This window comes from Rhodnius prolixus, unplaced genomic scaffold (assembly GCF_049639745.1).
Source record: "Rhodnius prolixus isolate KJV_2025 unplaced genomic scaffold, Rpr scaffold_2, whole genome shotgun sequence".
Lineage (NCBI taxonomy): Eukaryota > Metazoa > Arthropoda > Insecta > Hemiptera > Reduviidae > Rhodnius > Rhodnius prolixus.
This window is the reverse complement of record NW_027411592.1, coordinates 29,558,499-29,630,587: the sequence shown is the minus strand read 5'-3', so window position 1 is coordinate 29,630,587 and position 72,089 is coordinate 29,558,499. Positions and strand designations below refer to the sequence as shown.

The following is a 72,089-nucleotide window of genomic DNA, read 5'->3' as shown; positions in this document are numbered from 1 at the left end:
TTCTTCTTTATTTCTAGAAATGCAGTTATTTTGTTGGGGGCGCATCCATTTCTTGGCCATTAGCGCTCCCTCCCAAAATATTTTCTTCCACAATCCGAGGCTAATCAAGCTGCAATGGCACTTCTGGGATGTCCGTACGCATACCTTTTCCTGCAAGGTAAGAGGAGCCCAGGTTTATAATATTGTCCATACATCCCCTCTTAGTCCGTCGCTTACAGACAAACCTCTGATGTATAATAATCCGAAACCAGCCAGAAATAGAAATTATGAACCTTGGTTTCTACTTGATCAGTTTTATGAGCAATCATTGGGATGAATCTAAAAGAAAAGTCTAGCAAAGATTTAGAATTAGAAAAATTTAGTTGAGAAATTCATGGGGGTCATCACCAGATCCAAAAAAATTACCATCTTTTGAAAAGTAAACAGAAATCTTGATACATGATTTGGTGCATCTCCTGTTACGATACTTAAGGGCTTAGTTTTTGAGGAGCGAGTGGACGGTGATGTAGCGAAATTTTTATCTAGCCACTCACAGGTCAAGACATGAATAAGTCATGATGGGGTGTCCAGTTCCCATGCAGGAAAGCTCGTACGCAGTATTTAAGTTATCCTACAGATTCTACCGTGATTTTTACCAAGATAACCAAAGGCTAGTATGTTTTTACAAAACGTGTTATTACAACACATTATGTTCTTTAATTTGGAGATATATGAACTAAGATTTCGCTTTGAGATTATCTACCATTAGAGTAGAAGGCGTACTTTCCAGATTTTCAGAATATCTGGAAAACCAGAATGTCAATAAAGACCATTGGCACAGTACTTCAACTCCGATAAGAAATTTTCACTTCTACTTTAAAAACATTGTCGGAATTAAAATTTATTTTGAGAGCAGGACCTTTGGTGCATAATAACTGTACCAAATTGTTATCTCACTCTATTCAAAATAGTTGATTTGACTAAAGAATATTGATTATTTTGTAAAAATGAGTGAACAAAGTATGGGATGCTTTGAGTAATTAATCAATTTTAATTAATAAGGGATCAATTCTTCATTATTCTATTTATCTACTTTTTGAAATTACAATTTCAAAAAACTAAAGCCAAAAACCTGTTCCCACATACTAATCAACATCATAATCCACTCCTCAGGCACCTTTTAGGACAGAACAGAAGCCTTTCCGGCAACCCTTCTGATTTCCTTCTCGCTAGTTCCTCTGGGACGACGTCGACTTCTTCTTCCTTCCTTTCGTTCACTAAATCTGCTGGATGGTCGCCTGTTCATTCTGATCACATGTACTGCACCAGACATAATCAAATTCATATCGACACCCTGCAGCCAACGCAACTTTGCCCCTCCTCTAGGTCTTCTACCTTCTAGGTGTTCTTCATTAATTTTTTTAGCTACTCTTTGCTCATTCATTTGTGGTGGTGACCTAACCAGCGCAACCTTCCTACTTTAATGGCAGCCATAAATGTCTCTTCTCCATTGAGCTGATTCAATTCAGAATTTTACGAGGATGCGCTACTATTCGTCTATAAATACAAAGCAAAAGTTTCCTTTTTCTAGCTAGTAGTTGATGCTCAGATCATCTACTGCAGTCAACCACTATGCCTTCGAGACATATGTAACAATACAAGTCGACAAACTGTCTTGTATACAGTGACTTTCGGCTGTCTGCATACTTGCTTATTACAGAGCATCCTTCGTATCGCCCTTCTTAACTATCAAGATTCTGCTACCCTTTGTCTCATCACTGACCTCATTCTTAGCTGTGAGGATATAAATGTGACTAAATATATACATTTTTTCATTCCTTCGAAACGGTGTTCCCGACTAGCAAATCTACTATCCTTCTGGTAGTTAGCATATATTTGGCCTTCCAGTGTTGACCTGAAGCCCGTTTGTGGCTCCTCCTCCTCCTTCTAATTCCATAAATGCGCTTTTAGTCGCGGCTGTTGATCTTTATAAGCGCCAAGTTGGCAGCACTGGCTAAATGTCATACAATTCTGTTGAAAATACTTCCTCCTGCGTTCATATTTACTTTTCCCAATACCCTTTTCTAGAACCAGATTAAAATTCATTATGTTTTACTCTCTCTCGTACACTAATCTCTCTTGTTCAGGAATTTGGAAAACCAGACTGGCTTTTATTAGTCAAGTATTTGCGTTTTCCTTTAAAGCAAAGAGATGATATTTATACGGCATTTTAAACCGTTCACTGATTAAGCAGTGTATTTAACCATTTTTTAAAACGAAATAATGGTTACAACTTGTGAGTAGATACCATAAACTGGTTATGACGTGGACCGCTAGTGAGAACTGCCCGCAGGTAACGAAGTGCGCCCTAGCGCTAGGGTTATTACTCGTATATTCCTTTTAACTCTTTTGTTCTAAATGTTTACATTTTTACATTCTCTTAATCCTAAGTTAATTTGTTTTTCTTTAATGTTCTCATAAACAAAGGATTTTGGTTATAAAAGGCGGAGTTTTTAGGATCACTTATCCAATTTTAGACATTTGCAGTACCATTAAATGAAATTTAAGCTCAAGGGCTAACTGTATTTTTTATTCCGAATTACTTTCTGTTAATAAAGATACTTTCGGTATCGTCAGCTCATTTGTTTCTTCAATAAAGAAGTAACTACGGAGGAATCCTTCCAAATTTTCAACATCAGGTGAATTATCTTTATCAAATATTAGTGGTACCAATGATTCATTATTTTTTCATAAAACATTTTCTCCTTGAAATCACATTGTCTCACTCTAAGGTTTTAACGCATCTTCAATAAAACTAAAACGAGTTTCGTCATCGGAGTATGTTTCAAATTTATTTTTTGAAAAAAGCAAGTATCTGAAAAAACAGACTGACTTTGATAAGACTAAAAGAACTGTTAGAAAAGAATCGATTAATTAGTTAAAGATTACAGGTCTTTTTAAAATTTCATTTCGTTTAGTATTAAAATTTCAGTTTCATTAAGTCTAAAGTTGTTTAGTTTAGTTGATTTTTATCTGAAAGATTTCTGTAACCAATAAAAGAAGTATCATTAGTCGAATATTTGCGTTTTCCTTTAATGCAAAGAGATGATAATTATGCAGCATTTTAGACCGTTCACTGATTACCCTCAGTTCCTATTCTAGCGTCGTTTTTCCACTTCTTCTCCTTGGACAAGGCCTTAATTATAATAAGGATCATTCCCACTTCCCTATTCCTATTCGATTGTTTTTGGATCTTTTTCAAAAGGGCGTGCTCTTGATTAACGGCGCCCTGGAGGAGGGTTACTTTACTTTCTTTCCTTTTTTTTTTTTTTCTAAAGTCTTACAATTACCCTTAACTTTTCTGATAGCAACGTCACACAAACGCCCCTCGCCGTCACTGATTGAACAGCCGCCAAGAAAGAAATCCGCTCCTTAATTGATACAAGAATTAGCAAATCGCCTAGAGAATTGGCGGGCCCACTTTGCCTCAATTAGAAAACCCCAGCCTATTGGATTAGCCCCTCCCTTGGGCAATAAGTAATAAGGAGTCCCTAGTAAATAGAAATAATGAAGCCGGAGAAGACGAGTTGCAATCTACCTTTTCTATCAGCTGATCTTTTTCTTCTTTATTTCCATTCTTTTCTTTCCATTCTGTTGGGTGCGCTCTGCTCTCGGCCACCCTTAGGCACTTAATCCAAAAGAGAGTGATGACACCGCTTTGTTCTTAACAAAGATACTTCTCTTCCTTTTTTTCCTCATCTGCGCCGATCTTTGTTCTATTCTATTAAGACCTTCTCAATCCAAGTTAAACCTTTAAATATCACTGGCTCTTCTAACTTTTCTAAGTTCATTAAAGAAAATAATAAGAAAATGTTTTTTTTATCTTTGCTAGTGGGTGAAATTGCGTGTCTAGTTATGTGAACTATGTTGCTTAAGAATGGCTGAAGAATTTGAAATAGTGAAGGCTTAGCCTGTATCTCGCGACTACAGTCCAGTGGCGTAACTAGATTTTTTAGGCCCATAAGCAAATTCTAACTACTAACATTTCTTTTATTTCAACTGTTTATAGAAAGGGAAGTGCAGAGAAAGAAATAGGTATGTTATATTAAATGAAACATTTATACATATATATATTTTTTTTTATTTATCTTTTTAATGTAATTTACACCTGTACCTACAGGGTACAGTAAGTAAATGCGATAAGCGTATATGAATAGCGTGGCAGAAGTGAATGACGGTCATCCAGTGATGGCCGCCATTAGTCACCCAGTTGGTCACGGCGCCTCAGCCGTCTTCGAGGATTGGAGGGTAGCGTAGTTGAAGATAAGTTTGCAGCTAAAGGGTTGGGATGAAGTGAGAGTTTTTGGTGAAAATTTTTATATCGAATTTTGGCAAGTTCGGAGATGAGTGGAATTTGGAGATCTGTGTGTATTGTGTGCTTGCTAACATAGAATGGAGCGTCTACTCTGCGGCGGAGAATTTTGAATTGTAGGGTTTGCAGTCTATTGATGTTGGATTTTTTAGCTGTTCCGTAAAGTTCGAGTCCGTAAGTTCATATTGGTGTGAGAAGAGCTGTATAGAGTCGTCTTTTGTTCTGTAGTGAGAGTTTTGAGCGTTTGTCGAGTAGTCTGGCTAGAAGTTTGTATCGTTTGTTTAGTTCGGTACGTTTAAGTCTCGTATGGGGGTTCCAGGTAAGTCTCTTGTCTAGGTACATTCCAAGTTACCGCACATGGTCGGCTGGTGGGATGTAAGAAGACAGGTGGTGGAGTTAGACGTTTGAGTGTGAAGACTATGTATTTAGACTTAGTTGGGTTAATTTTTATACGCCAGTTTTCTAACCAAGGTTCTATTGAGTGAAGGTGGGACTGCAGTGAGCGTACTGCGTGGATAGGGTCAGAGTGTGTGGAGAGAATGGCAGTGTCGTCAGCGAAGGTGTAAATAGAGTTATTAAGGTTAGAAGGTAAGTCGGCAGTGTAGATTGTGTAAAGAAGAGGAGCTAAGACACTTCCCTGTGGCACACCAGCAAGGACAGGATAGATGGAAGAGTGAGTAGTGCCTTGAAGAACTTGAAAGAATCTGTCAGAGAGATAAGAGCTGAGTAAGAGGTAATAAGTGCTAGGAAGGATGCGTTTGAGTGACTGTGGATACATATATTTAAGGATTTTAAATTACATTTAAATAAGAGGATTAAAAGTTTAAAAGAAAACTGATTACAAATAAAAAGCAAAACATATTTGAATATAAGCAAAGTATAAAAAGTTATTTAATTGATTCTTTGTCTAGATTTTGCAGCCGCAAATTTGTCAATTAGAGTGTTCGTGTTTAATTGACTTGCTTCTTTATTCTCAATAGCAATCAATGCTAAATATTTCAGACGAGAAACCAATAGATAAGGATACGTGGATGATTATTTAATAATGTTGTTTTGTACTTATAATTTAATTTTAAATAATAGAATGTATTTGATATTTTAATACTTCTAAACGATATTTATAAACAAAAATAAGTTAATTAAATATTTGATATTTTTATAATATAAATAGTAAACAAATAAATTTTTAAAGGGGCCCCCTGCTCTAGGGGGCCCGAAAGCGTTGCTTCCAGTTGCTTCCCTGAAGCTACGCCACTGCTACAGTCAAAAATTTTGTGTCGCATAACAAATGCTCCTTACTCTAACGAACAAGTGCTTGTCTCTAACCATTAACGCTGATGTGAATGTAACCGTTAGACTTAACCACAGCCCAGTAAAAGAAATTTCAGTCTTGCCAGGCATCCCAACACTCTCAATGACCAGTTTTTCATTATTTGGTTCTTTCTGTGGACTGAGACGGCACTGGAGACGGTGATGGAGTCAGTGAAACATTCATTGGGTGTTACAGTCAATCGTAGAATATTAAAGTTTCCTGATATAAGATATTAGACGTCAATGTAGTGAAATTTAAAAAATGGCTTCTTTTACTCTGAGATGATGTTTTTTCAGCAGTCTTCAATCACGCTTATATGTCACACGATTTCCACTTCTTTTAATTAAACTTTTTTATTAAAAAAAAAAACTTTTAGTTGAAATCAAAATATTTTTGCAAAAATAAAAATTATCAAACAATAGCTTCATCAATATAAAAATATATGTACCAATGGAAGAAAACAATTTAAACCGCTAGAATTCAGTAAAAATGAAACCAGATTTTGGTTTCAGATGATTGGTAAATGTCAAACACAACGTCTTCTTTTTCATTTTCTTTTTGAATACTAACAATGTGTACACAATTTGTTCGGCTACAGTAATGGTAAAACTCATTAAAAGTTTCGTTCAAATGAAAGTAAACAGAAATAATCATCTTCCCTTAACTTAGTACATATATTTTTAATGTGCATCAGTGTTTGATAAATATGAAGAAAGATGAACATAAAATGTAATCAGCCATAGGATGGTGAAAAGTTGGTAATGAGAGCTGTCATGAATTTGTCATGTTTGAGTCTTGCTAATGTCGCTTTGGTCTAAAGTTCATCTTAGTCTGTGCGTTGACATGTGAATAACTAATGGCTTCTGTTCATTACAACTTTGCAGATGCTGGTTTCCATTGATTATTACTCCAACTGTTGCTTACATGGTGGACGGGTATATAAGATCAGGTGTAAGTGTATTAGAATATTTCCCAAAATACGTATATATCATTTCGGTTACCCACCCTACTGTGGATGACTACGTTGAGAGCCATGCAAGGCACTAAAACCCCTTTCATTGGATCTAAATCTTTCTAAGGCACGCTGGATTTGTGTGTAAATTAACCACTGAAACAGGAGGAGTGCCTTGATTTGAGTAAAGATATTAGCGGGTTTCTTTGAGAGGCATTGACGACTCAGAGGCATATGAAAAACCTAGGTCTAGAAAGTGGTAGCATTTGCAGATTGTGCAGCTAGAAACCCTAACTTAATGAGACTCTGTTAACCCAAAGAAGATTCTGCCACCTGGGAAATGACCAGGAGTACTGAAGGAGGATACACCTTCCTTGGAGCCCACTCACATTGCCAGATTTCACCGAAATCAGGTACTGGACTAGCCTGGTTCCAATACTAAAGCAAAATTGAGGGTCATGCAGTACTGTCACACCCTGGATAAAAAATGTAAACTAAAATAGTTAAAAGAAAGAACGAATATTGCCAATTTCAGTCATTACCTGAATACCTTTTCGTCGTTTTCTTAACAGTGAATACAAAGGTATGTTCCACTTCAGTGAAAATGTTGGTTCGGCTCTCATTATGACAGAAATGGGCAAAAATTCATCCTTTTCGATTAATAAATTAGTCACCAAAAAGAAAATAATTTCGATTCTACTTACATTTAGGATTTGCTGGGGGTATGTTTGCGGATTTTGTAACTAATTATTGTTGTGTTCATCATTTTTCACGGGGTTTTTTGTTTTTGTTTTTTGAACTTGCAACCTTAAATGTTTCTTCAATGGGTTTTCCACTAAGTTCTGCAACACGTATATTGTTCAGACCTCAAGGCTACTTTAAATTGCATAGATAATTTTTTGAATGAATATAATTGAAGACCCCCGAAATATTTGTACTATATACATAAACTTATGCAAGGTGTTCCAAATTATAAGAATTTCGATTTAATTTGGAAACTAAGATAGTTGGAAAAAAAAAAAGATAAAATTTTACCTATGCTTGATACTACGGATGGTTGAAGTAGGATTTTTCCGAATTAGAAAAATCATTATTAAAGATCCTTATTAAAGAAAAGGACGATTTCTATGTCTGAAAATTGACACAACAGTTCAAAAAAAAGGTGTTGTAGGTTAACTTGATTTATTTTCAATAATTTTTAAATATATATGCAATACCTACTGTTAATTTGTCTCCCTCTTTCTTGATGTTATTTATTTTTGTATTTCTTACTAACGTTACAAACAAACCTAAGAACTGCTTGAGACCAAAGTCGATTACTGACTGCACTTAGATAACTTACATGTGTAAAGCTTATAATAGAGAATGCATACACTTGCATAACACCACACTACTACTCATTTAAATATTCTGTTAAATATATTATTAGAATATTTTCCATTGATTAAAACCGGTGTAATCTTTATAACTGGACAGGTTTTGTGTGTTATTAGTAAAGTATAAAACTGCCAACCATTGCTTAAATTCGGTTATACTATGAACTAATTTAGCTGATATTAAATTAACTTGATTTTATGAATATTAGCTGTTTTAGATTAAAATAAGGATTCTTTAAGACATAACAAAGACGCATTGAAATTAGAAGCCTTCACTTCTTATCTTGAGAATTAATTTCTCTGGTAAATTAGAATAAAAAATGTATTTATAATAAATAACTAAGTATTAGGAAACTATAATCAGACGTAGCTCAGGCTAGTTCATTACCACACCATTAACTGAGTACCGCAAACAATGAATCCGAGAAAACGTGTTTTGGAAACCAATAATATGCGAATAAATACAAGCGTTTGCCCATGTCCGTCATGCGAGATTAAAGGAAATATTATACTTAATAAAATTTTAAATAAAATTCTAGGATTACCATACTCGTATTATAGTTTGTACTTGGCAAAATATATTCTATTGCAAGCAATCAGGGTGAAAGACCCAGTAAAAGAGTAAGAAACCTTTTAGAACCGGGTAACATAACTTTGATCCGTCAATTTAGTTATTAATATACCTGTTAAGTAGGAAGAAGTCACAGGAGGGTCTCTCCCTATTTCTTTTGAAATTGTTGCAAATTTTAGCAAGAATATATAAAAGTGACTTTATTTATTTTTAATAGATCAGGACAGAATAAACAGCGAGTGAAGAGGATATTTATGGGTAACTGGAGTTGTCAGTTTTATTACTTTATCAAGTGAAGTCTTTGTGTCGGCGCTGTCAACAAGCCAAAACTCTGTAGCATTCGTTTTTCTCTGCGCATTGTCGAGCTGATGGATAACGTTCCCAGCCACAGTTTGGCTTCTCTTGTCCTTATTTTTTTTCCCCCATTCTTAACCAATATACAAATCAATCAAACAGACTTGCAGGATTAGATATGCATTACACAAATTACACGCAACTCCGTTCGCTAGATTTCCTTCACTGAATGGAGAATAAAAGAAAGATGCCAAACTGTTGGCAAGGGAAGTTCGTTCACAAAAAGGAGAATATATAACACACTGCCTTCAAACGGCGCAACACTTCACCGCCGCCACTTCCGTTTTCTGTCTGTCTACCTGTCTTACAGCCTACCGATTGATTCTTCTCTACATTCTTCCTAAACTACTTCAGTCATCTCTCCCTCAATCTCTTTTAACCGTCTGTAACTTTAGTCTGTTCTAGTGAATTTGCAATTAGATTCTCGAACTTCTTATACAGGGTGATCCATTTAAAACGCACCAATCGCTAATAACTTTTTAGGGAAAGCGGAATTTCGGAAAAACCCATGAAGTGAACTAAATGTTTTTTTGGACTAGTTCTCAAATTTTCCACCCCCGATGCTGTTATCTTCTTTTTTGGCGAAGTTACGGCCAAACTAATCAGGATTTCATAAGAACCGCCGGTTTTAACAATGATTATGAGAACTACATAAAAAACTGTGAAAAATGACGTTGATCTGGTTTCGATATCCCTAATATTTGTCGAGATATTTAAGAACAAAGTTACAATTTTATCTATTCGTGAACGGTTTTCAATATTAATTTCCCACCAGAAATACACATTTTGGGACGCCCTCTGACTGCAAAAAATATCATTTGTGATGCAAAGTAAAATAAAAATAATAATTGAAGATTTTAAAACATGTAGTGTAATGTAATGGATATGGGTGAATCAGGATAAATTTGTTTTATCATCAAATAAAAGCAATCATCACATCATTTTAATGCACCCAGTATGCAAGATTTCTTGACCTACGACTATGGTAAGAATATCTTGCCAGGGATTGGCGGGTGTTGGTAAAGTGGTTTTGTAAATGGTAGATCCCCAGTTTGAATCCCGCGTATGCAGTCATTCTTATTACTTACAAAATCAATACTTTTTGTAATAAGGTGTAGTCATACGCGAATATCTCAACTAATATTAAGGATATCGGGGAACGGGGTCAACGTCATTTTCCACAGTTTTTTATTTAGTTTTCATAATCATTGTCAAGACCAGTGGTCCTTATGAAACTCCAATCGGGTTTTTGGACCGTAACTCCACCAAAAATAAAGATACAGCATCAGGGGTAAAACAATTTGAAAACTAGGCCAAAAAAAAAAAAACATTTAAAGTTTACTTCATAAGTTTTTGCAAAATTACGCTTTCCTAAAAAGTTATTAGTGATTGATGCGTTTTAACTGGATCACCCTGTATAACCAAAAACTTTTTTTTGAGCAATTAATGATTTCCTTTTGCGTAAATTGACTTATATTTCGAAACAGAAGCAGCAGTAAAACTTCAATCACTACACCAGTATTTTCAGTACTAAAACTTACTACTAGTAAGTGACACCTTTCAACTTTGAATCAGAATACCTGGAATAATTTCTTTTTCTCACATTTTAACTTACAAATCTCTTAATGACCTTACCATATATTTGATTTGATTCATTTCTTGGAAGTCCTGCATCGACAACATTTTCATCATGTGTCTTTAAACGAAGTTAAGAGTATTTCATAGAATTTGGAAAGCTTGCAAAGAAGAGTGGATGTGGAGAATTTGAGAGAAATAGAAGAGGAGGGAAGTAGTATTTATGAGAGAAATGTAGTTACCTGCAAAAAGGAGTTTTTGAGGAGCTCCGATTATTTGGGGTCGGTTTTTAGAAGAGGACGGAGGGAGTGCTGAGAAGAAACAGACTGGCGAGGAATGCTGGGTATGGTGAGGAATACTGGGTATGGTGAGAATGCTGGGTATGATGAGGTATGCTAGGAATGGCGAGGAATGCTAGAAATGGCGAGGAATGCTAGGAATGGTGAGGAATGCTGGGTATGGTGAGGAATGCTAGGAATGGCGAGGAATGCTAGGAATGGTGAGAAATGCTGGGTATGGTGAGGAATGCTGGGTATGGTGAGGAATGCTAGGAATGGCGAGGAATGCTAGGAATGGTGAGGAATTTTTCGCCCGGGTTTGTGGAAGAGTAGTACTTCCAAAGGTCGTAAAAATCACTCATAGACTTTTACTCAATTATCGAGTGTATCTCAGCTTGGATCTGGACTAGAACCCGATGAACCTCTCAAAGATAAGGGATAGAAGAAATAGATTAGAAGGAAATATATACAAAAAAAAAAAAGATGAAGGAATAGATTGAAGAATAGAAATTTCCGGCAAGAAATGAGAGAAATAGAAACTAAGAAGGCAAGAACGGAGAAAAGGAGGATACGGAGGTCTTAGGAGTGCGCACCCCGGTAGATGGCCTTAGCTTGGAAGAAGATGGAGTTCCTAGCGAAATAGAAACAAAAAGGAAATGTTATTGGCAGGATACGGAGATTAGGAGGAGATTTTAACCTACATGGCGGCCCTAAGATAAGAAATCGCCGAATAATTAAGTAAGTACCGCTGCCATCGCTTGTACCATAACCTTTCATAGTCTTTTGGAAAGTCACTGGAATCTCTAGTGGCGTTTTAAGGGACATTAAAAGAATAAATAAACCGTCAAATAAAGTGTCAGGACAATACGGATTAACTCCAGATTGATTCTTCTTAATCCCTAAGTTCCACATCTTCATCTATCGCCAGAATTTGATTTATAAAATATATTTTTTAAATATTATCATCTTGATTGCAGAGATAACAGTTACCTGCTGATCACTCTCAAATTCCTAAACATCTACAACTTGTTAATCTGTTAACAACTTCACTAGAAATAGTTATCTCGTTTTAATGTGAAAATAAGTCGAAGTTTTTTTTTGTTTTAAATAGAATAATATATGCTAAAAATAAATGCATTTATAAAATCTTCGATAAAAGAGGAATTTAGGAGGGGTGGATGTACATGCATTTGAATGTTTTGAATCGAAATAAAATTTTATAAATGTTCTTACTTGTTTTTCATATTTTAATTTATATTGTACATAAAAAGTGTATATTAGAATTATATCGTTTTCATGCATGAATACATATACACTTACGTATTTTCATACTTACATATATACATTTATACACGTGTGTATACATCCACATGTTGTTTTTATTGCATTCACAGTCAGCTATAGAAGTTTTATTTTATAACTCATATTGTTACAAAAATATTCAGATAAAATTGTACTAGATGTTTTTTTTTTATATATATATATCGTATGTGAATTAGATGTGTGATAACAGTTGGCAAAAATATATGTTCACTTGGGGATTACATACATATTTACACACTTCAGAATATTGCATCATTTTCTGTACAACTTTTCCTCTGCAATATGAGAGAGGATGGGCCAGAAATGTATTATTTATTGCATTATTATCATCGCCATGTTGGGAAAATATGTTTACCAAAAAGAACTAAATAATTCATTGTTTTATTAATGTGTTCATGTAGAAAACATTTAAAAAGTAAAAGTTTTTTTTTTTTTACAATAAAGCAATTAGATATGTTCGAGTTGAGTAACATTGCTTCCACATGCTTCAGCAAGAAACACGGTTTCAAATTGTTTTCATAACTCGAGCCTGAGCCATGTTGACTTAGTCCTGTTTGATGCCTTTTTAATGCTTGAATGCAATATGCTGAATTGAATGGGGGCTAGAGTCACACTTCAAGGCAGCAATATTTGTGTGAACTCTAAGGGCACTGCTTTATTTCCATCAAATATGTGCTTCAACCTGGTGTGATTCGAGTAGAGGAGTTCTTTGTGTCTGGCTACAGTATTGGGATAAAAAGTTCGAATACATTTGAGATTTTTAATGCGGTTTTTGGCGCAGTCATGATCTCGGTATGCCATGGCTCTTGAGACCCAAATAACACATTCACTAACAGCCACACTTATATGTTATGTACTGGGTGTAGATAGTTAAATTGATGAAGGTACAATTACACTCACTAAGTGGCTATAATCATTATAGGATGCAGAATATTTATGCAACAAGTCAAGATGAGCGAAAGAGACAAGCAGAAATAAGATATATTTACTAATATAACACTGCATTGACAATCCGAAGTCAATTTGGCTCCAAAAAAAAAATATGAATGGTCTCTGTTTCCCCACATCTCACAGCTATCCCGAAATGCTCTTTAGATATGCTAACCCCACTCTCTCACCATTTGATAGTCACGAGCTGAAGACCGTGGAATTCTTAGTTTCTTTTTGCAGATTAGTTTACTTGAATCATAAGAATCTTTTTGACTCCAGATTGGCATTACACGTAAATATATCGGAGTCATTTCGACACCTGATTGGTAATATAAGTAGATTTTCTGTTATTAACGTGACTCCAGATTATTGCCTAAATGCTTATTTGATAAATTTACATAATTTTCATAGAAAGTATCAAGGCACATAAAAAGCCTCTTTCTAGAACTGATTTTATGTCCGAATTGCAGCAAAAACTTGCAGCGAATTGGGTAATTTCCGATCCGTGTCAGCAGCGCACAGTAATTGAAAAAATAGTGAATGCAATTTTAAAAAAATGAAAATGTCCCTGATGAGAAGGCAGCCAATCAGGGTTCTAGAAAATACTAAACTTACTGCGATCCTAAGTTGAAGTTAATTCCTTCTGCGTGAAATGTTAAAGCCGATTTGTGGACAAAATTTTGTTTTTTCGTTCTTAATTCCTATTCTTTCTCATCCTTTAATGCAAATTTTATTATTAAAATTGAAATAAATATAAAAAAAGAAAAAAATAAATTATGGAGTCAATGTGACTCCACATTGGCAATAACTGACTAAGTTCGAGCATTGGCAATGCAGTGTAAATTATAAAAGTAATGAGATATTATTATAAATACTAAACTAGCAAAAAATTATGTAAATAGGGAAGGGATTAGCTAATCCACTAGATTACCACGCGGAGATCCCAGGTTCGAATCCAACTTATAGCCCAATGAGTAAAGTGGTACTTTGACCAAATCTCTTTAAATCCGCAATTTTATCGACAAATTAATCCACCTTAACAATAAACATGAAACAGGACCATAGATCACACAAAAATAACCCTTTAGACGTAATCTACCCATATCCATTCTCGAGATCGAATTCATACCTTTGATCGAACTTCCCAAGAAAACATTTTACGATAAATGTGACAGTTTTATGTTTTTATTCATAAATTTTAAATAAAATCATAGAAGCCATTTTAGGTAAAACCTCAAAATAGTAATAAAAAAATAATTGCAGTAAAATGGCATTCCAGTCAGAACTGATTGTCTTCAAAATTTGGAAATTTTGATCAATAATTGATACTAATAAGTATACGGGTGAAAAGATAGTGCTACAGCTGTTAAGGGTGGTCTAGAACAATTCCTATCCCAGAAACTTTTGGGAAAATATTTTAAATAAAAGTTTTAGATCAACATATAAAGTAGCAATAAGAATATTTCTAAAAAGTGAAAAATATGTTCGGTGAAGTGGTAATTACGAGTATATTAGACTAATTACGAAAAAAATCTGATGGCACCTAACCGAAATATCTTCTTTTTTTTCTTTTCTTTTTTAATTTGTTTTGAAAGTTACACCAGCGCTAGATGCACTTTTAGTAACAATGGCCATAATATTGTCCCTCACTAACTGAGAGGAGAAGTTATCCAGCACTCTCTAAGTCATCTTCAGGTTTAACTACTCTCTTCAGAAGAAAGAAAATCGCAAGGCCACTGGCAAAGCGAAATATCAAATTTTAATTTCTGCTGCGGATCGTTTCTAAGTTGCGGAGGATACCTAGGTATTTAGCCACATACGAGTATATGATGTGGAGTTTAACAAATCATTGTAAAACCTTTTAGCAAATTTACAAAATTAGATATCGTCAACTGAGTACTAAAGATACAGTAATTTTTTCCATAAACTGTAATTCTCTAGGCTAGGAAGAATCACAGCTGTTCTTGACTGCAATGGAAATATAAACAGATTAGCCGCCATAGCGCTTTTCTCGTGTTATTTACTATTACTTTGGCCACTGTGTATACTGGCAGGTAACATAAAATATTCCGATATAATAAATAATACTTTCATTTTGGATATAATGAGTATTACAAAAGCAAGTAAGAAAAGCATTGTAAACATTGCGTGATAGCAGACAATCTCAAGTAATCTAACTAAAAGGGTGTTATCTTTAAATATAAGAGCTGCTCTAACAATATGGCCTCCGACACGGAACTAACTTCTGAATATATATCTACAAACAAATACATTAATACTGTTCTTATTTTATGAATTTAGTTAGTATGGAATATATAAACAGAGTTTTTAGTTAGTTTATTTATTTTTTTTTTCTCTTGAATAATTAGAATGAATTTCCTGCTAACCAATTATTTCCATGGTGGGGCAGAACCCTCTCTGTTCTAGGGGTGCACAACCTTATGAAGTTATAAGGCCCTTATGTGTACAGAAGGGTTTACGAAGTGCACCACCCCGTCCTCCAATGTCACTCATGACCCTCTTTCTCATATCTTATTACGATACAAAATGATTAATGATGAATAATTTAAATAACAACTTTTAAATTATTAGACTTATTCCTTTTTTTGTTCAAACCTGAGGCAAAAAGTAGGTACATGTTAATTATATCCGTTTTTATAGGCCAAAATATTTCAATTTCTCTTTCAAATGAAAAGACTTTCCTTTGAGTCTTCAAGACTGTATTGATTGTTCTTGACAATACATTATTTTTCGTTATCTGCAGTAGACGTTTCGGATATCTATTCATCTTCAATCTAAAATTCAAATGCATAAGCGAATAGAATCAATTACTTTATCATTTTTCCTATTTCTTATACTACATTTTTCACAATGACTCCTTTTCATTACTTTTGCATCAATTGGACTTCTTACTTATTTACCACTTAATGTAATTAAGTTCTCAAATTCTTGAGAGTCCCCTCCTCTCTCGGCCCCCAAAAACCTATCAGGGATGTAGTTTTTTTGGGGGGAAAATAAATAATACAATAAATCACATTTTGTTTACAACTATTGAAAGGCAGTAATTATTTTAAGAAATAAATTTAGTCTTAAAATGATCAGATGTAGGTCAGAAATGTCTCATAAGGAAACAAAAAAAATTCCTCAAATTGACAAACAATAAATACTATTTAAAGACTAAAAAGATTTTAGAATGAAATGTACATGCTACTTTGGTAATTTCAGATGGGCCTGGTTGAGTTTTTCTTACATTTCGGATACTTTAAAATTTGTTTCAAATGTAATATTGAAATGTAATAGGGAAAATACAGATATTTATTACATCTACCCTTCCTTCAGTGTTTATTGGGAAACTATACCTACTAGAGAATGCAGTTCCGCAAAAACCCACAACTTAAAAGATGAAAAATCTCCTATTATATCAAAATAAAATAAATATATCGTTATTGGTTATGCTGTACATTTTTGACGATAGTTTTGTGATGTATCTTAGACAGCAATAGTCTGGCAAAGTGGATTTGTATTTGTTCTGTCTTTGGCATGAAATTTAAATAGTCTCAGTTTTTACGTAGTGTCAGCAATAGTGTCCATTGCAGCGAGGCAAGTTTATGGGAAAAGCGAAGGAATTTGGAGTTGGTAGAGGTTGGATTTCGAGATGTAACTATAGGCAGCACAGGCATAGGTTAGGACGGATCACTGATTTAATCAGGATGGGTAAAAATTCTGGAAGAGATATTACTTCTTTTCAGAGTTTTCTAGTGAATCTCCAAATTTGCACGTTATTTTGTTCAGCAGAAAATATAGGAAAACGGTAAAAGTGGTTTGATTAAGAGCTTTATAAAATTTCACTTTAATAAGGGTTCTGTAATTGATAAGAAGGGCTAATCGAAGCCCTTCAGTTAATTTACCTGTTTAGAAGTTGTTAACTGCTATTTCACTTATACATAAAATAGCATTCATTGAAGTTCCCTTCTCGGTGAGTTGACAATTTGGGGTGGCTAACTTGATCATTAACATATAACAACAATGGCTACAGTCACAGTTCTCTGGTCCCCCACAGTCAATAACCAGGAAGGTGAATTAGAATTTCACGCACTCAAATAAAATCAGAAGGGCGAACAAACGAATCACGCAGAATTTTAGTCTGTCAATTAAAAAGTGTTCAATCGACCGTACCAACCGTCCACACGATTTTTTGTTTTTTAAATAAAAAAAACCTGCCTCTTTGGGCGTTCAGCCACTCTGGCAGATCGCTCCTCGCCAATAAATAAACTCCCACATTTAGTGACTGGGATTGCCTCTCTCTCTCTCTCGATCACATTTACTCAGATGCCGCTCTCTCTTCAAGCTATGGATGTCGATCGACGCAAATTGAACCGACTTTCTGACAAATTTATAGCCACGTCGGATTGAGATGGTTGAAATGGTTATTGAAATGTGCTTTGTGAGTGACCGGTTCCAATCGTGATGTATTTCATTGCGGTCATATGTGACCAACACAACTGATAGTGTCTCTTTAGAACAATCCGCTTCTAATTCTTTTCTATTTGACTGATTTATGATTTTATATATTTCTCGTTTTGGTTAACTTTCCAAACCTTTTACTTAGTTTGTAATATTTTAATATAATAAATCGTAATTTTTTCGATATGTGTCAACGCTATCAAAGAAGCAGATCTTTTGCTAGAAAGTGATAGTTAATTTAACGCTCTTATTAGATTTTGAAATATGCTTCATCGGAATGTATGGATAAGGTTTCGAGCTAGCTGCCCAATCCTTAGTTCTCTCTGACCCAGATGTTCTTTGTCAAAGTATTTATCTAAAACAACTTTAAGGAGAGAAAACTGCCCGATACCTGAAAAGCACTGTGTAGGTCTTAGACTGCAGTAAACAATTTCAGCAGCGTACCCTTCAGCAGCGTACTGTTCATCAGCTACAATAATTCCATTGACGATAAGGATGACTCCCGTTAGAGAAAGAACGCAGACTTATTATTTTTCGTCTACTCATCATCTCGACAATCAAAAATGGATACCAGAGGTACCTCTTACCAATGGAACTACACGCAGGAAACAAGCAGACATTCCATTCAGTCTCGCAGTGATTTGTAAAGACCTGGAGAGTTTCTTTAATGTAACAGTTGCGAAAATGTTCTTCAAAGACAAGAAATCTGGTTTTGGCGTTAAGAGTAACCATTCTATTCAAAGCGAGTTCATTAGGCTGATACACCAAAGCAGTAGGTCTAGCCAACATCTGGACTAACAGGCTGATTCGGGTCCTGGTGAAATTAAGGGAATCGTTCTAGTAAGGCTCAAAGCCTTTCTGGCCAGATGAAGCGAGAATAGATATAACGGGTTGAGGAACCAATGAAAAAGGTTTGTAACCAATGAAGCTCTTTACCACACTGCCTAAACACTATTCCGTTCACTGGAATCTCAAAGTTCCTCGAAGACCAGAAACTGAGACAATATTAATATCGAAGCTCCCAAAGAATTGAGAGTTAGATAAAACTAAGAGACCGCAGAATCTTAATGGCTGCTATTTACCTGTGAAGAACGAAATGTCAGGGTCAGTAACTGAAAATCTTCGTACAATTATGTAGCTGCTATTTAAATGATCAATAATCTTAAAAGTACTTCCATCGCAGGAGTTCATTGCAAGATATTTCCTTATGTTCCATATCCGGAACGCCTTGAGGAAGTCAGCCAAAAGGTTTCTTTGAGCAGATGTACTCGATGGAAGGTCCTCGAAAAAATCCGATTTTTGATGAACTTAGTTCATTAGGTGCTTCTTCTGGAGCTAAAATTTGAATGGATGCTCTAAATAAAGAAGTTTATGAGTCCTCTTGGTCGACTGAGGATTCCTCTAGCTATCTTATTCTGTCAGAATCGGAAATCAGGAGGTAATCGCCCTAGTATCAAAAATCAAGCTACTTGCAAGAAAGGGAAAGGTGACTTGCCTCATGAAATACGGGTGACGGAGAAAAAAAGTATTGTCAAAAGAAGAGAAACGCAACCTTTCATCTAGCCGTCGGGGGGTTAATAATAAGAATGTGCATGCCTGGTCTAAGATGCTTCACTGGGAAGCCAAGGGTACTTTCTCTGACATAACAAGAATAATTGTTGGATAGCTGGTATCTAGGTTAACTGGTATCTGATGACTGGTATCTCTACTGTATCGACATTCTCTAGCGCAAAAAGCTTGACTTGGACCTCTTGAGGAATGCCTAGTTCCGAAGCATTGCCACTGCTAGAAGCCGGAGGTGCTGCAGCCGGTAGTCTACAAGAGGGTCTGCTATTACAGTGAGTTACCTCCCCTCACCAAAAAAGTTTATATAACAATTATAAATTGACGGATGCAATATAAGCATCTGCCTCCATCATAATTTATATCATATACATTATTTAAATAAGAATTGGTTACACCGTTCAATGGCTGGATGTGAGCGCATTAATATGATGGCTCATTAATTAATGATGCAATTATTATATAATTTGTATAAATAAAAACGTCACAACTTAAAATTTCTGCATTTTATTACAACTACAAACCACTTTGTGGCTTGTCCTTGTTTAATTGAATTCAGTATCAACATCCGGAGTTACACATTTAACAAAGATGATAGCATCCGCTATACAATAAAACACAATTGAAGAAGTCTTCACACCATCTCGGAAATCACGCATCCTACAATTAATTCTAACTCAACCTTGTTATACTAAACACACATATTATTAATATTCAAACATTAACGCATCCTCGCTTCAAATAATATTCTGTTTGGAAACAGGAAAGCTGCTTTGTAGCATATTTAATATATAGCACCAACGTTTCGACCTTATTAACAAAAATACATCCTCAGGAACTTTACAGACTTTTTAATAATTCAAACGCAATAATTACCAGTTGGCTTAAAGTAATAACTCGATTTGTTCTCACTGCTTCATTATGAGCGGATCATTAATTTTTATTGTGTAAAATAAACCCAGTGTTTTTACAAAGATTTTTTAATTACATTATTAACTGTTCTAGTTTTATTTACATTTTCATCTTTTACAAGGCAATATATTCTCTTCCTTACGCATTACTTTTGGGTTCCTTAACAACACCTGCATTCCTGCAACTACTTACTGCCCTCAACAGCAGTCCAATTCCTTGCACTACTCTACTATTGGATACATCCCTTTCTTACAGTAGTAACATTTTATAACTAAATATATTTCTTTACTTAAAAAAATTAGCAAAATCCTAGAAGCCGAGAAGTGAAACTATCTTAATTGGCGGATAAGAAATTAACCATTAAGTACATTTCAAAATAGTTGATTGTCTTGGTTGTGCATTCTTTCATTACGGAGATAAGGGCTAAATAAGTTTTCGAATGAATTGAGTCCAGTCATTTTAGAATTTTTTTTATAACTATTCCAAAAGTTGTACATTGAGAGCATCGTTCAAGAAGTTTGGCATTGAGAGCTTAATTAACAGATTGCTTATCAGTATATGTAAGCAATAATCTTCATAGCAGTATGAGATATGCGAGATTTGTATGAATTTATCCAAATTGTTGGAGATAAGATACGTTATTGAGTGTCATTTTAAAAGAAGTTGTTATAAAATGGGATATTGTAAATCATACAGAGAGAACACTTGGATAGTTAAATTGTTGGAGCATTTAAACTTAGCAATATCAGAGTAAAATCCATTCATTCAAATTGGCCACGAAATGTACCTAATCATTACGTACGTATAGAAATTGAGGTTCTAAAAAAGATGGTTAGATGGTGGAATAAAATTCAACTAATGGATGGTAACCGCCTCCCAAAGGTATGTTTGAATATTTTAAAATCCCTCAGTAATGACAGAATATCTGTGATTAAATTTAATTGGTACAATCAGTTAAAAGAAAAATTGGATTCTATTGATGCAGTTAGCTTGCTAAATACTAGCGGAATGGCACAATTTAGGGATGAATTCAGTAGTAGCATTCTGAAATTTCGGAACAATAAATTTTCTTTAAACATTAACGCAGTTCTGCATTCAAATTATAATCCAGACTTCAGAAAGATAAGTAGTCTAACGCTGGGTGAGCAATATTTTGTCTTTGAGGGTGCCAATTATAAAACATAAATTAATTAGTCAATGAGATATGAATAGAGGTATTTAGATGCACCATTTCGCTACGAAGACATTATATTCTCCACTAACATTTATGTGCTTAAGTCTATAGCAGAGCTAGCAATGAAATATGAATGTATTTAAAAGCTATAGCCGAATTAGAATGAATGGAAGAAAATGCTTAGAGAAGGATTACGTGATTTTAATTTTGGTTAAGCTATAAGGATGGCAGGAGCACAGAGTGCTGATCCATCCATTACCTGTAGTTTATGTAAATAGTTGTATATTGTATAGGGATGAATGTGTGAAGCGAATGTATTTATAAGTAAGAATGGAGAGTGAGTGATATTCTAGTGATAAGCACCTAGACGATGCTGGCTGTATGGCGAAAGCCAATGCCAAAAAAAAAAGAAAAAAAAAAGAGGTTATGTCAGCCTCGTTCTTTTCAAAGTACTTTAATTATAAATGTTCTATACATTTAAAAGCGCTTATTCTTAATGTTCCTTCAGTTATATCTTACTCTGTCCTTACATCCCTAAGATTTGATCATAACTCTGGTTTCAGAAACAGTTTTCAAGCAGATATCTCCAATTGCCCTATATGCAGTATTCCCGAAAGAGAGGATTTACAACTCTTTTTATTAAAATGTTTAAGGCTGCAATCTTTTAGAGATAAATACTTGAATAAATACATATCTAATATTTCAGATGTAGATGTTCAAGTTCAAGCTCTATTAGACGTAGCCGATATTGATAAATTAAATAATTTATTTTATTTTATAACAAGTGCCTTCAAAATGAGGAATTTGGTTTTGAGTTTAAAAAAATACTTTTATAAATTTTGTTTGGTTTCTAATTTTTTATGTTTCTAAATTTTGGATTTTATTCGATTAGAATGTATATTTTTAGTTTTCAATTTAAGTTGTTTTATTTATGTTTAATAAGGTATTATATGATTTTATTTTATTTAACCAAATTCCATTTGTGTAGGGTAGTACCCTGACAACGAATAAATTATTCTATTCTATTACATTAATTAAAATTAAAGTAATTTATTTATTTATTTTTTTAAATTTAGTTTGACATTTTGCTAAGCATTGTGGGCTGTTAAGAGAGAGCAACAATATTTCAATTTATAAAAAGGTAAATGGAAAAACAAGAATTTTATTTTAGAAACTATTTTAGTTACATCCGTAATAGTTTATTGTTAACCGCAATATCTGTTTGTTCTAATTTATGTTTACCTTATGTTGATTTCAATTTTCTGAACTTCTTTTTCGAACTCCGAACTTAGAGGACCTCGAAATTGTATTTCCAATGAAACTCATGAAAATAATAAATTACAATGGCAATACTTCCTCTTTACAGTAAAAAAAGTGAAATAATAAATATTTATGACTAATATTATTATTTAAAAAAACAACAAGAAGGAAAATATTGCAAGATTATAAATGCGCAATTGTAATTACAGAAAGGAAATGATGAACGCGAATACATTAAATTAGATTACATACATAAAAGATATACATCAAATAGTTTCTTTCACTCTAGGCGTATAAATGAAATATCAAAGCCAGTGTGACGTAAATAGAACTAAGATTATACTTTAATTAACTTGCTATCAAACTACATCCGGTTAAATAAGATAAACTCTTCTTCATGTGCTATCACTCCTGCTAACTTTGCACCATTTAAAGCTATCATCTCAATAAGTCAATCTTTCTCAATTGACTTTTCTTTTTTTTTACTCTATAGTTCGTTTCAAAGTGTCATTATTGCGATTTTAGTAAATTTACATTGATTTTACTTCTCTGACTCTAGTAATGGCTGCGATATTCAACCTTGCTGAATCATCGGCTCTTCTTGTTCACATTAAATAACCCTCCGCCCCCACATTAACGTTTTGTTATTGGATAAATGTTCTATACATTTAAAAGCGCTTATTCTTAATGTTCCTTCAGTTATATCTTACTCTGTCCTTACATCCCTAAGATTTGATCATAACTCTTTTTATCATTACAATGTGCAACCATTAAAATACATTGAAATATAACCTTATAAGAAGATAATCTCAACATAAACATGAGGAAGTACAAGTTTAAATAGAGCCTTGGAGTCGTTTTAAAGAAAATTTTAAAAAGCAATCCAGTAAAGCGAACTTGTTTTAATTCAGTCATTTTTCGTTTAACCGACTTTGTGTAATACCTTATGGTGGTATTATCAATTGTGTTGACTAAGCAGAATACCAAATTTAAACACTTATTGAGTTATTGTGTCACAAATGGTACTCAGATTCACTCACTCACTCACAAACTTAGCTAAATTTGAAATTACAGATTTAAGTGCATGAAATACAGGGTGACCAGAGTTATATGCTCCACCCACTTTTTTTTTAAACGGCGGGAAATTTGGAAAAAATAAAAAACACGTATTTAATCATTTTTAGTCTAGATTATTTTTAGTGATTGACCCATTTTTTTAAACCCTAATATCTCGAGATACAGCATCCAACTTTTTTTTTCAAATGGGACGTTAAATTTTTTTTTGTGCATATTTTTATAGTATTTGAGCTCCTAAAAAAAAACAAAAAAATTAAAATTAAAATCGGTTAGGTTTTTCAAAAGTTATGGTAATTTAAAATATGAAAAATAAATTTGTTTAACGTCAAAATTACCTTATTTTTTTAAAAGAATCTGTTTAAACTGGGCACAACCAACGGATAGGCAAGCCAAAACTCTGGACTCCCACGCTTTGCTTGTAGCAGCACTTATGGTGGCGAAGTCAAGATCTAGGCAGGCTAGAGTTATTCAACGTTCCAGATCTACGACTGAAGTCACGGGATTAAGGTTACTGTACACTTTTTTTTTTAGATTTGCCCCAATAAATATTGAATGAATTGTTGTGGCAGTTATTGCCTCATACTTCTTCAGGTTGAACGAAATTAATATTTCCATAAAAATGCGGGTTGTCCTGACTATGAAGTCCTTGAATGTGGATAACTCTAGCTGCCAGTGAATTTTTTTCTTTCCGTACGAACAACGGTTCTCTTGAGGCAGTTTGTAATACATTTCAAGCTTCTAGATTCCATCCGAATAATACAAGCACAGTTCAGTTACATTCTGGGTAAAAGATGAATGTAATTGTCAATATCACTGCGGTTTCTGTCGGTTATTTAGAGAATTGAGCTATCTAAGAGTTTGGTAGGCCTGTCTTAATTTCAGTGTAATTTGTGAATTCCAGGTCAGCCGTCTATAGAGTAGCAAGCCAAAATATTTTAAGGTAGCATCTGTCCTGTTCCAAAATGTGTCACTATTGAATAATTTTTAGTCTAATGATTGGATGCAGACTGTAAACAAAAAATATTTCTCCTGATTCTGCGGAACATTCGGGTCTAGTAATGCCTATTTTTCAGGCGGGCTTTACGTCCAACTGTCCAACTGCCGAGTAGGTGTCGTGGACAGAGACGACTAGCAAACATACTTTACTGTAAAATTCCTTTTATTAATCATTAAATAAAATCTAAGGCCTAAAACCGGGAATCGAACCCAGAACCACCATACATCTTAGCTTTACAGGTCTCACCTCTAACCGCTCGGCTACTGTGGCGCCTTCGTGTCTATCTTCATTTGTAAAACAAGTCGATTATTTTATTTAATAGATTTTCATAATATGAACAGAATCAGAAAGGTGGGACCCCTGTGTAAGTTGCAATAACAGAACAGTTGCGTGCGGAACGGTAATAGAGGAAAATTGTAAATAGTACTGGACAAAGTGATGGACAGTATTATCTGTAACGAGAGCACACTGTCCAGAGGCCTGCAGTGCACTGAAAAAAGCTCCGGGCGCCAATAACCTCAGATATTGACGCGCCTTAAATCATTTAAAAAAAAGTACTGGACTGAAAACTGAACCCCCAGGTAGCCCAGCCTTGATAAATCTGTTCGTCTAACAGATATTTATATTAATTTATATTACGTATTTAGCTTGAACGTTCTTCGTGTAGAAATAGAATTAGAATATCTGGGATATAAAGGGTACTTTGGATCAAGCACGAACAATGGTACAACTGCCTGTATTTCACTATTGATTTTGTTACTCGCTATAGTTTTTGAGGTGTAAAAAATGATTTCCTAAATCCTAATTGTTGGGAAGACATAAATTTATGATGAGTGAGATCGCTCAAACCTGCTGAGTAGGTTTGTGTATAGCTAGAAGGCTTGTGAAATTTAACTTGAATATTCTGTTACAATTGTTGCATTTTTTCGAAAGAGATAGTTAATGCGATCAATTTGGTACGCTGAGCACCATTGTATCTTACTGAAGGTTAAAATAATTTCAAAATCATTTGTATTTTAGCTAGCTAAGTTTAAGCTTTCAACAAGAGAGATGGTAGAGGCAAAGTTGATTTAATTAGTAATCTTTTAAATGTATTATAGTTGAAAGTTGCAGGCTGTTGGTAAATCCAAAAGGGGCATGTTAAGGTGATGCAGGACCGTCGGTGACCTGGCATGTGACACAGCCCTTGGAAAACAGAGTCCGAGAGAGCTCTTTGTCTGCCAACCTGTAACATATAGCGGTGGTGCTGAGTGATTGATAAGTGTCACCTGGGTCTAGGTAAAAAAAAAAGTACCAGATTGAAATAACAGCAAGCCGTGCTGGACCGCTTGGCAGTGTGAGCCGCCGTGGAAGGGCAAAGAGGCGTGGCCGCTCTCTTTCACTCTTACTCTCTCTTTTCTCTTTGTATATACATGTATAGTTGTGTATGTGTGTGTAGGTGTAGGTTACGCAATGCTGTGTCTGTGCTTTAGGTACACCTGGCTCCGCCCACCTGTAATTACAGGCGCCACTAGCCCTACATGTTCTCACTCCCCTTCTTCGGCGTCTTCAATCCTTTCCTATTTAACCACTTCCAACAAACCGTATCTCCAACGTTCACTGGACTTACCATTTTTACTGCAACTAAAATCCACGACCCGAGTAGCAAGGATACACAGGTAGGTATCTCTTCTAAAGAGTTACCACTATCTACTTTACTTAACTAGCTTCCATGTTCCTTTCTAATCTCTCACAGACTACACACATACAAAGAAAATAGTTCCTGATCTCCCTAATAACGGTTTTAACTTCACTAAACCACGTGTTCGTATAATCTCCAGATTATACAACTGCATCACAGATCTGTAACCTTAAATTGATTATTGCATTGTTATAGAATAATGTGAAAACAAAAATTAAAGTAATGTTTTTTTATAAATTGTGTCAATTAATAATTAATTTGACTTATTGTTCTTCAGTGGAAGGGCTATTCAAAGTAACGCTGGGCCCAAATAGAAAACTAGAACAACCGATCTAGGGTAAAAATCAAGATGCAGGCTAAACCATCCAAGATCTCCAGCTTATCCGAACAAATCGAGCCTTAAAGGTGAACATGGCTCCTCCACCATCGACCAAGGCCAGCCAGAGATCATGTACCTCAAGCTCTGAATCATACCGGATAACATGGATGAGTGTTTCTTCATCTCACAAGCGCTTCAAATGGATTGTGACTAAGAATCTATTTTGTAGAGAGGTACATCCTTAAACTACAACGCTCCAAGCAAGGATCAAACAGGTGCCTCAGAGGCAGTTTAGACCATCAACAGCCGAAAGAGCTTATCCTTAAGGATTGAATACTGCAAGTTCCAAAACATACCCTGAAACCCGACATACTTGTGCCAGCGACGCAAAGATAGCTGATTCAATTCAATAAAATTCATTAAATTCAATAAGAATCAACTGGCCTGAGCAAAATAATTGATAATTTAATAAATAGTAATGATATTAAATCTGAAGCAGTTTACAGAAATAAACTACTTTGATGATTAATTGATTAGATACTGTTCATTAAGATAGAGGGTGAATCGAAGATATAATAATTAAAAGAACTAATTCAAACACCAGGCAATCACTCGCACAAAGATAAAAGAATTTAGAACTGAAGTAATTCAGTTTAAAAAATTGAACGACCCGAAATTCAAATCTGCCCAATTATTTAAAATATTCACTTTTTAAAATAAGATCAAAATTTATCTTTTAACCGAATAAATAACTGTTTCTGCACCGAAAGAGGAGAAACAATTTTAATCTTCACAATAACAAGATCAACTCTGATTTGAAACAGAAACGAGAGTGTCCGCTCAAATCTGGTTGTGCCCAAGCGTAATAAGATCTGAACACGCTTTCTATCCATCTTAGACATTAATTCAAGCATGGCCTAACCACTTATACTATTGATCTTGAAAATTCTATTTTTTTTACAGGTCATATTTCCGTTCTCTCTTGCGTTCTTGTAATATTGGTTTCATTAGTGGGTAATATTTATTTATTTTATTTCAACTGTTTACTGTGATATCAGTGGTGGTGACTCTCATTGAAACCGTCGGAAAGGTTATAAACGGTTTTGGCTTAATTTAATTCGCTACTAAAAACTTATTTTGTCTGTAGTTATTTATGAGGCTAACGACCCTTCAAGATGCTGTCGTGTCATCTATACGTCTCTTTTTCTGTACACAAAACGGAAAGTGGGCACATTGCTAATTAAATCGCTTTTCTACGATTAAATTGGTACTTTAATCTCAATGACCCAGTTTTGATTGGAAAACTTTTCGAATGTTGGGAAGTTTCTACATCTAAACTACTTGCTGTGATGCTTTAACTTTTTCCGTTTTGTTCAAAATTGTATTTATTTCAAATAAGGTTATAAATAAAACGTTGTAGTAAATCTACAATTTCCATTCAATAGAACTTTTTATTAAAACGTTTTATAAGTACAAATCTCTTCGTCCGTGACGTCTTCGACGAATTGAAGAGCTTAAGAAGAATGGGATGGTGCTAAGTTTAAATGTCTGGGAGTTCTGGTCCCTGAAAATAATGAAATCTTACACGAAACCAAAGCTAGCCTGTAGGCAACAACAAATGCAGTTGAGCATTGTACGAGCAGGCAGGTTCTAATTTCTACTAGCTGTCTTTTTTTGTACAACAACCTCTCTGAAGAGCTTGGTTCTCTTTAGATAAATCTTTAAACGTCTTTAGAGCACTAAGTAAGTTATATCCTGTCCAGGATGCTACAGAGTTTTCATCTAGCACGAGTGAGTACTACAATAGATCTAATTAAAATGTCGCCGTGCTGGATAACCAAAACAAAATCACATTACCCAAGTATTAGAGCTGTTGTCATGTAGGGAAGCGAAAGCAGAGACTGACGATGGAAATTAAAAGAACCAATAGCAAAAGTATTTTTGACGAAAGTATCCTACGAAAAACGTTAGTCTGGAAACTGACAGAAAGACAACTAAGATGATGATCGTGATGAATACAGGGTGATGAGAGCATTGCGAGGCATCTATCTGGCTAGCGATGAAGAGGCCCAAATCTTCAAAGTACTGTAAGGTGAATTAGCATACCACATCGAGACTTATATTGCTTTAATCTATTGAAACATTTCTCTTTGCTCGCTTGAACAATTGTATAACAAATAGAAAGGTGTGCATAATTAACTACGAGCAAATGTAATCCATAGTGAATTTTCTTTGATTTAAAAGGATAATTACTATTGCATTCCTACAGTATGCAATTAAACAGTAATAAAAGAGGAAGATAGAGTGAAGAGGAACGTGTAAATAAAGGAATTTGGCGAGTATCTGAGTAATGTACACATTGTTGCAAATGGGAGACATCATGTACGCTTGCAGCAGGTACCGCTGGGTAATCAGCGAACAATAGAACTACTGCCAGCGACAATGTAGTTCTGGCAGAATGGTGTCTCCAGATAGTGAACCAGTACGTTGCAACTCTCCCGTCTACGAGCACCACTTAGTCCAGCATTGCAATCCATGTTCTTCATACTAATATGAAAATCTATCTACCTTCATTACACTCGTTTCTCTTTCTGCTTAAAACAATGCAAACGAGCGAAAACCAAAAAAAAAAAAAAGAAACTATTTTCAGTTTCAGAGAATTTTACATTGGTTTGTGTTAAAAATAAATTTCGAAATTGGATACGGTCGTAGAATTTGATTATTTCCACTTACAGTAGTGATGGTGGACATGATTAGAAGTGGAGAACAAAATAACGTTATGCTGAAAGTACAAAGTGATGTGGTGGCAAGCTGGCGAAGTAATTATGTTTTCCCTTTCATACATGTTTTTATAGGATGTTTTATAGTCTTAAAATTCGTCATTTCTGCATTTGTCTTTTGTAAAGCATGTTCGTTCGATCGTATGCCGATCATTTTCAATTTCTGTAACAAATTATATATATTATAGGTTTAAACAATTAATTAAACAGTAGAAGAAACCTTTAAATATATTTGTACAAAATAATATATATAAATAACACTTGAAAAAGAGTATTTTCACATATAATTAATATACCTAATGAAATAAAAAGTAATTGATACAAAGCTAACATGGTCTTAACCTGTTAAGTGAGTTTGACGTGTAAACTCGTCGTGAAAAATATAAAGGTGCCGTTAACTATAAAAACACGAAATTTTTATAAAATACGAGGGTCGTTTGAAAAGACCGTGCAAAGTCAGAGAGATAGCACTACTGGCGCGTATCGAGGTTATGTTTAGTTAGTAGCATCTCTTGGAAGAACACTCACCAAGTTTCAGCCAGATCGGTCTATTTCTTTGTGTTTGGCATTCGTTTGAATCGAGGAAGTCGAGTGATTTTCAAAAAATGGACGTAAAAGAATTTCGTGTGTTGATTAAACACTACTTTATGAAAGGCAAAACGCCTCAGGAGACTAAAGAGAAGCTTGATAAACATTATGGTGACTCTGCACCTTCGATTAGAACAGTTTATAAGTGGTTTCAAAATTTTCGGAGTGGCTGTATGGGCACAAGTGACGCTGAACGTTCTGGACGCCCTGTTGAGGTTACTACTCCAGAAATCATTGATAAAATCCATGATATGGTGATGGATGACAGGATAGTGAAGGTGCGTGAGATTGCTAGTGCTGTGGGCATCTCGAATGAACGGGTACATAATATTTTGCATCAACATTTGGACATGACAAAGCTATCCGCAAGATGGGTGCCGCGATTGCTCACGCTTGACCAAAAACGAAATCGTGTGGAGTGTTGCAATGACGGTTTGCAGCTGTTCCAGAAGAATCCGCAGGACTTTAAGCGTCGTTTCGTCACTGTGGATGAAACATGGATACATCACTACACTCCTGAGACCAAAGAACAATCTAAACAATGGGTTACCAAGGGGGAATCTGCGCCAAAAAAGGCGAAGACCGTTCCTTCGGCCGGAAAGATTATGGCGACTGTCTTTTGGGATTCGCAAGGAATAATCCTCATCGACTATCTGGAAAAGGGTAAAACTATTACAGGTGCATATTATTCATCGTTATTGGACCGTTTGAAAACCGAGCTGCAAGAAAAACGCCCACGATTGGCCCACAAAAAAGTCCTTTTCCATCACGACAACGCACCAGCTCACACCTCAGCAGTTGTGGTCGCAAAATTAATGGAAATAGGGTTCCAACTCGTTTCACATCCCCCCTATTCTCCAGACTTGGCTCCCTCGGACTACTATTTGTTCCCCAATATGAAGAAATGGCTGGCGGGAAAAAGATTTTATTCAAACGAGGAGGTGATTGCAGAAACGAATGGCTATTTTTCAGACTTGGACAAATCCTATTATTCGGAAGGGATCAACAAACTAGAGCAGCGTTGGACGAAGTGTATAAGCCTAAAAGGAGACTATGTTGAAAAATAAAAAAGGTTTACCCCCAAAAATTAAGTAGTTTTTATGTTTGCACGGACTTTTCAAACGACCCTCGTACAATAAGAATATTATTTGGTGGTATGTTTCCTTTATCTTACCAATGGAACTGCCAAGTATTTTTATACGGAGGGGATGATCGGAGCCGGCCAAATAATAAGTGTGGTTGGTACATGTTTGGTCTCCGCATTAGAGATTGGGAATTAGGCACACAAATAGAAGCTCTCAACCCTTGTGCAATGCCGTTTTTACCTTAGATAGAGGTTCAGAACTCAGTACGAGCATGATTTCATTTTGCACAGAATTCAAAGCACTTTTCTTCCTTGTAAAAGCTCTTGCGTCTACAGGCAATGCATACAATGAAGTGGTGCAAGATTTTGAAATGCACAGAATGCTTTGTAATCTAAAGCCCCAGAGATTGCAGAAAAACGTGCTTGCAGTGAATTGTAAACTTTTGGTTGTTTTTCCCTGCGTTCGACCTGCATACACGTCATTGTCTGATTTTAATTCCGCACACTGTGGGGGAGTTTTTTAAAAATTATATTCCGCGCTTAACTGGTTAATAACTGTGTAGCCTGTTATAATCGATTTCTTATTTATTCCTCTCTATCAAAATAGGAAAGAAATATCTTTATTAAATAATAATCGATCACGCTTTGCAACACTGTGTATTATAAACGCGAATGCCAGTAAGACCTAGACCTCAATAACTGAAGACCATCAGGATCCACCCAATTTCGGCGAGAATTTTATTTTTCTTCTCTTATCCTTCTTTTATAAAGATGATTCCCGTACATCCCATACAGACATTTGCCTAACCCTAGGATCAATTTAAATGTAGGTTTAGCTGTAATGGTATTTCTAGAAGTAAGTTGCCTAAATAAACATTAGGGTGCCCAGCATCTCTGAGAAAAGAAACAAGTATTTTAAATCAGCTTTTAGATAAAATAAAAAGAAAAAGAAAGATATTTAGTTAACAGCAATAAAATCTTTTATGACCAAATGATTTCGAAACACATCTATATTTTAATGCACTTAACTTATCGTTTCTTCATTAGCCTTTTCCGCTACAAAAAATAAAATCAAAAACACCAAATTGGCTATAAAGGTGAATCGTGTTCTGATTTACATGTTAGCAACTTTCACATAATCTTGGTTCCTGTTTACAATATTTATCCGTTCTCATTTCCACATAAATCTCAGGGTTTTTTTTTTTTTGTGTTTTTATACATTTATTTTATTGATATGACGAAAACGAATTTTTTATTTTATGAGAAATGAGTAACGATAAACTCAAAATGTAAACAAGAATCTATTTTATGGTTGTGGATAAACTTGCTTTTCGATAATATAAATAATGCACTGTCGCAACAATAAAACGGTTGTACAAATGTTATACATTTCTTCCACAAAACAAAGAAATCACTGGCCAGCTCCTAAGAACAGGCAAATTGTGTCGGATGATTGGATTGAAAGCGTTAAGGCTCGAACGCTTAGAAACTCGTTTTAATAGGATTATTGCCTTAAAAAGTAGAATCATGCTGTAAGTCTGCTTCGCTTTCCAAAGCTTCTAAGGGCTCTTATGGTCATGCTTATTGTTCAATAAATAGCTTCTAGAATTACCTTTACCACATCAATTTCACATACACATAGATTTATTGCTTTTACTGTTAACATTTTGTTTTTAAAGAAGGTTTTAGGACAGTTTTTTGGTAAGGAGATTAGCTAGGCTTGCATAGACACGTTTCACAGAAATGTTCGGCTCTAAAAACTGTTAAATATTGGTAAGTATGTTGTACGCCTCAATTGTTGGGGATTTAAAAAACAATATTTCTCATTATCTCAGTATATGAAAAACTCTCAGCCAGGGTGGTAACGTTACACCGCTACCAATAGCTCTAATTAACTAACCTGTCAAGTTTAGGTTTGGTGGATACCACTTATCAACCATAAACAGATGCACAGTCATTTTCATAGCAGAAATACGAGTACGAGGGTCGTTTGAAAAGTCCGTGCAAAAATAAAAACTACTTAATTTTTTGGGGTAAACCTTTTTTATTTTTCAACATAGTCTCCTTTTAGGCTTATACACTTCGTCCAACGCTGCTCTAGTTTGTTGATCCCTTCCGAATAATAGAATTTGTCCAAGTCTGAAAAATAGCCATTCGTTTCTGCAATCACCTCCTCGTTTGAATAAAATCTTTTTCCCGCCAGCCATTTCTTCATATTGGGGAACAAATAGTAGTCCGAGGGAGCCAAGTCTGGAGAATGGGGGGGATGTGAAACGAGTTGGAACCCTATTTCCATTAATTTTGCGACCACAACTGCTGAGGTGTGAGCTGGTGCGTTGTCGTGATGGAAAAGGACTTTTTTGTGGGCCAATCGTGGGCGTTTTTCTTGCAGCTCGGTTTTCAAACGGTCCAATAACGATGAATAATATGCACCTGTAATAGTTTTACCCTTTTCCAGATAGTCGATGAGGATTATTCCTTGCGAATCCCAAAAGACAGTCGCCATAATCTTTCCGGCCGAAGGAACGGTCTTCGCCTTTTTTGGCGCAGATTCCCCCTTGGTAACCCATTGTTTAGATTGTTCTTTGGTCTCAGGAGTGTAGTGATGTATCCATGTTTCATCCACAGTGACGAAACGACGCTTAAAGTCCTGCGGATTCTTCTGGAACAGCTGCAAACCGTCATTGCAACACTCCACACGATTTCGTTTTTGGTCAAGCGTGAGCAATCGCGGCACCCATCTTGCGGATAGCTTTGTCATGTCCAAATGTTGATGCAAAATATTATGTACCCGTTCATTCGAGATGCCCACAGCACTAGCAATCTCACGCACCTTCACTATCCTGTCATCCATCACCATATCATGGATTTTATCAATGATTTCTGGAGTAGTAACCTCAACAGGGCGTCCAGAACGTTCAGCGTCACTTGTGCCCATACAGCCACTCCGAAAATTTTGAAACCACTTATAAACTGTTCTAATCGAAGGTGCAGAGTCACCATAATGTTTATCAAGCTTCTCTTTAGTCTCCTGAGGCGTTTTGCCTTTCATAAAGTAGTGTTTAATCAACACACGAAATTCTTTTACGTCCATTTTTTGAAAATCACTCGACTTCCTCGATTCAAACGAATGCCAAACACAAAGAAATAGACCGATCTGGCTGAAACTTGGCGTGTGTTCTTCCAAGAGATGCTACTAACTAAACATAACCTCGATACGCGCCAGTGGTGCTATCTCTCTGACTTTGCACGGACTTTTCAAACGACCCTCGTATAAGCAGTACTACTTAGATTATAGTCGAGCGTGTTCTTCATACATCGTTAACTATGATAATAATAGTTTCATAATGGACGTTACAATATTGATTTTATTGATATGTTAACAGCGTATGTCTAACCGGAAATAATGGAGAGTCAGCATTATAGCGGAAGTGTGTGGCCGAAATGTCAGTGATTGATGTCTATTGTCTTTGCTGTAATGAATGTAATGACTGATTCGTCCCATTAGTGCATATTAGTATTTAGAATACACTATACTATTAACTAATCTGACTAGGACAGCGATAGATTAGTTTCAGTTATTATAGTGTGATGTAGAACAGTTATTATGGCAAAATCTAAACCGATGCTAGTTGAACAGTATTTATTTGAATATAGAACATCATGATGATCAAACTTCCCTGTACCTCCTTTCGCTTCTTGTTCCTTGGTAATTCTTTGAGATGTTTTTAGTTCTTTCGCCCTTTATCTTTACTTTATAGGGAGTACTCGCAAGGTGGATCGAACTAATTCTGGAATAATACCCGCCAGCCAGCTATCTTCATATTATATTCGCAGGGCCGGATTTTTCTATAGGCTAACTAGGCTGCAGCCTAGGGCCTCAAGATCAAGGGGCCTACATTTAAATTGTTAGCAAAATTAAAAATTACACTATTCTAAAAACAGTGAACACTGAACCGAAAATAAGGAGAAATTCTACGCATATGACTAATAAACAAACATAAAAATGTATTGGTTAAGATCAACGCGTTCGGCTCATTGGGTCTGTTAGTTTGCATGAGGGTCTCATAAGTGGAATAGCCTTTGGCTTCTTTTCATCTAAATCCGGCCCTGTATATTCGTAAATCTAGACTAACGGTAATGATCTATTCCACACACTAATAATAACAACGAATTTAGATCGAATAAAAAAAAAAAATCTTAGAAAATAGAAATACTTCCACATTTAGCAATAAGTGAGAGGAAAAAAATACTGTAGAGTGACAAATCAAAAGCCACCAACGATAAGCTGCTATGAACGGCAAGCGGTTAATTGCAGAGAAGATTCATCGTGACGTTTTTTTCATTTTTGCACCTAAAACATAATTTACAAAACAAATTCTCAATATTTCGCCAAAAACTTCGAAGTGCTCATACTTAGATAAAGTTATTAGAGTGATTCCTATGCAATGCTTCAAAAAAACAGCAAAGATGACCCTTTATATTTGGCGCTCTGTCTTCCCATACACCTAATATATGATCACATAATTCCAAGAAGTTAATAATGATAATCAATTGATACAGTTTTCGATTTATAGCCATCGATAGTAACTATCATCTAATTAATGGAGCAAAAAAATATGTTTGGAATGTTACTGAAGTACGATAACACTGTTCTATGAAATAATAACACTAATAAAGAAAACAAAAACCAAAAGTTATATAAGGATGCATTAATTTTTGTTACTTTATGAATTGAAAGTCACAAATAACATGAGATTATCGACTTCCTAGAAAAGTTAACATTAACCCTGAACTAACACAAATAATTGAATATTACACATATCTACACCCATAAACTTCACATAATGTTTTATCTCCTTATCACTTAATTCCTATTTTGTTTTTTAACTGGTGATAAATTGCAATTAGGGATGTATTAAAAAAATAGCCTTCGATTTTATTAGATTGATATGCTTATACATCAGTGGCGAATAGTAGCTATTTATAAAGCAGCGAAGAAACTGTTGCTATTTTTTAAACTCTAGTTCAGCTGATAACCTTTGGAAGAGTGAAGCTGGAATGTTGTTATTCTTTTAATAAATTTTAACCCCCATTAGTCTTATATAAACACGAAGTTATACTAATTCGGAAATATTATTTAATACTAACTAATCTTACTTAATCTTCGCTACTGTGAGTTACACAGATAGCTGCAGGACCAGGGTCGGCGACAGGACGGTCCCTCTACTTGAGGGATGCCAGCGTCGGCATTGCCATTTCTTTTTAGAAGCATCCCATCAGTGTCTCAAGCTGAAATGTACGCCGTTTTAAGTAGTGCCTTAGTAGTAGAATGTTAAGGGTACTACAGTCAGTAGAATCGCCAGGTTCAGGTTGCCCTGATAGCTTTACGAGCTTCTGCGTCAAATGGTGTCGCAGAGAAGTAGAGGCAACCAAAACAGTGTAAGGCTAAGTTGGATACCGGGACATTGGGAGAACGAAAGATTACTGCGATAGTCAAAGGTCCATTGCCTTTTGAGGAAGCATCTAGCATAAATGTGGCTTGAAATGTGACAAGGGAAGTTAAACTCTGTTCCACCTCCTTAGAAAATTCATTATTCCACCAATTATTCTTATTTTCGTCACTGCGATTCCAAACGAACAGGGAGGTCAGAGTCTTCGCTCGCTTCTGCCCTCTGCTTGAATGCTACAGTGCTGATGGGGGCTGATTTCTATGGGGGAACACAATGGCCCCACTTGTAGCCTGGGGCACATTTTACTACCTTATGAATGCCCTAATTCCAGATTAAATTGGAATGTTTTATTTCTGTTCGATTGAAGAATACCTTCCGTTAACCAAAAAAAGAGATCCTTTAGTGTCCAACGCAAGTAACGTCTGATGGCCTGAAAATAGTGTGTCTGAGTGTTATCCTTAGTCTACAGCTACTTTGAAACTCCGGTAAATAGATTTAACTGCACAGAGTTCAAAACAATTATAAGCTGTACAAGTTAAACCAAGTTAACAATATAAAGTCACGAAGTCTTCAAGACTGTTTCCTCTGTTTTGAGAAGTGACGCTCCTCTCATCGCACCTTCTCATAAAATTTCCAGTTTAAATTGCAGCGGAAGTTGCATAACCCAGAGATAATTATCAGCATTTCCTGTTTTTTCCCCCACTCTATGAAATATCAATATTCAAACATTAATTTCTGGTATTTCTTTATCCACCTTTTATTTTGAGCAATAACATTAAGATGCTCGGAGCGGAAGTAGGTTCAAAGAGAAGCAGCACCACGACACAGGAGAATAGAAATATTATAACTGGAGTAACAGACCTAATGGCACAAGCAGGCATGTGTGTATATTATATTATGCATATAATATAATAACGAGTAACTAAGTTACACGGCTTACTAACTCCGTACTAGCTTGCCTAATGCCAGTTATATAAGTTTCTAACCTAATGAATGTATAATTACCTTCACTTAACTAACAATTAGATATAACTTATATATCTTGTTCTTCTAATTACATTCCAGTTAGATTTTCTACTTTCAAAGAAAATATACGCAATAAACATATTCGTGAAACTTTTTAACTACAATTTCTTCTTGGTTCATCCAAAGGACAATCAAGCCCATCCAAGTGCTCGGCAATATTTGCTCAAAATCATTCTAACCAGCAGAAAAGAAGTACGATGACTGCAAATATTATTTACAGGAAAAAAATTCACAAAATGAACGGGAATAAATGTCACACTTCAATATTTGGGCCTTGTACACCAGTAACACAAAAAAAAAATCGATATTTTGGCTAAGAAAGTCAATGGCTACTTCACAAATAACATTTTTACTGATGTCAAATAACTGATGACGTGTACTTTATCTGAAGGTAAATGAAGTGAAATGTTTCCAATTTCCAGATTTTTCTTTACCGCAATTTTCATAATGAGTTTTCTTTTTAACTTAAAATTTTAGTGCGGAAATGAAATGAAAAACAATAAAAATTTACACCGTAAAATAATACTTCCGCATTTACCTGTATTACATGAGTGACATTTTAAAGTGAAGAATTCTCCATATCTTTGCATGTTGTTCATGCATATTTTTTTAAGATTCTTTTTCGAGATTTATTTTTAAAAATTTGAAAATCAAGTTATAGTTCAATTTTGCATTAAAAGGTTTTTTGTTTTGTTGTAATCTATTAACTGATTTTCTATAATTTAGTGACAAGAACAAGGCTACTCAGCAGAAATATGATATTATTCCATTAAATTATTTGTATTGCAGATATAAATATTGAAATTTTAGTGATGGTCTGAGGAACCCAATGTCACCATTTTACGAAATTTCTCACAGAATAATCCCTAGAATTCCTGAAAAAAAAAAATTAAAATTGGGAAAGTAAAGTTTGTAGACGTGTTACCAATCATTAGGAGACTTGTAAGTGATAATTCACTTAATTTAAACAATTTTGTTCAGTATTATTAACTAGTATAAAGATACATTGTAAAACTGTTTGTAGATATAAGTTATATATATATGGTATATGTTTGTACATTGTCTCGTGATTGTACATTGTCTCATGATAAGGAGAACATGATGAGAATGGAGAGGGTAACAGCAAGACGGAGGTTACCCGGGGCATAGTGTTCCATCATTGTGCAACTTGTTCAGTGTGTAGGTGTGTGATTAATAGTACCTCGGCAACTCACTAACAATCGTAGTACCATGTCCAAGTACTTTAAACCAGATAAGGATTTAGAGGTAAACAAGGACCTATACTTATCTATATAGCAGTTGGGCAGTTCTACACTTGTACAGGTAAAGAAACCTTGACGCTCGAATAGTAACGGACTGGAGGAGCGACGGTGGTGAAAACGGAGAAGTGATGGTTTAGGAGTCCCTTGGCTGGGTATATCCAGTTCTTCAAACAAGGTCTAATGGACACACTAGTCGACAAATTAACGTCGCTTGGTATCGTGTTTTTGTCCATGAGTATTGGGTCCTATTTTTGGTGGTTGACATTTTTTTATACAACCTTCCAACACTGTTTCCGCTGCTCTTAGCATGCCTTAAAAGACATAAGACAAGGATCTGCCATTAGGAACTCCCTACCTGACTACAGTTTATCTTAAACTTGACCGGCTCATTCCTTATACTTTTCTTGTATTATATCTTGTGGCTCATTTGTAATTCTCTCTAAATACATTGACTTCTGAAATAAGCACATCCAAAACTTTATCAAATTATTTTTCTTTTTGTTCCATCCTCCATACTATCCAATATTCTGCTTTTTATTACTTCAGCGCACTCCATTCTTAGTTAAAAGATTGATGACAAAACAGTTTCATTTGGATGTAATTTAATGTAAATTTCAGATATTATCAGTATTAGTCATTATATCTTCATTGAAAAATTTATTTACTGTAGTTATTAGCAACGGTCGATACTCTTCTGTCATCTTCAGCAATTTGATATGGCGTGATAATGTGCCCACTCGAGTCATGTTTATCTCTCTTCCACAAAGAATTCTTGCCATTACTTCTTTGTGGAATATTTAGGAATACAGTTTTAGCTTTTAGGTTCCCTAAATTTGGAAGTTCATACACATACATATATGAAGCTTAAGAACATATATATGTACCCATTTACATATATTTGCGCACTGCCGAATATGGCCATCAGCGTCTTTAAAATTGTTTTCCTTCTTTGATTGAGACCAAACGAGCTGGTATGCTTATGCTGTATCTACTTGATTTCCAATCGCAATGTCTTTTTCACCCTAGCTCATTCTTTTCACACAGCTCTTTTATTCTGTCGATCTAATAGACGAGGAAGGCAATGAATATTGTTGGTATCAGCTATAGTCACTCTTTTCTAAGACTTTCCAAACCAAAAAGGACTTTCTTTCTGTCCTTCGAAATATTGTTTATAATTTACATGATCCATACCCTCTATTATGAGGCTTTTTAGCTACTATGCAGACAAAATGTGGCCTACTAAGCTTTAAAAACGTCTCCTGCATTCCGTAAAAGGATCTTAATCGGCAAGATCTAACCTAGTGCGGATAAATAGCTAGTTTTAAAAAAAAATTCCTAGAGAACCATGTAACCTCCAGTTACCATAACCTGACTGTACTTCCTGCATTGATACTGCGGTATATTTCGGACTGTACAATCGCTCTGATCAAAAAAGTACTTTTATTCAAAATTACTTTTACAACGCCTGTTATAAGAAATTTCATTCTCGTCTTTCCACAAATACCAACTCTCCCATTGGCCAGGTTTCATCTTTGACTATTCCTAACTATCCCGAACGAGCCGGCGCTGGCCTCACGATTGGAGTTCCGTAATTGACTCACTTGATGAGTCACTAAAGGAGTTTGTCACATCTCGTGTCTTGGTATCAGTTACCAATTTACTAGTTGCAGGTAATTCCAATAGTCTTGAGATGTTATTCCTCTGAACTGACATTTAAGTTCAAAGAACTTCCACCAAAAGAAAATTAAGAATTAATAAACAATTGGTCTTTTTTAATTTGAAAACAAAATCCCGATTAGAAATAACAAATTTTTTGTTCACTTTTTAAACAAATATTTTATTGTTATCAGTTTGAACAGTTACTTTTGTTCAATATATTTCTCTAATTAAACAAATAACATGTGCAAAATAGTTAAATTTACTTTCAATTTCAGGTCAACATTGGTTGTTAATAAAACAAATTGTCAAAATGAAATAGTGAGTTATTTTTATGCCATTACTTTTATCTAGAATTAATTGTGTGGTTGGCACGATTTCTTAATGTTTTGATAAAGAATTTAATGAGTTAATTTGCATGATCAATGTTTTGTAATTGTTTAATTTAAATTAAAAACTACTTATTTGCGAGATTTTTTTTTGCGCTTATTGTTATGGTCATTACTGTTATGCTAAGTTAGTAAGCACGCTGGGGGATTCGATAAAACAAAGATTATCAATCTGGTTTAATCGAATAGTTAAGGACTTTGCATTCTGTCGTCAGTAACATAGATTACACTCTTGGCTTTTTCTTACTGCTATAGTTTTGTAATAGTAATTTACAACTTTCTCAATTCTAACAGATCTAGCAAACCTCATTCTTTTTCAGTGATAGGATTTTAGAATGGAATAAGTGTTTACCAAAGCAAGAATATTTCCAGAAACCAAAATAGATATATTTATATTTATTAAATAGCTGTTTTGCTAAACTCAAAAGCATTCTGTCTTCTACATACTTTCTAATCTTCCAATCTTATCTTTCTTGAAGTTGTTTTTAATGAGGTTGTAGTAATACCTACTCCTCTTATGCTCAGTTCGTGAAGGTGCCCCTTAGGGAAGTGGGCCTGCACGCTGCACCATACCTACCGCTGATATCCTTACTAATCCTCATATCTTTCTTTTTGCTTATGCCGAAGACACGGCAATCCTCTCTCCAGTTTTCCTATCTCTCCCTTCAACCCCGCATGGAATTCCTCGAGCCTTGGCTAAAGAAATGGAAAATTAAAATTAATGAAAACAATGGTGATTACATTGCATTCTCTCTAAGACGAACTATTCTCCGACGTGATTTCCTGATCTACAACCCACTTTAGATTGAATAAACACACGAATTAAACTTCTCTCTATGTTAATTAATTCTGCCTGGTCATACGAATTCGAACTTTTTGGCTCAGCCCCAGAATAAAATCATTCCAATCGAAAACCCTCCTTCGAATTGTTAATGCTCCTTACTTTGATTCTATCTTGCACCGAAATCTCTTTGCTCTCTACGTTTTTGAAGCTGCCAGAAAAGCTATGCCAAATTACACGCCTCAATTTTCTCACTTCCTAACCATCTAGTTTTTCCACTTACAACTGCATTACCAGGAATCTTGTTAGTTCCTCATCAGTGAAAATATGGTTTATGTGTTTATTTGATTGCTGAAGCACCGTAGCATGGGGTACGACTCAATAGCCTTCGGAACCATCTAGAATCGTTGTAATAATTCGTAAATTTTTTCGGAGGGAATTAGACAAATTCTATAGGGTTTCTAAACCTTTTATGCCCTTAAATTGGTGCTTTGTTTAGAGGTTTTCTAAAGCTAAGTTTTTGAAAGTAAGCACAAAATATGAGGATTTCGTTTGTTGATGGTTTTCTAAAAAAACAAATTAGATACCTGCTTCACAAGTTGCTTTAAATGTATTGTATGATTATAAAAATGATAAAAAATAATTTAAAATGAAAGCCACAAACAAAACGATGTGTAATAGATAAAAATGGGAAAAAAAACACGATAGGATATTTGTATTAATTAAACTTTGTAGAAAATTAATTTATATAATCCTAAAATAAAATGTTGTCTTTTTAGCAAACTGATAAAAATATCGTTTATGTATGCTTTAAAACAGTAACTGCACACTCATTAGAATCGCCCACCGTTTTTGCCTCACTAATTTTCGCTCATATTTCTGAAAAATCGGCAAATAAGTATTTGATCAATAAAGGGAAAATTGTTATCTTTTTCGGTGTCTAACATTCATAAAAGATTATTTTCAGTATAAATATAAATATATTTTGTATTTATCTAGTAACAAAAACCGCTGATAAATTGATAGATATTCTGCGTACAGACAAAAAAAAATTCTGTTATCTGTATAAATATTATTATTTTTTATTTTGAAACATATATTATCATTATCTGTATTCAACTATTTTAAATTATTCAAGATATTTAAAATTCAATCTGGAAATCTGCTCTACAAATTTAACCAAATCCAAATATAAACATTCAAAATGAATTCTTTATTCTCACCTTTATTATTCTATTATTTAAAGCTATAATAATGTATGGGTGGATATAATTTTAGCACGTTATCTGCCACAGAATTAATTTTTACTATTACTCATTTTATTTTTTTTATTTATTTTGTATATTTTTTGTTTTTTTCCAGGCACATCGACAACTGGGCCATTCGTCACCTAAAACCTCTCGTGCTAGGATGGCTCGCCTTCATCCCTCGCTACTTTCTTTACGACTTCAACTGGGAAGATGCATGGAGGCGACGGATACTGAAGCATATCTTCCGTAATTATTTAATTTAATTATTTATTATTATTTTTATAATAATATACATTTTTTTCAATGAAAACTTAAGTTTTTTCTTTAATTTGCAATTAATAATACAATTTAGTTTGAGGAGTGGCTCGAGGGATTAGTTAAATAACATTTGTTACTAAAATTAGCAATTCTTCCGTATAAACGTGGTTAGGAGTGCCGTGTTGGAATACAGAGACAATTCGGTCATAGCACGCTGGTTTTCTTTAATTCTAATGAATTGCTGGTATTCTTCCGTCATCAGAGAACTGACTGATCAGAGATTTAATGAATTGATTTCAGCTTGCAAAGCTACTGGCACAAGCTGTGTGCTTGCCGATTGGTCTCAAGACTCTTCAAACTTTTCAGATGAAAGTCAAATCCTCTTCATTCTTTGTTCGTGGATGAAAATCTTGAACTAATCAGGAACATTTGTGCTTTAAAGAACAAAATCAACAAAATCATTTCTAACAATAAACTTTTATCTATCACAATGCGCTGAGTTATTATTAGTACAATTTGGACCTCAACTAAATATTCTTGAAACGATTCTCAATCTTTACAAGGACACTACTACTTCTTAGTCCTTCTTGAGACAGTCTATTTAGTGGTAGAGTCACTTTATAGGGAGTGTCTGGAAATCTCGATCTGGACCAAATGGAACTGTGATTCTCTACAATCCAAACCAATTGGATAGTAACTAGAAGTAAAAACGGCCTAAGCTCTTCGAGAAACAACTTAGTCAGTTATCTCTATTCAACCAACAATATTTTTTTTAAAGAACTGTAGGAGTTTTCTCCTCCAAACTCTAAAAAAAAGAGATCTTTTTTTTTAGTTATTTTGGGAAAACTCTACTTAAACTTCAAGATGCCAGAGATTAAGAAAAGTCCACAGCCTGCTTGGCTTCCCAATCTAATTTTAGATTAGCATAAAACTCCTAATGTTGCGAACCTGTCCACTCTTGGATGTTAAGTGTAGATCAGAAACGTACATCTTGTTACTTGAAAGATCTAATTAAGGCAAATTCAAACCGTAAAATTTAATTGCGTGTAAACTTTACGAGTAGTTTAGTTGTTATACAATATCTAGGGGAAGGTTTAGTTTATTTTTGAACGTAACTTTAAAGTTAAGTCGTACACTAAATCTTTTCTTTTTCTAAAATCACTCTTCTCGATAAGCGTAAGAACTCTGAGGTACAGTGACTATTCCTTTCCCTTACAACATCCAGAGGTCCCCCAAATACTTCCAACTTCTTGTTCTGGACTATCTTCTTGCCTCTCGACTCAACTGTCCTTACTCTAGGTGGATATTTTATCTATTCTCTTAAACTTTGATTATCACTTGTTGATGGTGTTTATTTAGATGTTGTTTATCAGTTCATTTCTATTTTTATGGACCAAAAATGTTTAAAATTTTAACTTCTAATAAATTGTCATAAGTGGAAAGTATTCTTGATAAATATGTAGCGTTTTCTTTGGCAACTCTACTAAAGTAAGTGGTCAGTCCATCAGTAATTGTGCAATAACCACGATGTAAAAGCAGAAGTGTTTAATGAAATAGGTACAAACCCTCGTTACAAAGATAGATTTGTTGTCACCAAGACATGAAGTTCGGCAGCTGTTTCTCAGAGATCTTTAATTAAATATTAATAAATTGATTAATAATTTTTGATGTAGTTGCATATCGCTGCAAAAAGTAAATATTAGCGGTGCAGTGCAGTTGCAGCATTCGCGTTTAGCTAGGAAATAGAGTTAGATTGGCCTCAAAAAAACAAATTTTGGTAAAAGTAACGAAATAAAGCTAATGTCGATTACTGTGCAGTAATATTACGGTGCTTTATATCTCATGTGTAAGAGATATTTGAAATTATACATACTTGAAACTAGACTGTCGCCAATTTAAGTTGGCCACACTCATTTATTTACGCCTTGGGTTTAATAATTGTTAAATTGATTATCACTAATTAATGCACGTGATTAACATTAAAGATTCATAACATGTTTCTGGTGGTAAAAAGTAGTTGATTCATCTGCACACGTCTATCCTCTATTGGCCCAGACTTCTACACGATTCCTGCTCAGATTTAGACCCGACCGTGATTAGAGGTGAGTAATTTAATTGGAAGGAATGCCGTGAACGAAGATAAGTGGTTGAGAGAGACGGAAGGAGGGGCGGTAAAAGAAGATGCCGACGTAGAGGCAGCAGTGAGGGGATATCGTGAGTGTTGCGGCTCTAATTCGGTCCGGGCAAGGGGCCCCCTCCTCTTTAATGGAACTCAGCCAACCACCTCCTTGGGTTTTAATCTTGTCTCATTTAGTAGAACAAGAAACGACAGGTCTGGCCACTATGGTAATTAGCCGGTCAAAATTTTTCAAACACAGAAATAGACAAACTACAAAAACATTAGTTTTGGCCGACGGTTATCATATTCTTCATTCTTTTTAACATTTGCTTTTTCAGTAAGTTTAGAGCCACAGATGACAGTGCTTAGTCAAATCTTGGAATAATTTTTTACTGTCAGTTTATATCGTTTAGACATAATATATATTTAGATACAATTTACCACTATTAAATGTAATATGTACCTCTATTACTTATTATATTGCCTATTTCATTTAAAGCAAGCTGTCGAAAATGTCGTACATTTATTCTTATTTTTTAGACATTATTTTTATTTGCAACTTTATCTGTGATGTACCAGGTAATCGCGATAACCAAGAAAAACGCAATCAGATTGATGGAATGGAGAAATTACCTGGTAGAACCGTTCCATTTTCCTGTTTACTTATTTTGAAAGCTTTTTTTTTTTAAGAAGAACTCTAGGACATCTTCGTTTAGCCGCCTGGATGGGTAACCTGCAATGATGTTGAAGAGAATATGTTCAGCGAACAAATTAGGGTGAGTATTTGTTTAGAATTCCTGGCGATAATTGGTATCGATAAAAATAAGAGATTTTAGGCAGTAAGACGGCGGATCGTTGGGCCCGGGAAGGGTCCTACGCCACCTGCAAGGCTTTTGATTCTTTCGGGGCATCGAAAAACGCATTTTCAGTGCAGTCATCAGGGGAAAGATGCATTACGCAGGAGTAATGGGGGAACTCTAGGCGAGAAATAAGGGCAAACAATTTATTAGCAACAACTCACAAACTTACTGCGGTTTTAGATCAAAGCCGGAAGGTCATTAAAATGATCCATTGGTTTCTTTCACTGACCATTGTAGATTGAACTAACACATGCATCGCTTAAGCCTGGTGGAGGACAACCTGTCAGTCAGGTAACAGATATGAAGATAATAAAACTGCACTGCACGTTTTGTGCCAGTGTGAAGGGCTAGTTTAGCTCAGGATTCGGCTATGCGGAAAAGAAATATCCATGCCTATCATTCCTTTACCCAGGAGTGTCTTCCTAGATTCTAAGTCAATTCATACAAACATTTCTGGAGAGCATGTTCTAATTAGATAGGCCCTCTGGATCGCGATGGATTAGGCTTTTTGCCAACCCTGGAAGAATATAATATAATGATTCACGTGAAAACATCGTTCAGGACGATTGGATCGTAGAGCATGAAAACATGTTATGCAAGGAACGATATCATTTAGCTAACTCGTCCTGCCAATAAATACATGAGAACAAAAATAATGAGAACTCCTTGGATGGATATTTTTATCTATCTAAAATCTAAATGTAATCCGCAGTCACATCTCTCCTCATTAGAGAAATGGGCTATAAAGCTTAATGAAACTAAGTTGCAAAACATCACCTTCAATCTTAGTCGCATTACTCTTCCTCCAATCTTCTATAACCTAACACCTCTACCAGTAGTGAACGTTGCCCGCTACCTTGGGCTTTACTTAGACCGAAGACTTTCTTGGAACCCCCACACTAGACTTAAAAGAACAGAACTAAACAGACGCTATCGACTACTTAAAAGACTCTTAGACGATAGATCAAAACTTTCTCTGGACAACAAAAGACTGATTTATACTTCTATTTTGTAACCCATCTGGGCGTATGGAATAGAGCTGTGGGGTTCAACCAAACGCTTCAATCTCCAAAGGATTCAATTTCTTCAATCTAAAATACTTCGAAATATTGTAAACGCACCATTTTATGTCTCCAACCTGACTATACACACTGACCTTAACATTCCTTTTATCACCGAAGTTGTTAAAACACGATACAGAAAACTCCACTTCAGCCTGCAATCTCATATAAATCCTCTAGCTCAAAATCTTTCTTCTAGAACTCTTCCTGACTACCCGATAAGACGTCTTAAAAGACAATGGCCTCGTGATCTCCTCTCAAGTGAAGAGAGTGACTAACCATCTTATGTTTTGGAGTTAACACTCCAAAACCCACTAGGTAACTTCTCCACTCGTTACCTTATCATTTGTTACTCAGTTATCACTGTTACTTATAGCGCTAACGCGCTGATTGTAGCAAAAATAAACGCAAAAAAAATCGGAAATTTTTATCTACATCCAAAATTTGTTCTATTACCTGATAATCTATATTTGATTAGTTGACGCGATTTTCCTATTCATTATCGCTGACAAGAGCCAATATATCACGATATGGGATTGGACATTTAAGTCTCTTCTACAATTTAACAGTGTGTTGAAGTGAATAGCAGACTGGAATCCATAAGTGGAGATCCCGGGTTCGAATCCAGCAACTGACCCACAGATTTTTCTCTTCTTTGGAGCTTCTTACAGCTCACTGACTCGTGATGGACAGGGTTGTCTATGACAAGAGACTGTCCAGAGGCCGGCAGTGTTCTAAAAGTAGCATCAGTCTCCAATAACCTCAGATGTGGTCGCGCTTTAAAATAAACTGATGACCTGTAAAGTTTTGTTTTTGTACTCAACTACTTTTTTTACATTTTCCATAAAAGCCATTAATGAAGTTCCATAAAATGGTAACTGATAGACGACTCATAAAAATGTTCTAAGCTTCATTAGCCATTATGAAAACAGTAATAGTTCTAGTGTTGAGTAATTGAGAGAAAATGTTTATTAAAATAGGGGAGGTTACTAATAATTGTTTGATTACTCTAGTTTATGAGTAATGGTATTTAGGCATCTGTGTAGTATACACACATAGAGCCAAGTAATATTAGTGTGGCACTGGCAACTCGCTTTATAAACACGTTTTGTGTACAGCCAGTGGATATTACTAGCATAACATACTAAAGCTAGTGTTATATCTAAAGCACCTGTTCGCCACTTTTCAGCTAGTTGTTATAACCTCGCACTTTACGCACACTTCTAACCTAAATTTACACGTTAAATACACAGCCAAGCGGCAACACAAGGCTGGGTAGTACACAGTTGAAAAGGCCATGTTGCTACACTATTTGCATTAATATCACCCTCAAATGCACTATCTGAGCGACATCATATACACTTTCTTTATTTATTCTTTCTGCTCGAACTGTTTATGTTGGAGTGGCTCAGGGCTCCACGCTGGCCCCACCGATGTTCTTTCATTAATACTCTGGCTTTGGTTGCATGATTGAATAATATCCAACTAAAAATTAAATGCGAAATTGTGAATCATTTCGCAATAACATTATTCCATAAGTTACGAACAATAATGGCTTTATTGTAATTGATAATCATTTCCATCATTGAGGAAACCTACCAAACTGAAGGTGCAGATAAAATCTGAACCTTTACTTGTGCGATTGATCATTGCAGCGCGGTTGAATCATGGCCGTAGTATTGCATCTTTTTAAGGTTAATGTTGGCTGTTCAAAGATATAAAGTAGATTTACTAAATGATTAACTGCAACTTCCACAAATCTAAAAGTTTATCGCCCGTAAGTAGTGGTTGTTATTTGAGAAACTTGCGGCCATCAATGTGGTGATACGAAATATCGGCGTTAATGGCGATGAATAAGTTGTTTGACATAAGCTTTTATAAAACTCTACTTAAACTATTTCAAACTGTGGGTGTTTTCAGAATTGTTTTTCTTTGACTTTCCTTGTACATTAAAATATCTTAATTTAAAAACAGTCAGTTGAAGTTTCAGTATATGGAGAAAATTTAAGTATTAATACCTACTTTGTAAATTTTATTCCTATTCGTGTAATTTAATATATGCAGAGTATTCATTGATTAGTTATTCTTTAATCAAAAACGTTTTTCTTTCACTGAAGCTTCATATTGCCGACTTTGGTGATTGCGGCCGTTATACTTAAATCGAATTACTTAGAATGAGTTAACCACAGACATGCCATCTAAATAAACGTTCGAAGATATAATGATAAATTTATTTCAGACCTAGCCTTTATTATTTGAAGTAGGAGATGTAGGAATCTCCTCAGATCTTAGCTAGCTAATCTGTCATGTTAAAAAAAAAGAAGTAAAAGTTTACCTTCTAACTTCCTTGCTTTCTTTCTTAATTTGTTTAGAATTTATAAGCTACGAAATAATGATCAGAAAAATTTGAATAATACTCAAATTAGAAAGTTGTACTGGGTTACGATAGGCCTCCGAGAAACAGTGCTGGAAGTCTTTTTCTGTCAGCTCCTGCATGACGCGTGCCGCTTTTTCTTTCACAGCTTCAACGGACTGAAATCGTGTTCCTTTTAATGCAGATTTGACTTTGAGGAACAGATAAAAGTCACATGGGGCCAGGTCAGACGAATAAGGTGGATGGCCTAAAACTGGGATGTTGTACTTGTCTAGAAACTTCTTGACAGACAATGCAGTGTGAACCAACGATGGAGAACCCGTGACTTGTTCCTCCACAAATCGGGTCGTTTTTTCCTTACTCTTTCACGGAGTTGACCACGGTAGTAATGTTGATTAATTATAATCGATATTTTCATCCGTTTTGGAGGTGGAAGGGCGATCCAGGCGGTCATCATTTCCGACGTCTTCTCGGCCATCTTGGAAACGCTTGAACCACTCAAAAACTCGCGCACGTAATAAACATTCATCGCCATAAATTTCTTTTAATAAAAGATAAGTTTCAGTAGCAGTTTTAACCCAGTTTCATGTGAAATTTCACGACAATTCGTTGCTCTACTACATGTGTAGTATCATGTTTTCGGCAAAACGAAACTAATACCTCTTACACAAACGACGGTTCCGGTCAGACAGATTTCTCCACAAACAATTGAGACGCTGCAATCGAAAGAGAAGGCTTTACGCTGCACAGCTGTCGGTCGTTAGGATTTGGCGTATGCAGAAAAATCTAGGCGATGGAGAAAACTTATCGTCTACACAGTTTTTCCAGAGAATTTACTTTAACGACTTGAAAAGTAAGGTTGAAGAAATCATGAGCGCAAAAATTGGCTTGAGTTGCTTTGTACAGATTTTTAAACAAATATCGTAAACAACGCGTAGAAAATAAGAACTTCTTTAAGATCAGTAATGCAGTTAAAAAGAAAACTCCCCTGCGTTTTATTAGCGAAGGAATATTTTTTTCTTAATGCTTGTAAAACCATTTGTTATGAAGAAAATTTGCCGCAAAACGTTCACCCTACTAATCGAAATCGGAGCAACGAAAATCCCTGCACCAAGGAATGAGACATTAAAGAGAATAATCGAGTTTTTATCGTCTAGGTGACAGACTGGAAAATTAACTCTTGAAAGTCTTCAACAGCAATGCTAGAAGCCGCCGGCTGATGTTGGAGGAGGGTTGCCAGTAAAACTGGCGAGGGTTGAGAAGAGGCTGTGAGAATTATCTCCAAACGGGCCAATAGCGATGAGGGGCCCCTCTTGCGTTATTTAATAAGGTCTCTGGTGTGGCTGGCAACGCTAAACACAACCATGTGACAGCTCCCTTCTATTTCGTATTCCCTGTCGATTTCATTTCCACCAAATCTTATCGTACAATTTTATTCCATTTAGTTTAATACTACCTTAATGAAATGTTCTACTCCTGCAACTGTTTGCTAAGTTTCTTGTTTCAGCAAAGTTCAGCATTCCAATGCATAAATAATTGTTCACCCTCAATTACTAATCATTTAAAACAACAATAATATTTTTCGTTCCATTAAAAAGAAAAAGGTAGGAACCAGTCACATAATTTCCCTTTACCGCTACTATTTGTGAAATAATTTTTTTTTTATTAACCGATTTATCCAAAAGCATAAAGTTGTCCAGAGCTTTTGGAGCTATCACAAAAAAAAAACAAACAATAAATGCCTATTAGGGAAGGGATTAGCTATGAGGTTAGCATACTGGATTCCCACACGGAGGTCCCGGGTTCGAATCCAGCAGCTGACCCTTAGATTTTCTCTTCCTAGGAGCTTCTTACAGCTCACTGTCCGGTGATGGACAGTGTTGTCTGTAACGAGAGAACACTGTCCGGAGGCCGGCAGTGCACTGGAAAAAGCTCCGGGCGCTAATAACCTTGGATGTTGACGCGCCTTAAATCATTAAAAAAAAATAATAATAAAAAATGCCTATTCATGAATTTAACCAGGATTGGTGGCCAGAAAGATGTGCTCCTTAGAGTTAGTTGCAGACAACACTGTGAGCCACAAAGCCGTGCCTAAAAAAAATTGGCAGATTTAAGTCTAGAGAAATGCTACTAGCAGGTTCGGTTTCAAAAAAAAGGAAGAGAAAAAAACAACCAGTTTCAGTGTTTAGTGCGTTTTTGTCGTACGGGTTTACCAAAAGGACTTCTAGAAACTAAAAAATTCAAAAATCTATGCGATTGTTTGTTCTTTCAATGTTATTAAAAAAATTCCAATTTATTTACGAAATATATAATAAAATTAAGAAAAACTATATTCTATTGGCTAATCTTATCGTAATTTTTACCGTTGAACGTATCAAATGTATTTTACCATTTGATCTTATTATAAGAAATGTTTCCGAGCCTTATCTTTTGAAGTAATGATTTCCTCGACAAGCAAGCTGCGTTTACCCAAGATTGTCTTTTAAAATTGAGATAATTGTTACAAGAGTTTTAGCAAAACTAAATTGCGTTCTTTAATTTCATGAAACTTTTTTTAGCTTTTGTTTTTTATACAGATGACGGAATTACAGCATTAGACAGAGTTAATTTTCCAGCCTGACGGTTTGACGATAAGGACTCGATTACTTTAATATGGTGGAAGTGGCATTCCTTAAAGGGAATGTAAATCCTGCATCCTTAAAGACAGTGATGGTGTCGAGATCCTTTCTTTACAGACCTTCCATCCCCTTCTCGGACTATTGTTTCTTCTTTTCCGACCTTCACTAATATAAACTAATTTAACTGTAAATAATTTTCTTTTATTGAAGATAAAACTTTTACATTCGCTTACCTCTCTCATATGAGGAAATGTTGCATTCGTGAGGATTTTAGAGGTAATCATTAGAAGTAATTCTTCTTCTTTAATTAGAAGATTCCTAAGATTGCTCTGGTATCGAGAAACAAAAGCCATGACGGAGGTACCGTACGATGACATAATGGAATTTACTGGTTTGAGTACTTTACAGTTTCGTAGACAAGCCACAGACTTAAATTTTATTTTCAAAATTCTAAATAATAATATTAACTGCCCTGAACTGTTATCATTGTTAAATTTTCACGTGCCAACAAACGGTACTAGACAAAGACAAGTGTTTTCTAAAGTATGCCATAGTACTAATTATCGTAAGTTCAGTTATTTTCCAAGAGTTGCGGATCAAGTTAATCATCTACCCGCTGATTTTGATATATTCAACACCAACATGATCGAGTTGAAACATTTGTTAAATAGCTGATTTTGCGGTGATTGGTACTGGGGAAAACTTACCGGTCATTTGTGATATTATTAATATTTATTAATTGAGTAAAGTTTATATTTTTAAAGTATACGTATTTTATAGTACATATTTTGAAGTATTTTTTATCTATTAAGTAAATTATGTGTATATATTATTTCTATTTTATCTTTATTTCTATTCTACGATATATATATGTATAAATGTATGATATATGTATATTCTATAATTATTATATATTGAGTTATTATTAAATGTTATTTTAAATTATATTTCTTTGTAAATGGGTGAGTGCCCGTCTTGTAAATAAATAAATAATTACTTCTAGTGATTAGAGAAGGGATTAGATCAGTGGTTAGCGTATATGTATAGGATTCCCACGCGGAGCTCCTGGGCTTGAATACAGCTGCTGGCCCTAAGATTTTCGCTTCTAAAGTGCTTCATACAGGTCACTGTCTGGAGATGGAGAGTATAATTTGTAATGAGTGAACACTGACCGAAGACCGGCAGTGTACTGAGAAAGGCTCCGGGCGCCAATAACTTCAAATTTTGTCGCGCCTTAAATAAAAAAATTTGTCTCTAAAAAGAAATTCTTGGGCCGTGTCCGGAAAAAAGTCTTCTTCATTAAAGTCAGACGATTCACTGACCAGAATATTCGTCTTGTAATATGAAGCAAATTTAAACATTATTTTACGGCTAATATTCCATTTTTTGGGGTTTTCTCTATGCTAGAGGATATCAAAATGTCTTACTAAACGTTGGTGAAAGATGAAAGTTAAGAGAAATGATTTAGAAACGGCAAGTTTTCCTCAAGAACTCCTAAATTATTGTCTTCCATACAAATTAGTAATTTATTTGTTACAAAACAAGTAGGAATGTTAATTTTATTAGCGGAATTAGCAAACTGCTTTCAGATTAGACAATATTGATAAGAAGATTGTTTCCAGTGTGATCACTTTAGTAACAAGAACTCTGGATGTAAAGGAGAAATCGGCGACAATGTTAGAATCTCGTGTAATGCAGGTATTTAACCTTAAGATTATAGACAATAAATAAAGATATTGTGTGTCTTGGAGGGAATTAATTGTTTTAGGCAGTTTCACTAGACTAGTCTGGGTGTGCGTAAGCGGTGAACGGCTTTTCCAACCTTCTTCTCTATTAAATCGTTGTAATTGTTTTAAGAGACCGTTCTGACCGCCTCAATGGCAAGCGGCGGAAGCTCTCCGCTCATTCCCCTTTCTGAATTACTTAGGTCTAAATCCTAAAAGGGCCATAACTTCACGTGCTGCAACCCTTTCCGTTTGGAAGGGTGTTTTCTTGCGGTGAATTAATCCAATTCTATTTGTGTATATTCAGTTTAGCTTCAAGCCATTTTATACTCTAAATTACGGCGTCAGGTGAATCTAAAAACAAAATGAACATTCAAAAAAATGGATTGCTCCGAGATGTAAATTTTTATTTTAACTCACCATTTTTTACCAGCGCTGTTCCATAGGATTATTGTTTTTGCTTTGAATAATAACTAAAAAATTGCATTCTATTCTAAAATTAATTGAATTTCAATGTATTCAATTTGAATAAATTGAATTGATAACTTCTGCTGGAAAGAGTATTATTTCCTTTATAAATATGTAATCCAACATGAAAACTTTTTTAAAGGTTCCTGTAGCAGGTGTACTAGGCATACAAAATATGTCGAACAATATTTCAAGAGAGGTACCAAATTTCTTTTGTCAAATTTTAAATAAGGGTTTTTGCAGAAATGCGTCAAAATAACGTCAACTCAACCACAGCCTTGCCAAGTGGCAATTCATTCACTTAGATCAGTAGTTGTAAAACTCCTCTCCTGGAGGACCTTAGCTCTTACAAGAGGTGGTAAGCAGTTTGAAAATAAATAAGTAACCATCAAACATTCTGAAAAAAATTCTCATAACTGGCTTTATGCAGAACTATGTGGGCATAAATTGTTAGTAAGGCGCCACGGTAGCCGAGCGGGTTAAGAGGCGAGACCTGCAAAGCTAATACGCATTGTGGTACTGGGTTCGATTCTCGGTCTTGGCCTTGGATTTTTATTTAATGGTTAAATGAGAAATAGTAAAGTACGTTTGCTAGTCACCTCCGTCCACGACACCTAGTAAATAGTAGTTGGACGTTAAGCCCCGCCTGAAAAAAAACAGGCGATTACTTTAATTTACTAATTTGTTATTAGTTTTAGTTATTACTTTACTCGATAACCGGAATAAACTGAACAGTCAAGGGCAGTCTCCGAGACTGATGTTGACCTTGAATCACAGGATCTCTTCTTCCTGGCAATATCAGATAAAAGAAATGTATTTGAGCAATGAGCAGCTATGATTTCCAATGAGAATGTGTCCTTGGGGTTTGGATATGAAGTTTTCAAATAGTGACGAAGTGGTCAAGGTGGTAAAAGAGGGCTGAATCTAAAGGTTGGGAGCCACAGATTTAAATGAAGTGTAAGTCACGGATTTACCGTAAATAGCTGTCTCAGGTGTTATAATATACAGTGTTGAGGCCGTGTCTCAAGCAGTTTTCAGCTTGGGGTTCATTTTTACATTGAATCTGACACAAAATTAGAAAAGTTATCTAATTACTTGATTGACACTGTTGACTGCTAGGTTATTCAGCAAAAGTATTTTTAGCTCAAACAAGCCCCAACCAGGAAATTAAAATTGGAGTTTATAAAAGTGATAGGCCAAATTGATAATGAAATATATTTTGAAAAGAATCAAACTAAATTGAGTGTCTTTAGCGTTTAGTAAGAATGAGAAAAGTGTAATTCTCCCAAAAATTTTCTTATCCAAGGGCATTTTGTTAAAGATGGAGTGTGGCGGTATAATAGCGTTGTCAAGAATTAATTAAGTTGCTATCTGCCAAAGGATGAGGGGTGGAAAGCAGGAACTGTCTGGAGAGCCACCTTGGTACGATCTCTTTGTAATCTCCAGCATTCCGAGCAGCACAGTTCTCTCGGGCGCCTCACGGCTTCACCACCCTTCTAGTTTCGGCTCATTAATTAGTCCCTGCTTCAAGAGTTGATAATTGATATTAATTTGCACAACTCTCTCTTCTTCTAACTTACTTCTTTTTGAGGGGACATTGTTCACAGACATATTAACCTTGCAACGGATATAGTAGACATTCCCTAAATTTTCATTCACTAAGTTTTGTTGGCTTCTTTGTCTTCACAGATGATGAGTGGCCTTCCAGGACCACTTAGTCCTGCTTAGCGAAACTCTAGGTCTCTATAGTTTGTTCTTGTAATGTTCATTTAAAAAAATATATACATTAAATATAAAAAAGTTCTAAAATTGTTCCTTTGGGATTCATGCGTCATAATTTAAAGTTTTTTCTTTTTTGTTTATTCAACTGGCATTTTTATATTTTGTTCTTTTATCTTTTCGTTGAAAATCTGCTTCTTTTAAACTTTACTTCTTTAACAGGACTTCTACATTGAAGAGATATTTTTGTTTTTATCCTGCTACAAAATGTACTATAAAACTATTAAAAATTGAAAGTCAAGCTGAGTTACTAGGGCAAGATGAACAGTTCTCTAGTGTGTTCAGACATGGCTTAATAAAGACCAGGTCTTTACAAGAAATGGATACAATACTAAAAATCACATATTTCACTATCAGATCGAAAACTATTCACCCATTCATTGGATGAAAGACAAATGGGTCCGAAGATGCATAAAAACTTTGGTGGTTGTGGTGTGACACAAGTTTGAAATGTGAGGAGAACCCACATTAAAAGATGCAAAATCTGATGGCTCATATTGTTTCGTTGCTTCGAATTTTTCCACAAGAAACAAAATTAAAAAAAAAAAATATGAAAATTTTGTTAGAGGTTTTAACGTTACCATTCATAAAGCAGTGGTCTTGGTCTATTAAAAAAAAGACTAAGGTAAAAATTAAATCTTCATTTCAAAGAATTGACAGGAAACTATTTCATGAAATTAAAATAAAATAAGGTTAGGTGACAAATGTCAAGTGTTGGTTGCAAGTTTATTGGGAGCGGATTGCGGTGGTTGCATTTAGACCTAGTAGTTGGCACTAGTTACACATTCCTTGCAGTTTGGCTTTCCAATCGATTTATATCAGATGTCTCTTTTAGCGCATACTTCAACCTTACATCATGTCTACACGTGTAATCAACTAACAACTAAATGTTACCTAATATCTTTGCTAGTTTTTATTTTAGACAGAACACTTACTAATTTTGGCATTAAATTTTCTTTGTTAAACAGAAATAACAGTTATAAAGGAGATCTACAAAATATGTAAAACAAAACTAGGAAAATTTGATGGGCAGGTTATAAGTAAAACATGCGACTTGCAGAAGAGGATGAAAAAATGATCCTTAAGGTTGTACCTAAACGTAACACTTGCAGATTTATAGTCACAATCAGGTACCGATCACATTATGTTATAAAGTATATTGGCAGCAACCATCATTTTTTATAGTAAATATTCTCAGTGTTTATTTGAAGACTGTAACACGAGACTCAAAGATTAAAATTCAGAGACTTAAGATTAGATAATCAGGTAGGCCACGATCTATCCATCTCAGTTAATGCCTTCTACAGCGTACGGTAGCACCATCCAATTGGTTGCCCATTCGCAGTGGCAATTGGAGAGGAGTGGCTTCTCATGAAGTCTTTCAAGAATTTAGTTTTACTTGGTGATGTTGCTTTAACAATGTTCACTACTTGGTGTAGTAAATTAATCGCGTATTTCTTTAGGCTGAGCTTTAAGCCCAATTAGGTATTGTGGACGTATTGTATACTTTACAGTAAACAATTTTTTCTTACAAATAAAAAGTAGTTTTTAAATCCTTCAATTCATTAATAAGATAAATCAAAGATCCGAAGAACTTCTAAATTCTTGAAACAAGAAACTCTTATTCCTATTTATAAATTATTTTATTATTAATAAATTTATTGAATTTGTTAGTAAGTTAATAAAATTGTGTTCATTTATTGTAATTATTTTGTATTTAAATGTATCTCTCAAAAAAGTTAGTAGAATTACAGATGAGCAAATTAGAATTTAACTACTTCATGCCAGGTATTACAGCGCTTGTTGTATTAGTCGAGATCACAGTGTTGCAATTTACGTTCCAAAAATAACATCTCCGAGGTCTGTGAATAATAAAACAGAAATTTATGTTGTAGGTAACCCACTTTATATGGATCTTACGTGAATAATTTAAGGAAGATAAGACTATATCTAATAATGTATTATGTAACAAGCTACATTGACTACATTGTTGGCTACATTGACAATTATATGTTAGAGAACTGACGTACATATTATAAGCATACATACTTGAGAAAAGCACTTACTAATTATATATTATTAATACACTTATATGGACATTTTACTTATTCAACATTATCGCCACAAATGTGAAAGCGGAGCATGACTGCTATCCTATCGCACTATCCAACAACTGTCTTAGTTGAATATATCTCAGATTGCTAATCTAAGACATGTTTGCTTCGTTAGCAGTTTTTAATCAGGTGTCGATAAAACCGAAATAAGATCATTGAAAAAAACTCGTTTACTGAATGACTTTGTATGTAAAAGGTATGTAACAAGTGAAATGAGCTAGCTAGTGGATACATTTGAAATGAAGGATCGTCGGAACAATTTAATTTCTCGAAGTTTGAAATACAAGGAAAATTAGCTGCTTTAATTTAGTGACTGATTTTTGGTCAGGAAGTTCTCAACATGACGTTAAACTCTTCTTTCTAGTTGGTGACTCCATGGTTGCGGTAAAATGTAAAGTAGGAAGGAAAATTCGACCTAATAGTAGCTATCTAGTTGGAAGGTAGGGCTGGGCTTTGATTGGACGCCTATGTTTATAGAGAAAAATGAAGAAATCTTCAACTAGAGCAGTGGATTATTGACCTCGAACCAGTGTTTTCCCACACAATATATTTTCCATTTTCATCGCCTAGATATTTTATCAAATATAAGTAAACAAAAACAGTTAAACAATGGCCAAGTAAAAGTCAACCTATAATGAAAATAAATCATAAAGGCCGAGCTCTTTTTAAATTTAACCTGAAAGAAAATTCTACTTTCATATATCATTGCACCCAAAACTTTGTAGGGATATAATCAGGGTAAAGTAGTAGGTGAGTTTTGCAATTCATTGAGGACCACTATCTATTTCGTCAACTTGCTACTAGACTGGCGGAGCCATGGTTCTAGAAGTTAAAAGTGAAGTGAATGTTTCGGATAACTGTGTAATCACTACAGATGAAGTTAACTGCTCTGAGATGAGTGAGTAGGTCAGCCGTACAAACATATAAAGCAGAGAATCAAGAGTGGAGCTCTGGTAGAATTAGAGTAGATAGGAGAGGAAAAAAGACTTGGAAATACTGTTCGGAGAGATAGGATCAGGTACGGATAAGGTGAAGGTAGATTATAGGAGGCCCTTGTGCTTGTGTAGCAGTTCCGTATGCCTAACTACTATAGTTCAACTACAGTATATACAAAATAATTATTGGGAAAGTATTCTTGTAAGATTTAACAATGAGAATTGAAAGAATACCTAAAGGGAAAGACTGCTGACAGTATGATCAGAAAGTCTCAGTTTGGTTGTTCTCAAACTATACCACAATAAAAACAAGAGAATTTTATTTAATTAAACCAAAAAGTTTATTAATTTGCTACCAAAATAAAATTATTAAATAATATCTGGAAAGATTAAAGCAGGATTTTTATTATAATTTAGCGTACCGCTTTATTCGCGGCTAGGAAAAGGGTTGGAATATTTGGAGTTGTAAATAAAAGACTGGGAAGGTAATATGGAGTTACAAGCAAGCAGTGTTACCAACTTCTTCATTCTTTACCATGTTAATGAAACCAGAACCAGTCTTAATTTTTACCGTATTATTTTAAATTTAGCTGTTACTGGGCGAGAAGAACGGCGTCCGCTAGCTACTGGAGAAACTTTCTAAAAGTGTAGATGAAGAGGCGGCTAAGTTATGGACAATGTGGTAGTGCAGTAGCAGGGGAAGTATAGTCGGGTTGGGAAGCCGAGGAATAATGAAAGTGGGGCCGGCCAGAAGTGTGCGGGTGAAGCGAAAAATGGGCAAACAAGTCCTTATTGTAAAGTATAATGACTCTCTGGTTGTTGGAGTATTAAAAATGTGTAGGAGACAGAGTGTGTGGGGGGCAGCATGGAGGCGGTTGCTATAAGAAGAAGGGGGGGTGATAACTCTTGTGAAGATCAAGTTATTAACTGCTCACTTTCTCCGTGTGGCTGTGCAACGCTAGGCTTATTTGTATGTAAATGTGCACACAGGACTGCAGATACATTTTCATACTTATTAAAGAAGTCTCCTCACTCCCCACTCAGAGGCCTAATCGAAAACATTATTACGTCATTCCTGTATCATCCACAATACCATATAATTAAATATTTCCCAACTTAATCACCACTTTTACAACATTTTCTGAAAGCTGGAGGTAGATTTTCTCACTTTTTCTCGCGAAAATTGTCTGGATTTCTTTCCAATTGAAAGAGATTATGTACTTTTAGTTGACGCTTAAACCAAAATGACTCAGTGGTACCTCTGTTTTCGAACTACTTGACTTTCGAACAAAATCGGTATTCGACCAAGAAATTCGAGAAAATATTGTCCTGAAATCCGAACAAACATTTGGAACTCGAACACCCGAGATGAGCCGAGTTGTTTTTATATTTACACTTTTAGATCTTATTTCTTGTTTAGATTTCTTGTTTTTACATAAAATATAAAAATTAGGCCAGTAAAACGGCACATTTTTGGGGCATAGAAACGAAATAAACTAGTTTACATTATTTCTTATGATGGTTTTGGTTTTTTCGACCGGTGTTGATAGATGATTTTTGGTACGGTCTTAAATAAAAACAACTTTTTTGCTTTATACCAACGTTTCGGTAATTTTTACTTCCTTCTTCTGTTGATGATATACTCGATGATCACAACAGTTACGGTGATATACTCGTAGCTCTACATTAAACTTCACAAACTTTTTTTTATAATACCCTGAAGAAGGTAGTAAAAATTACCGAAACGTTGGTATAAAGCAAAAAAGTTGTTTTTATTTAAGACCGCACCTCGATATTCACTAAAAATCATTATTTCTTATGGGATAAATTGTTTCGGTTCTCGACCAAATTGGTTCTCGACCGCACTTTCGAAACGTATTGTGGTCGAGAACCGAGGTACCACTGTAGTTAATTTATTAAGAAAAGCTGAAGTTTCCGGCGGTCCTATTATAAAAAGATAGAAAGTAACTTATTATTTTTCCCACTCTAATGCTGTACAGACTAGAAAGCACTAAGTATGCAATACCTAAAATCTTTGGGACGAAACTTTTATTCACTTGGTAGAGAGCAATGGAAGTGTAGCGGTTACTTATGCTGGGTTAGCGAGAAATAAGCAGATTGCCGTAAATGGTTGAAAGGTTTTCAACACATGGTCTGGGACGGAGAGAATTATTTAGTTTCTCTTGCTAAGTAAGAGGTACTAAGATGGTCTTTCGGCTAAGTAAGATGATTTGATCTACACGATGAGCGATATCGCGCAAAGCGATTCTTGCTTTGTACAAAACGATAATTATTCCCGATTAGAAATCGTTTATTCTTTGTAAGTTTTGACCAATCTTTAGCATAACGGAAGTTAATGATCTGGTTTCTCATAAAGATCCGATCCAGAAAAAGATTAATTGTTCACTGGACTGAGTAAAATCTTCACAAGCGTTTTAATTGGTTTACCAATTTTACTTTTCTTTCAATAATTTCACCTTCAAAATTGAAATAATTTCCCTGAAGACGTCCATGCTTCCTTGTAAGATTACTTAGTTACAAATTTATAGTGCTGGCAAGAAATACGTATACGAGTATGTCACTCAAATGATCTTAGAGTGTCAGATTCGTTGTGAGAAAGAGTCATGTGATTTTTTTTTACATTTTATTTTTTAATAAAACCTTTTGTGTAATTATTGGTGATAATTACAATCTCATGTTTTGAAATATGAATAAAACATAATGCAACTAATGATATTAGATAGTTTATTATGAAGGTTGAGTGGAGCGGTTTAGTTTCCAAGTATTCTTGGACGATCATTCCAGACAAGATATGTGTCTCTCGGGTCGGCAGATAAGCCAGAAAGGAAACAAGATGACACCATTAAGATTAGGAAAAGCTAGTTCAGCCATTTACATTAAACACTTTGATTTTAAGGCTATAGTTTTATTTATTACTTGTATTATTCATAGCATCGTATTTGTTTTTTTACTCGGTATCAAAATACAGCTGAATAATGTTTGAGAAAGTGTACACTGCTCATTAGATAGTTATGCCGACAATAATCACGATATACAGTCTGTAATCTGTAATTTTGCAAACTATTAAACCTACTCCCACAATCTGTGATTACGTTGTCTTATACTGCATTCTTCTTCCTGTCTCGCACGCTTCTCTATTTCCTGCCAACTGTTTCATCTTGACCGACCGTAGCACTTAGTACTCTAGTCTTGACCAGTCTCTAAGATAGACAATTATCAATATACTTCAGAATAACTTTAAAAATAAAGCTGGCATTAAACCAACTCTATTTTTTTATACAAATTCATCATTGTTGACCTATACAGGGTGATCCATTTAAAACGCACCAATCGCTAATAACTTTTTAGGAAAGCGAAATTTCGAAAAAACCCACGAAGTAAACTATATGTTTTTTTTTAGTCTAGTTTTCACATTTTGCACCCCCGATGCTGTATCTTTATTTTTGGCGGAGTTACTGCCAAAAACCCAATTAGAGTTTCATGAGGACCACTGGTTTTGACAATGATTGTGAAAACTACATAAAAAATTGTGAAAAATGACGTTGATCCCGTTTCGATACCCCTAATATTTGTTGAGATATTTAAGATCAAAGTTACAATTTTATCAACTCGTGAACGGTTTTCAATATAAATTTTCCACCAGAAATACACGTTTTGGGAGGTCCTCTGACTGCAAAAAATGGTATTTGCGACGCAAAGAACAAAAATAATAATAATTGAAGATTTTAAAAAAATGTAGTGTAATGTAATGAACTGGTAATCTCCCACTTACAAAACCACGCTCTTGACCACCAAATCAACACCCTGGCAAAATTTTCTTACCGCAATCATAGGTCATGAAGTCTTACATACCAGGGTACATTATTCTGATGTGTTGGTTGCTTTTATTTGATGATAAAACAAATTTATTCTAACTCACCCATACATTGCACTACAGTTTTAAAATCTTTAATTATTATTATTTTTGTTCTTTGCGTCGCAAATACCATTTTTTGCAGTCAGAGGACCTCCCAAAACGTGTAGTTCAGGTGGAAAATTAATACTGAAAACCGTTCACGAATAGATAAAATTGTAACTTTGATCTTAAATATCTCGACAAGCATTACGGATATCGAAATGGGGTTAACGTCATTTTTCACAATTTTTTATGTACTTTTCACAATCATTGTCAAAACCAGTGGTCCTTATGAAACCTCAACCGGGTTTTTGGCCGTACTCCGCCAAAAATGAAGATACAGCATCGGGGGTAAAAAATTTGAAAACTTGACCAAAAAAAACGTATAGTTTACTTCATGGGGTTTTTTCGAAATTCCGCTTTCCTAAAAAGTTATTAGCGATTGGTGCGTTTTAAATGGATCACCCTGTATAACGGTTGGTTCGAGGTAAACTAGCTTTAATTTTTTGTTATTTTTCAAGAATTCAAGGTTCTGCTGAAGCAGTAGACAGCAGATCAAATGGATTTCACAGCTTAGAATAAATTGAAGTTGTTCTATGGGTGTAACAGATGGAAGAAATAAACATAAGTATACAAACTTTTTTTTGCATCGCCGCAACACTCTTCTATAAAATTGATAACAAATAAAGGAATGAATTGGTTGTGATCACTCACACGATTGTTACCGCAGTTTACCTGATTAAATTATCTTAAAACTTAGAATTTCACTAAAAAAAAATTAAAAATAGTTTACCTGTGCAAGTCCACTTTAAAGGTGCCATTAAACAAAATAAAATAAAATAACTAGGGAATTCTATTTAGTGAAATGATCTACAGATTGCAATTTCCTTTAAATATGGAATTCATATTACTTATTAAATTGAAGATAAGTCCATAAATTGGGCTTTAGACGTTTAAACGAATTATTCCGGTAAAATGTTATAAATAAAAGTTTTAAATTTATACATAAAAACTCTTAGAAGCCATTGTTCCTAGCATCTCCATTACTGTTTACTGTCTCTTAGAAAAATTCGTCTCCACTTATTACAATAGTCCGTACCCTCACATAAGTGGCCATTGTTAATTACAATATACGAGGGTCGTTTGAAAATTCCGTGCAAAAATAAAAACTACTTAATTTTTTGGGGTAAACCTTTTTTATTTTTCAACATAGTTTCCTTTTAGGCTTATACACTTCGTCCAACGCTGCTCTAGTTTGTTGATCCCTTCCGAATAATAGGATTTGTCCAAGTCTGAAAAATAGCCATTCGTTTCTGCAATCACCTCATCGTTTGAATAAAATCTTTTTCCCGCCAGCCATTTCTTCATATTGGGGAACAAATAGTAGTCCGAGGGAGCCAAGTCTGGAGAATAGGGGGGGATGTGAAACGAGTTGGAACCCTATTTCCATTAATTTTGCGACCACAACTGCTGAGGTGTGAGCTGGTGCGTTGTCGTGATGGAAAAGGACTTTTTTGTGGGCCAATCGTGGGCGTTTTTCTTGCAGCTCGGTTTTCAAACGGTCCAATAACGATGAATAATATGCACCTGTAATAGTTTTACCCTTTTCCAGATAGTCGATGAGGATTATTCCTTGCGAATCCCAAAAGACAGTCGCCATAATCTTTCCGGCCGTAGGAACGGTCTTCGCCTTTTTTGGCGCAGATTCCCTCCCCCTTGGTAACCCATTGTTTAGATTGTTCTTTGGTCTCAGGAGTGTAGTGATGTATCCATGTTTCATCCACAGCGGATTCTTCTGGAACAGCTGCAAACCGTCCTTGCAACAATTCACACGATTTGAAAATCACTCGACTTCCTCGATTCAAACGAATGCCAAACACAAAGAAATAGACCGATCTGGCTGAAACTTGGTGTGTGTTCTTCCAAGAGATGCTACTAACTAAACATAACCTCGATACGCGCCAGTAGTGTTATCTCTCTGACTTTGCACGGACTTTTCAAACGACCCTCGTAAACTCTCTTGGTTTTAAAAAATATAAATATAAACGCTTAAAGCATATTTTGTAACACCTACCTGTATATCAAGCTGAGTTTTTTTTTAAAAATTTTTCCTTAATATGTAAATATATTTCCTTTAATCTGAACTAAATATAATTTGATGAGTGTATATAGGCGCTAAGCTTGAAACCTCAATTTCTGTATTATTTCAAATTTGTGTACATATGTACAGTTTGTAAATAAATATTATTATTCATTGTCAAGAAAAACTGGAGAACTTTCTCGGATAATTGTAAAGTCATATTCGGCCAATCGTCTTTAAATTTGGCATTCGATTAAATATTTAATACTTGTTTATGTTTTACAGTGTTATCAATAGAAAACATTGAAAGGAACCATGAGAAGATACCCCGGAACGCGTTCATCCCCCAAAAGTGCTGTTAATACATTTTTTTTCTGGAAAATGTTTAAAATTAGAAATGCAGAAATACTTGTAGACAATAAGAAAATCGTTGGAATTATTATGGTAAATAAAATCCCAAAAAATTGATGAATCGATTGTTATTTCGTTCGAAATGGCACTTTCGATTAAATGAGTTTGTCTCACTGTCAGTTTCGATTGTGGCACCTAAATTAGATATCGAATTCAAATTTATTTACCCCGATTTTTGTTTGTCATTTAAGTTAAACATTCAGTTCGTAGACACATACGTTTTTGTAAAAACTTCTCATCAGAATTTGTGTAAGGACAAAGGACCGTAGTGAAAATGTTTGATCAGTTTTTGCAACTAATACGATAACGGAAAGTAGATTGTGAATTTGAATTATTTTATTATTTGATTACTATTATACTTTATGTTGTTCGTATTTGGGTTAGCCATACTTTCGGGAAAAGAAATCAGAGTTAAGTGAAACCAAAAACTTTTTCTTCTTCTTTATCATAGGTCGTTAATGCATGCAGCATTTTTTTACCATTGCACTGCTGGCCTCCAGGTAGAGATCTTCCCATCACCGGGCAGTCAGTCAGCTGTCAAGAAGCTTTCAGGAAAAGAAAATCTTCATGACCGCTAACCACTGAGCTAATCCTTTCCCTGTTAAAGTTTTTATTTGCAACCTAATGTTTTAACAAGGAACCAAACATTACGCGTAGATAATATTTTATACCGGTTTAGATTAGATGCTGGGTTGTAGGAGTTTAGTTGGTAGTTCTCTATCTTTAACAAGCTGTGATTAATATCTAACAGAAATAGGTGTCGTTTAGAAATGGTGCGTGAAGCACACATGGAAACAGCTAAAGAAATAGACATCACTGAAGAAATATATAACTTACGGCATGGGCGTAGTTTCGTGGCTCGGCTGCCTGCTAATAATAATTAGTGAGTGATGAATTTGTGGCTACCGGCCAACACTAACACTAATACAAGGTATCTTTTTCTCTTTATTTATTTTATTTTTTTTTAGACATTTGTGCGTTTGTCATTGGTCCTGCTTCTAGACACGTCAGAATCTCTTTGAATATGATTCTCACTCTATCTCTTTCCAACTTTAAAGAGCTCTTCTTTACAAAGTGTAAAACTACCTACGTATACTCGAACTGTATGTGGCCATGGAAGTGTGTGCAGTCAGGATTTAACCTCACCCCAAGCCTACTAAATCACTGAGGGGCCCGCTAATTCTGATACTTCAAACAGGAAACTGTTGCCTAATCACCTTCACAGCATCTAGTCCAAACACTGCCGCCACTGGGCCACCTTCCGCTTCCAAATTGCACTGCCTCCTTTAGTTCAACTATAAATTATTTACCAAAGATCCCTTCTACGCCTCCAGACACTCTTCCTTTTAACAGTAAACTTACAAAGGGATAACAGCTAAACTCTTTGGATAAATTAGTCTAACAATTATAAGTTTGTTTGGTAATACATCCAACACATTGTGGGCGGTATTCTTGCCAACTCGTACTATTAAAACACCGTCTTAAAACATTTTGCCAGCAGACTTTTGCTACAAGCTCATTAAATTTAACTTAACTGTATAAATATTGTGGGCGTCAATTCGAAAGCGAACTTTTTCCAGCTTTTTAGCTAAGGGTATTGTAACGAAGTTGACCTGGGCATAGAAGAAAGGCCTAGATTGTTCTAGGGGTTGAGCGATCAAAGTCAGTAACAGGCCGCCACTGCATAAACAAAAGGGCGGTATCTACCTGTGGCAGAGAAGAAAGGCCTAGATTGTTCTAGGGGTTAAGCGACCAAAGTCGGTATCAGGCCACCACTGTGTAGACAAAAGGGCCGGTCTCTACCTGAACTAGAAAGGAAAGGGCTAGATTGTTCAAGGAGTTAGTGACCTGTGTAAAAGCCAGCTAAGAGAAAGGCCTCAGTTGGGCTGGTGGCATATGTGTTTTCCCAGCCAGTGATTGACAGGTAGGAGCGAGACAGAGAGTAGGAGGAGGGTGGCTTCAGCTGAGGTGGTGGCAGTATGTTTTCTCCAGCCAATGAACGTCAGGAGGGCGTGGAAACTTATGCTCAGAGAGTTGGAGGAGGGCAGTCCCAGTTGGAGGGAGGCACGCAGTTAAAAGGAGGCAGACACAGCTGGAGAAGTGAGTTTTAAGGAGTTATTAGAGTTGTTAATCAGTTTTAATCAGTTAGTTTTGAGTGAGTCTTGGAGAGACGTTAGTTTGGAGAGACACTTTGGAAGTGACAGTTTGAGAGAGTCAGTGTTGCGGAGTGCTTCAGAGATAGCTAGTCAGGCGGTTAGTCAGTTAGTGAGTAGAGCTTGGTTTGTGTAGCCGAGACTAGTGCAATTCGGTGCAGTGCGGACCAGTGGTCAGTCGGGGAACAGTTTTGTGGCGTTACGTAGTGAGTAAGTAACAGTAAACTGTTGTGACTGTTGTAAATGGTGACTGTAATGAATAGCGTTAGTTGCTAGTAAATGTTAATGTGAGTAAAGGTAATATGTTAATAAATCAGGTTATTACTTACAAATTTAGCGAGTTTTATTATTTAATCAAACCCACATATTTAACGTAACTAGTGGCAGGCATTAGTTATAGGTAAAGTTTCTAGATAAAAAGTAGAAAAACTTTACAGTATATTAATATCAAGACCGGCCACCACCAACAAACCAACGGGATGGTGAACGTATGCATTGGTTTAGAAATCGGTACTCACGTGTCACCTACTCGATACTTACTGGGATGTCTCTCTCTGCCTTTAGTTTTGTTAAATTTACGAACATCCTATAAGGAGGACTTCCAAGCTTCAATCGCCGAATAAATGCTCTACGGAACATCTTTCAGAGTGTCAGAAGAAGAGTGTCTGCATATCCCGTAACCAGAACTAGAAGTTCAGGGCCTTACGGTCCCACGACGAATCGCACTCGCTGTGTACACCATTCTATTTCCAATTCCATCTCAAGGATTGATCTCTTCACTGAAAGCGGAACCCCATAACGCAGATATTTCAAGTTGCGCAAGTTGGCAACAAGAATGTATTACCAATGTTCAACACTTTGATGATTATTTTATTGTATACAAACTTAACGAAAAACTATTTTTTGTTTACCAGTATCCATCATAATGGAACCCAGATTTCTTCTTGTCATTCTTATCTTCAATTAAAATCATTTCACTTACATTAAGGTAAATAAACGTGTAAGTTTTAGGCCTTTAAATTTATTTCTTCTGGGTGATGCAAATTTTTTGGCGCGTACTTTATTATATGTATAATTAGCTGAATTGTTAAAAGTTCGACTAATTACTCAGATAGTTTGTCAAATTGCCAAAATGTTCATCTAGTCAAGCTATACATATACAACAACCATATATAGGGCAACATTTTGCAAATATATTTAAAATGGTTACACTTAAAATATCCCTTACAAAATTTGAACTAATCAAAAATAAACGAGTAAAATGACATTAAAAATTTAAAAATATTTTAACAAGATTCAATAAAGTAGACCAAGTAGAAAAAAAAAAGCTTAATGTATGAATTGTTCATGTTCACAATGAAACGACACGAGGTTCACATTAAATTTAACGACTATTTCGTGACAGACGACGATAAAAAGTCACATATCTACCGCCAACATATTGGTTTGCGGATGTAGGCTGAACGAAAACCAATATTTGTTGTGATAACTATATAAATATAAGCATTTAACATATACATCATATAATATCGTGCGCTAAAAATTCTTTCCTAATACACGTCGTTAATCGATAACTGATTTTACAAGCCATATTCATTTTTAATTGCACGTTATAGAGTTTATAAACATTTAACTAGCTGAGAAAATTGTAGAAAATAGAATTCAGAATAGCGGTTTAAAGAAAAAAAAAAAAAAGGATATAAATTATTATAAGAATGCATTAAAATAGAATAGTTAAAGAACACCTTACATTGTTCGTAACAAAGCAAACTACTCTCCAAATTATTGGCGAGGGAGCCTGTTACTCAGAAGTTGATCTTCATTGAACGAAGGATGTCACAATTTACTCAGAACATGTTCCCAGTTAACATCAATTCTTTTATAGTGTGTAAAACTTGGTTAATGCTCCATAAGGTGGTCATCAACTTATCAGCAAACCTTCATCTTCGATTTCACAACTACTCTATATCGCTCTTTGCTACAACAAATATGTCTGTTGTTTGTTACTTTAATGGTATGTCATTATCTGAGACCAATGACATCAGGCACCGTATTGCGTTCGGATGAAGTTTTCTATTACAAACAAATAAGCACCGTAACAGTCCATTACTGAATAAGTGATGGACTCCAAAAGATAAATCGAAAGGAAGCTGGCAGATCTAGAACCCGGCATATTGTACTTACAGTGTACTTTTCCTATTCTTCTTATGATGACTTTTATAGAATGATTTTAAAAATGATCTGTAGAATATACAGGGTGAAGCAGTAAGTATTGTCAATAGGCCTACTGCGTGTAGTACATTTAAAGTAGAGTTCAATGACGTATTGGCCAACTTCATATTTTCCAAAAAAAAAAAATTTAAACTGAAATATTTGACAAAATGTTAGAAAATATTTTAGGTCTGGGACGCGTCGTGAAGGAAAATACAGTCGGTATTCCCTAACTGCCTCAAGCCCGTTTCCTAACATTTTTATTCCTAATATTTTCTAACAATTTGTCAAATATTTCAGTTTAGATTTTTTTTTTGTGCAATAAGTAACCTTAGACTACCTTATTTTAAGATAATCTACTTTAAAAATTGACTACAGCTCCATCCACAAGAGTTTAATGAATTAAACAACACAATACAATATCACTGCTGTATGCTCGTTAACACGTTTTCTTGCAAAACAAACGCAATTTCTCATACGAAGATAAAAGGAATCCTGGAAAATGATATACCGTTTGAAAGCCCATTAGACAAGGAAACTTTTTTAAAAAGTGCCAGCACCTAGCTCTGAAAATGATCACATAAGAGCCTAATGAGTTTTCTTAAAAATTTCGATTACTTTTATTTTCCTAGGTTCCGGTGGAAGATTAAGGCAGTTTGGAGAATAATTTATGCTTCAAAATGGTGTCAATTTTTAGGAAATTTATCTGTCTTTCTAACCAAGTCATCAGAATCGAATTCGAACTAAAACTTTCTGAGTAATAACATTTTTATTGGAAAAAAGTAATGATTTTAGAAAAAAACTTTAAAGTGACGTCACTCAAGAACAGTGGAAAATATGAAGTTGGCCAATACGTCATTGAACTCCATTTTAAATGTACTACACGCAGTAGGCCTATTGACAATATTTACTGGTTCACCCTGTATAAAAGCCATCTTTTCAGTATGAATCCCTTCTAAAATTAATTTCCTTAACAAAATTTGTTAAAGATTTAAAAGACATAATTAAATAATGGGAAAACTAAAACCCCAAAGAACATTGAAGCAGCTAACTTAGTAAAAAGAAAAAGTGTAGAATATTGTTCATAGTTTTTGATGACTGATTTATTGACCCGTAAGGAGAAAAATTGTTGCCCATTCTAGGTGCTTTTAACAGTCAGAACTGAAGACACACCAACCTTTGATGTATAAAAATATAAAAAATACTATAATCGTCTACAAGCATAAGCCTTGAAGATGATTACTCCCCAGGCAGAAGCCTACACTTAAACTTATTTTTTCTAGCAAACAAAAAGTTGATTCGCATGATTCGAACTGGGGACCTTCCACTTGCAAAGCCACAACCACTAGACCAACATGCCCTTTAAAAATCAATGATATAAAATTCAATAATTTTTTTTTTTTACAATTGAATTTTATACCGTTTCGGTAAAAGATTCTTAACCTAGTTCTAAGGATTTGTATTAATGACAAAGCAAAATTATAAATGGAACTAAAAGGGCCTGACGAACACAAAGGACAAAATGGAGGTCCAGGCGCATCTAAACAAGCAGTCCATCTACTTCCTCCATTCGATCATAGATGCTTAATTGATTCGTTTACAAACGTGTGGACGATAAACATGGATTTGAAGCATAATGACGTTTCATGTACATAATATCTGTAGTTTTCTATTGGATTTCTTTTTCTTTAAAAAAGATGCTACTTTAAACATTTAAAAGTTATTAGTTCATAAATATTAGCTTTTAATAAGGGAAGTTATTTAATTATAAGCCTAATGTAAAAATAGTTAATAGTTGCTATTAATAATTTTAATTTTTGTAGAATCGTAAATTTTATTTAGCATAAGGTTTCTTGCAGTTGCTCCCATAAATGTTATTTACAAGGGGCTTGGTTTAAAGGTACTGCATGTTTAGTAATCAGACGAAGTGAATTTATCATCTCCTTTATGTAGCTTCCCGCCGTTCTTCTGCTTATTGTGCGTGGCGGTTCACTGTGCTGTTATCGTGTTCGTGTGTGTTTTTATTTAAAGCAGAATGATAGAGAGAGCAAAAAAAAAAACGAGATGACGTACTAAATAAAAGTTTACCGTCCCCATAACAATGTAGAACTTTTTTAAATCGCCAAATATAAAAGTATGAAACATGTCTGAACCTTTTTAAAAAATTGAGATAAATGGGCGGCTTTTGTTTTAAGACTTGTAAGCCATGGGAAGGGCGATGTTAGAGTAAGATACGGCGGTGGAGCGGCTGAATGGTGAAGAAGTAGCGC

At 35.0% G+C, this 72,089-nt stretch overlaps 2 long non-coding RNA genes across 2 annotated transcripts; both read left to right on the top strand.

Moving 5' to 3' along the window:
* Positions 1–22,119: 22,119 nt before the first annotated feature.
* Positions 22,120–29,129, top strand: LOC141449450 (uncharacterized). Its single transcript, XR_012455521.1, has 2 exons — positions 22,120–22,276; positions 26,428–29,129. It is a non-coding gene; the product is annotated as an uncharacterized lncRNA (long non-coding RNA).
* A 9,099-nt stretch (positions 29,130–38,228) lies between these two features.
* LOC141448627 (uncharacterized) lies at positions 38,229–44,100 on the top strand. Its single transcript, XR_012455178.1, has 4 exons — positions 38,229–38,342; positions 40,597–40,639; positions 42,851–42,984; positions 43,297–44,100. It is a non-coding gene; the product is annotated as an uncharacterized lncRNA (long non-coding RNA).
* The last annotated feature ends 27,989 nt before the right edge of the window (positions 44,101–72,089 follow it).